At 48.2% G+C, this 70,998-nt stretch overlaps 2 protein-coding genes across 4 annotated transcripts; both read left to right on the top strand.

The window, feature by feature from the left end:
- Positions 1 to 33,571: 33,571 nt before the first annotated feature.
- On the top strand, positions 33,572 to 44,838 carry Ctsd (cathepsin D). Its single transcript, XM_034498973.1, has 9 exons — positions 33,572 to 33,761; positions 35,866 to 36,025; positions 37,790 to 37,913; positions 38,527 to 38,645; positions 40,205 to 40,431; positions 43,207 to 43,329; positions 43,591 to 43,735; positions 43,827 to 43,925; positions 44,012 to 44,838. The coding sequence occupies exons 1-9, from the start codon at positions 33,694 to 33,696 to the stop codon at positions 44,177 to 44,179; spliced, it is 1,233 nt and encodes a 410-aa protein (XP_034354864.1). The 5' UTR covers positions 33,572 to 33,693; the 3' UTR covers positions 44,180 to 44,838.
- A 2,058-nt stretch (positions 44,839 to 46,896) lies between these two features.
- Ifitm10 (interferon induced transmembrane protein 10) lies at positions 46,897 to 65,004 on the top strand. 3 transcript variants are annotated; one of them, XM_076913723.1, is made up of 4 exons: positions 46,897 to 47,161; positions 48,503 to 48,607; positions 49,485 to 49,937; positions 62,590 to 64,031. In XM_076913723.1, the coding sequence occupies exons 3-4, from the start codon at positions 49,695 to 49,697 to the stop codon at positions 62,812 to 62,814; spliced, it is 468 nt and encodes a 155-aa protein (XP_076769838.1). In that variant the 5' UTR covers positions 46,897 to 47,161; positions 48,503 to 48,607; positions 49,485 to 49,694; the 3' UTR covers positions 62,815 to 64,031. The 3 variants fall into 3 exon arrangements, with proteins under 3 accessions (XP_076769838.1, XP_076769839.1, XP_076769840.1); XM_076913724.1 differs by lacking the exon at positions 62,590 to 64,031 and adding an exon at positions 64,399 to 65,004 and having other exon boundaries at positions 46,944 to 48,607; XM_076913725.1 differs by lacking the exon at positions 46,897 to 47,161 and having other exon boundaries at positions 48,508 to 48,603.
- Positions 65,005 to 70,998: the final 5,994 nt, after the last annotated feature.

The raw sequence follows: 70,998 nt of genomic DNA, 5'->3' as shown, positions 1-70,998 counted from the left end.
GCTTAGTCAATTCTGTGGGGCGTGTTTGCCTGGTGATTCCATCCTTACAATTCTTCCTCGTCTTCTTCTGTGGGGTTTTCCCAAGCTCTCTAAGGTGAGGGACCTGGTGAAGATCTATAATTTGGGCTCTCTTTGTCTCTCTGCCTCTGTCTCTGCCTCCTTCCCCCTAGCTCTCTCTCTCTCTCTCTCTCTCTCTCTCTCTCTCTCTCTCTCTCTCTCTCTCTCTCTCTCCCCCTCCCTCCCTCTCTCCCTAATGTTTTCGGGTGAGTCTCTGCATCTGCATCAGGTGTTGGAGGAAGGCCCTCTGATATCTTATGTCTATTCTCTCAGGGCTCTTCTCCTTCTGTTGGGTGGCTTTGTCCAACCTTGATGTTATGGTTTATATTTTATTTTGTCATGTTTGGTTGTTGTCTCCTAGAAGATCATTCTTTCTTAATGAGAGATAGAAAAGGAGTGGATCTGGAGGGGAAGGGAAGTGGGGAGGGATGGGGAGGGACTGTGAGGAGTGTAGAGGGAGGGGAACCTGGACTCAAGATACATTGTATGAGAGAATAATCCATTCTCAATACATGAAAAAAGTCAAAAAATAAAAGAAAATAACGCAAGCAGTTATATACCTACTCAATGTTTACAGCTTTCCAGGGCAGGTCCTGCTTACAGGCAGGGTTTGGCACTTAGAGTATATTGTGTTTGGATTTGGGGCTTCCCACCGGCAGTTCCCTCCTGCTTGTGACCTCCTCCTCACTCCACATCCTTCTCCCAGGACACTTGAGTCTTGGAAGCAGAGCCCACCGCCAAGAGGTGATCCCTTCCATTCCTGCCTGGTTTCCTCTTTCCCCATTCCTTTAAAGAGTTATGTTTTTTTCCAAGCTGGGACAGTATGCAAAGGCTGAGGCAGGAGGACCCCTATAGGTCTGAAGCCAACCTGATCTTCTTGGTGAGTATTAGATCAGACTGGACCACTGAGCAAGACACTCTATTGAAACAAAACAAATCTCCCCAAAAGCATCTCCTCCGGAATCTTCACTGAGTTCTCCATGAATCTGTTCTGTAGAAGTCATTTGTAGTATCTAGAACCCAAGCTGATCAGACAGCCTGTTGCAGCCCCGGCCCAGCACTTGGACTGCTAGTTCTTTTCTGGCTTGCTTTGTACCACTAGCTGCTGGCAAGACTGTACAGTGAGTGTCATGAAAACACATGCACTCACAGATCTCACCTCAGAGGGAATCAGAGACAAATATGAGTGACCATAGCCTGGGAACACAGATGCAGGTCATTATAAATACCACTGTGGTAACAGTTTGATGTTGTTTTAACAGTAATGGAACAAAGAAAGTCGCAAATGAATACATTTTCAAATACCTTGGTGGAAACATCAGGTAGGCAGGTTGCAGAACAGTGAGGGAGTCTCTCCTATCAGCCCTAGACTGTATCTGATGACATTTTTTAGCCTTTAGGAGGAGGTCAGTAGAAGCTAGAGGCCCTTTAAGTCAATGCGCTTCAAAATAATTTGTTAGGTCATACGCAGGATAGGCAATAAAGGGCTTTCTATGGGGCTAAATATTGCCCAAGTTAGCTTGGCTCTGGATGTGCAGCATTCCAGCTCCCCACAATCACAGAAGCTCTTATCAGTCAATCAGCTTGTAGAAGCTTTAACAAAGGTGTGGCTTTTTTCCCCTGAGAACTTCCGTTCATTCAAGTCTCCTGCACCCCTGCCTATTTGTGTTGTATAGATCTCAATCTGAACAGAATGTTCACATGTTAGAAAACCAAAATGAAGGTAATTGAAAAGGTGAAGCAAAGAAAATGAGGTGGAATTCAAAATGGAGCAATAATGAAATACATCATATTTCCGGAGTCCGTCCAAGCTTAAGGAATGCTGCTGATAAAACTGTACTTAGAGGAAAACCAGCCATTGTGACAGGGAGGAAGGAGAGGATGGAATTAGCAGATAGTCGCCCATTACTGGAATTCAAATGTATTTTTGAAAATAATGCAGGGCTGGGCTAGGGACATGGCTTAGCCAGTAAAGTGTGTGGTGTATATGAATGAAGACGTGAGTTCAGGTACCCAGAATCCACGTGAGGGCTTCTACTTGTAAGCCCAGCACTAGGGCAGGAGTGAAGAGAAGGGACCCTGGAGCCTCATTGGCTAACCATTTAATCCAAACCAGTGAGCTTCCAATCGGTGAAAGACTCTGTCTCAAAATATAAAAGGGGGAATTGGAGAGCTGGCTCAAAAGTTAAAAGTGTACAGTGCTCTGCAGAGGACCTGAGGCAGGTTACCAGTACCCACATCAGTGGTTCAAACACAAGCACTCACACACACATGCCACACGATAAAAAGATAAAATCGAAAAAATGAAGGTAGAGTTAGATACGGTGGTGAATGCCTTTAATCCTAGCACTTGGGAGGCAAAGGTGAGGGGAATCTTTGTGAGTTCAAGGCCAGCAAGTGCCAGCAACATAGTAAGACTGTATCTCAAAATGATTGGAATAAATAAAAGTAGAGAGTAATCAAGGAAAAGACCTGACTTGAATCACTGGCTGTCATACACATATGTTCACACATGCACACACCCACACTAACAAGTTAACACAGTGTGTGTGTGTGTGTGTGTGTGTGTGTGTGTGTGTATGCCAGGGCACACATATGGAGCTCAGAAGACAACTTTGCTTTGTGGAGTCAGTTCCCAGCTTCCTTAGAAGTTGGCTCACAGCACTCCATATAACCCCAGCTGCATAAAGATCTGTTTGCTGCCTTCTGCTGGCATTTGTAGGCACTGCACACACACACACACACACACACACACACACACACACACACACACACACGTGCTGGTGGTAGGGATAGAACCCAAGGTATTGTGCATGGCCAGGTAATGCCTCTGCCTCTGAGACATTCTCCAGTGCCTCAATAAACATAAATAAAATTCAAACAAAGGTACATTAGAAATGCTTACAGACCTACAAACAAGTTCTGTGGGAAGACTAAGAATGACAAATTCTGAAGAAACAGAGCCAGGGCATTTTGACAACAACTCACGTTGCCCCTCAGAGATAAAGGCCTCTAAGCTGCTGAACCTGGTGTTTAAACACAGAAAGGCTGCAGGCTGCTCCCTGCCAAATACACTGAAACTGTCTTAGAAACAAATGGCTCTCAGGGAAGTTGACGCCCCATGTGACTCAGGCAGCAAAAGAAAGCTAACTGCTCTTGTGGCAACAGATGACACCTGGTGACTTCTTACAAAAGACCAAGGAGCAGAACTCTCCACCAGGGCGTGCTTTTGAATTTTCCGCATCATTTTATGAGATCACTGTATCTTCAGTACTTGTGATGGTTAATATTGGTGTCAAGCTAGGAGACAAACTTCTGGACATGTTTATAAAGGGAGTTTCTAGACTAGGGTTAACTGACCCACCCTGAATAAGGGAGGGGGCATCATCTTATGGGTTGGGGTCCCAGACTGAATCCGAAAGAAGAAAGAAAGCTGAACAGCAACATTCATCTCTTTCTGTTTCCTGACTGGGCACAATGTGACCAGTCGCCTCACGCTCCTACCCACGTGCTGCCCCCGCCATGATGAACAGTGCCCTCGAACTGTGAACCAAATAAACCCTTCCTTTCACAAGCATTTTATTGTAACAAAGAGACAGATAATTAATAGATGTGGAACCATTCAATATAGAAGAGGCTCACGCTCTCCAAGTCAGGGCAGGGTTTGTAAAACTTGCATCAAAGAGCAGTGTGGTCAAGAATGATCTCATGGTTAGTGAACCTTCCCTGTTCCTGCTACACATGGAGACAAGCAAGGGACAGACAAGCAAGGGACAGAGATTGAAGACAGGAGCCATAAAGAGGACAGGCTAGGGATTTGTTTCACCAGGAACTAAGTGTGGCTGGGAAACAGCTCACCTGTTGCTGGGATTTGTCTTCATCCAGAACACACACCACACCTGGATGATGTCTCAATACCCACCTGTCTGTCCACTTTTAGTTATCTCCTCAGTCAACAGAGGCTCCTCAGTTTGCTCACGGGAGCCCCAGGAGCTGGAAGGCACTCACCCAAAGCTTATCTGGGGCAAGGTTCCACGCTAAGCTCACCCACATCCCTGATCTCACCGTAGGCACTCAAGGGACAGCAATGCCGAGTGCTTCTTGTGCTGATGGGGCAAACCTAAGTCAGTCAGAAAAAATTGTTACATTTCATTATAGGCCTAGTTGGCATGTTTTTTTAAGAGTCTGCTTTCAAAATGAGATTTCTTGTTTATATGCTCTGACTCACTGGTTTGGAGACTGTAGCAGCTATTTTTCTCATTGCTGGGACAAAATACCAGATAAACGCAACTTAAGGAAGGAAAGGTTTACCTTGGTTCGCAGTTTGAGAGTGCAGTCCATCACTATGGTGAAGACATGGCGGCAGGAGCGTAAGGCAGCTGGTCATATCACATCCGCAGTCAGGAACAAAGAGAGGTGAGCACTGGTGTTCTGCTTTCTTTCTCTATTTTATTAAGCTTAAAGTCCATGAGCTGGTGTGATCCACATTGAAAGTACACATTAATTAACCCAGTCTAGAGACTTTCTCAGAGAAAAGCCCAGGGTTTTCCTTCCATGGTGATTCTAAATCCGGCAGTGTTGAAAGGCAAGATTAGCTATCATATACCCAAACATACAGACTTGCCCATTTGTGTAGGTCCCTGTGTGATTCCTCCGGTCCCTTCCACTTATTTTCTGCATCCTAACCACTCTGCAGTCTGGCCTGCTCATGTTTTCCTCAATAGATTTGAGCCTCAGAAGGCCCTGATATAGGCCCTTTGACTGCTGCCCCTGGGCTGCAGCCCTCACTTCCTCTCAAAAGATACATACCTGGCCCTCTGGGTCTAGACACATCCTTCCTCTCACTGTCCCCTAAGAAAGCACAGCGACTGCTCTTCAGGGCTCACTCTGGCCATAATCATTTCTTTCCTCTCACTATCAGGAAGGCATGAGGCCTCCCCTAGTGGCAGCAACTGAGGCTACTGGGGTGGCTCTGAATACAGGTCTGGGGACAAAGCAAGGCCCTTTCATTCTGTCCACTCTATTGTTTATATTTTTCTTATCAATGCCACAGATATGTACTTTAGAATTATTTCTAGGATTTTTTTTATAACCATTACTGATAATGTATTTGTTTTGAGACAGGTTCTAATTTTGTAGCCTAGAATGACCTGGAACTCACAGAAATCCTCCTGCCTCCTTGTGAGGGATGGAAATGTAGGTGTAAGCCGCCATACTAAACTGACGTGTGTGTGTGTGTGTGTGTGTGTGTGTGTGTGTGTGTGTGTGTGTGCGTGCAGTGCCTACAAATGCCAGCAGAAGGCAACAAACAGATCTTTATGCAGGTGGGGTTATATGGAGTGCTGTGAGCCAGCTTCTAAGGGACCTGGGAACTGAACCCAGATTGTCCAGAAGAGCATTTAATACTATTAATCACTGATCCATCTCTACAGCCCTGAAGCCAGCACAGTTAAGTGTGTGTTCTGTTGTCCTCATGTGCAGAGATGAGCTCTGACTTGCTCTTGTGTCACTATGGGTTATCTTTTGCCCTGGACCCTTGCTAGGTTCACTTGCTTTTCCCTCTGTAGATTCTCTTGGGTTTCCTGGAACAGCCCCGTCACCTGAGAATAAAACGATTTTCCTCCCACTTATTTTACACATTTTTTCCCCTTACATATTGACTTTTCTTTTTTAACCCCCTACTTCCAGTCTGGCCGAACTTCTGCTAGAACTAGAGAAGAAAACACAGTGACTGTGGGGATTCTTATCCTGTTTTCCTTCCTTCCTTCCTTCCTTCCTTCCTTCCTTCCTTCCTTCCTTCCTTCCTCTCTATTCTTTCATTTTCATTTTTAGACATAGTCTTATATCCAGGTGGTGGTTGTGCACACCTTTAATCCCAACACTAGAGAGGCAGAGGCAGGCAGTTCTCTGAGTCTACAGAGCAATTTCAAGTACAGCCAGGGCTACACAGTGAAACCCTGTCTCAAAAAATCAAACAACAACAACAAAAAAAAAACCCCAAAAACCAAAAACAAAAAAAAAACCCAAAAAACAACAAAACAAACAACCCCCACCCCCAAAAACCCAAAAACCAAACCAAACCAAAACAAAACAAAAACACCACCAACAAAAACAAAAGCAAACAAACTAAAAACTCCAAAATCAAAACCAAACCAAACCAAAGCAAACAAACAAAAAAAACCCCAAAAGGCCATAGATTAAGCTGGCCTGGAACTCAACAATATTTAATCACAGTGGTTATCGAAACACTAAGCCATATTTATTTATTTATTTATTTAGGAAGGACACACTTGTGCCTCCTCGGCTTGTGTGTGGAGGTCAGAGGTCAGACAACCTTCAGGAGTCAGTTCTCCCTTCACCATATGGGTTCCTGGTATCCCACTCAGGTGGTCAGGCTTGCAGCAAGTGCCTTTACCTGCTGAGCCATCTCTCTTGCTCCAACAGACTTTGGGGCAGTTAGTTGTTATCAAATTAAAAAAATTTCCTTCATTGGCTGACAGCTCAGCAGTTAAGAGCACTGGCTGCTCTTCCAGAGGATTGGAGTTCAGTTCCTCGCACCCACAAGGCAGCTCACATCAGACTGTACCTCCAGTTCCATGTGGAGGCAAGGGATTTAAGCATGTGATCCTGTGGGGGGCATTTTATATTCAAACAGTAAATCTGTTGATGAATTTTCATTTCATGTGTTTGAACATATGGTGCTGGCTGCTGACTGTTTCAGAAAGTTGTGGCTGGCCGTGGACTCTATGGTAGGCTTGTTGGGTAGCCTGGTCTATGTTCCAGTTCCAGGCTGAGCTGTCACTTGCTTCTCATCTGTTCCCAGGTGTGACATGCTGCAAGCTCTAACACCAAAGCTGGAGCTGCAGCCACCAAGCCCACCCCCACCATGAGACTGGGAACTAAAATATATCTTTCTTTCTTTAAGCTGCTTCTGCCAGTTTGACAAGAACAGCGACTAATGGCTTTGGCTATGGATGTCATGGAACCATGAACTACCACACCTCCCAAGGTGATGGCAAATCCCTCTGAAACTGTGAGCCACAAGACAGAAAGCAAAGCAAAGCAAAACAAACAAAAAGCGCTCTCCACACAAAACGAACAACCAAACAAACAAAGAAACTCAACAACAAAAATTAAATAATAAATCCACCATTAAATTGCTTCTTTTAAGTGATTTATAAACAGAGAAATAACTAAACTAATACAGATAACAAGAAGTATATCAGCATTCACATCTTTCTTTTCTCCTCCTCCTCTTCCTCTTCTTCTTCCTCCTCCTCTTCCTCTTCTTCCTCCTCCTTCCTCTTCCTTCTTCCTCCTCTTTCTTCCTCATCTTCCTCTTCCTCCTCCTTCTTCCTCCTCCTCTTCCTCCTCTTTCTCCTCCTTGATTTGGCTTGGTTTTGATCCATGGTTGCCCTGGAACTCATGGAGATCCATTTGTCTCTGCCTCTGCCTCCTGAGGACTGGAATTAAAGGCATACTCCACCTCTCCTGGCTATTTGCTTTGTATTAGTTTCTCTCATGTTAAGAGAATACATGCTTTGGGAGGTGGCTCAGTCAGTGAAGGAGCCCTTGCAAATGTGAGGCTCTGAGTCTGGTCTGCAGAACCCAGGTGTAGAGAAGGAAACCCTAACGTGGTGGCGTGTGCTTGTAACCTCAGTGTGAGGAAGTGGAAACAGGAGGTCTTGCCAGCCTAGCCTACTTGGTGAGCTCTAGGCCAGGGAGAGACTCTATCTCAAACAAACAAAAGCTAGTCTCAGGAATGACACCTGAGGTTGATATCTGGCCTACACATACATGAATGCGCATGCACACACACATACCTGCATGTACAAGCACACAAGCACACATGACATGGACACACAACCCGCACAACCCAAGGATCATGGACATTTCTTCTTCCATGAGAATCTGGCTGTCTTCTCTGCTTTGTATTAGTGCCAGTATTACTAGCACAGGTTAATATTTTCTTTTCAATTATTTACTGGAAGCTTCTAACTATTAGGGGAATTGACCTTCTGGGCTACTTATGTATTCCATTTTTTTCAATGATTAACTAGATCTCTTACATAGAAAGGTCCTCTGCATACCAAGATGGTGACATGACCATAATGTAAGACTGCCATCAGACTTACTCCTAGCGATTCATGCACAGCAGGCTCTTGTAGGTGCTGAGCACAAAGAATCTTGGTTAATCTCCAAGGTCACTGTGTGGGCCACACACACCTTATGGAGAGGTGTGCAGGTCATGGACCCTGCTGCTCCCACCCCTGCCTGCAGTGCTCCCTTTAGTCTTTCTTATTAAGTACCACCTGTGGCTGCTTCATCTTTCCCCTATATTGAGAGGCCACACTGATTCAGTCTCTTCTGGGGGAATCCTTGGTCCCCGGGGAATGGGTTTATTCCGTGGCTTTGGATGTCCCAAAAGCCAAACATTGAAGTGTACCCTAGACTTTTTTTCCCCAAGCTCAGCTCAGAACTGTCATGTGGCTGAAACAGTTGCAAAACTGACAACCATTGCCAGCAGACAAACTGTTCTTTCCTCAGGACTCAGCACTTGCCTCAGCTTGGCTATCAGCTGAGCTCAGACACAGGATAAAGGCTTGACCATTTCCCTCAAACTTCAGTCATGATCCATCACCATATTCAGGTAGCTTTTATTAAAAACTAGAGTATGGGGCCAGCAAGAGGGCTCAGTCGGTAAAGGTGCTTGCTGTCAAGTCTAATGACCTGAGTTCAATTCCTGAATCCCGTGTGATTGAAAGAAAAAGGGAACAAGTTCCTTTCTCCTTCTCACAAGTTGTTCTTTGACCTCCACACATATTCTCTCTCTCTCTCTCTCTCTCTCTCTCTCTCTCTCTCTCTCTCTCTCCCTCTCCCTCTCCCTCTCCCTCTCCCTCTCCCTCTCCCTCTCCCTCTCCCTCCCTCTTTCTCTCTCACACACACACACTAAAAGTAATAGCATTTTTTTCTTTAAAGAACTAGAATATGGAGCTGGGGAGATGGCTCAGTTAATAAGGCACTTGTTTAGCAAGCATGAAGACCCCCCAGACCAACCCACAGAATTCTCATAAGAAAGCCATGTATGTAGTTGGGCAGTGGTGGCGCATGCCTTTAATCCCAGCACTTGGGAGGCAGAGGCAGGCAGATTTCTGAGTTTGAGGCCAGCCTGGTCTACAGAGTGAGTTCCAGGACAGCCAGGGCTACACAGAGAAACCCTGTCTTGAAAAACAAAAAAACAAACCAAACCAAACCAAACCAAACCAAAAAACAACAACAACAAAACAAGAAAGCCATGTGTGATGTCACATTCCTATAATCCAAGTATTGGGACATCAGAGATAGGCAGATCCAGAGGGCTCAGTGGAAATCACTGTAGCCTTTATGGTGAGCTCCATCCTCAGTGAGAAACCTTGTCTCAAAGCATGATGGTTGGCTTCTGAGAAACAATATCCAAGGCTGTCCTCTGGCCTCTACAAGCATGCATACACATGCACCTGAGTGAACACGCACACCCACATACAACCTCTCTGGCCAAAGCTATGTCTTCCCTGGCTTCCTTCCAGAGCTACAGACTGCTAGGCCACACATGAAGGCTGGTAAGTTTGTGTGAGGAAGTGCCCATCTATAGCAAGCCTGCAGAGAGATAGAATCTCTGGGGCAGACTGCATTTGCTCTTGTTTCTCAGCTCAGTTAGGGCCTCAAGCCCAGTCATGTTGCTACTGGAGACAGAGGCCCTCAGCCTGCTCCAGTTCTGGTATTCTCACTCTGATTCACAATCATTACCCAAGGCTTGGGACTTGTGTCTCCCTTATTCATCTTCTCTGAGGTCAAGTGGGGACCAATCAGAAGTGAGCTAAGATCTGGGTAATCTGTGCTCACACCTGGAGCTGGTCTTTTGCATATTAAAATCTTCCTTCAACACCTAGGGAGAAGTGGGTGAGCTCCACCTGTACCTCAGAAATGTGTTTACTGGCTAGAACCATTTTTCTTCCATTTAATCCATTAAAATTCAGTTCAATTCCCTATCTTTAAATCTCAAGCAGATTCAGAGACTGAACCAACCAATGCACGAGTTTCTCTAGTCATTCCCATTTTTAAATCTTAAAACATTTTTTGTATGTACATGGGTTTTGCTTGCTTGTCTGTTTACCATATGCATGCTTGGTATCTGTCAAGGCCAGAAGAGGGCGTCAGACCCTCTGTAACTGAAGTTACAGAGGTGAACCACCTGATGTGGGTGCTGACAGGGTACTGAACTCTGGCTCTCTGCAAGAGCAACAAGGGCTTTTAACTATGGAGCAGCCTCTTAAGCCCCAACATAATGAAACTGCTACAAGAGCTACAGAGAGAAACATTGTAACTCTGAGGCTAAACAGATAGTTCACAATCCTGGATAGAAAGCAAATATTTTTGAATATTTCTATTCTTAATTTGATCTGTAGATTTAATGCCATCCCAACTAATAAAAATCTCAGCAGTCTCCTTCTGATCTGGGCCTGAGCACTGAGCAGATCCATGGTGGCTGCTCTTCCCCCTTATCTCTAAGAACCCAGAGGAAGCAGGCCTCCCAGGAGCTCTAACATGGGCAGTATCTTAGGTAAGCAGACAGCAATGCCTGCCCCAAACAGGGAGTAACTGAAACCCACAAGGACCCAGGAAGTCAGTCCTGGCCAGGAGCACTGGTACTTTCCTGTCTGCGCCTGAGCACTGAGCAGATTTTGGGCCCCAGCTCTTACCCCAGTAGTAACACCCACCCCACACAGTTCTGATACAACCAAGATAATAGGAAAGACAGGCTCCAGAGACAGGGCAGGTAGCACTAAGGAGATCCAGATGGCAAAAGACAAGTGCAAGAACATAAGCATCAGCAACCCAGGGTACTTGGCATCATCAGAACCCAGTTCTCCCATACTAGAAAGTCCTGAATTCCCCATATCACTAGGAAAGCAAGAGTCAGATTTAAAATCACTTCTAATGATGATGATAGAGGACGTTAAGAAGGACATAAATAACACTCTCAGAGAATTTGAGGAGAACACAGGTAAACAGGTAGAAGCCCTTAAAGAGGAAACACAAAAATCCCTTAAAGAATTACAAGAGAACACAACAAAACAGGTGAAGGAATTGAACAAAACCATACAGGACATAAAAATGGAAGTAAAAAACAATAAAGAAATCACAAAGGGAGACTACCCTGGAGATAGAAAACCTAGGAAAGAAATCAGGAGTCATAGATGCAAGCATCACCAACAGAATACAAGAGATAGAAGAGAGAATCTCAGGTGCAGAAGATACCATAGAAAATATTGACACAACTGTCAAAGAAAATGCAAAATGCAAAAAGTTCTTAACACAAAATATCCAGAAAATCCTGGACACAACGAGGCGACCAAACCTAAGGATAATAGGTATAAATGAGAGTGAAGATTCCCAACTTAAAGGGCCAATAAATATCTTCAACAAAATTATAGAAGAAAACTTCCCTAATCTAAAGAATGAGATACTCATAAACATACAAAAGCCTATAGAACGCCAAATAAACTAGACCAGAAAAGAAATACCTCCCATCACATAATAATCAAAACACCAAGTGCACAAAACAAAGAAAGAATATTAAATGCAGTAAGGGAAAAAGGCCAAGTAACATATAAAGGCAGACCTATCAGAATTACACCAGACTTCTCACCAGATACTATAAAAGCTAGAAGATGCTGGACAGATGTCATACAGACCCTAAGAGAACACAAATGGCAGCCCAGGCTACTATACCCAGTAAAACTCTTAATTACCATACATGGAGAAACCAAGATATCCCACGACAAAACCAAATTTACACAATATCTTTCCACAAACCCAGCATTACAAAGGATAATAGCAGGAAAGCTCCAATACAAGGAGGGAAATTATACCCTCAAAAGAGCAAGAAAGTAATCCTCTTCCAACAAATCCTAAAGAAGATAGCCACACAAAGATAATTCCACCTCTAATAACAAAAATAACAGGAAGCAACAATCATGGTTCCTTAATATCTCTTAACATCAATGGACTCAATTACCCAATTAAAAGACATAGGCTAATGGACTAAATACATAAACAGGTCCCGGCATTTTGCTGCATACAGGAAACCCGCCTCAGTGACAAAGACAGACTCTACCTTAGAGTAAAAGGCTGGAAAATAATTTTTCAAGCAAATGGTTCTAAGAAACAAGCTGAAGTAGCCATTCTAAAATCTCCGGCCCGAGAACACAAAGGGAGGGACTCATGGCTCCACCTGTACAGGTAGTTGAGGTGGCCTTGACAGGCATCAGTGGAAGTGGACGGCCTTGGTACCTGAAAGTTTGGATTCCCTAGTGTTGGGGAATTTGAGAGCAGAGAGGCGAAAATGGGAGGATGGTGGGACCATACCCTCATAGAAACTCCCAGTATTATATGGATTAGACATGATAGAGGCAGGCTGCCAGAAGACTAGATTGCAGAATTCAAACAAAAAATTATCTTGATACTGAAATTTGTTTTGAGAATTGTGTAATGCAGAATACATAGCCTTGGTGTATCCACTCATCAAGCAAGCTGAGCAGACCTTCTTGAACCTCTGATGTCCTGGAATTCCAGCTGGATGTAGTGAAGACACATCATCAGAGGCTTATCAATTTACTCTTCTCCCCGCCCCTCTTCTAATATCTCAATGCCCATAAGCAGATTAAAGAAGTTAGTGAAGAGTCGGCGCCCCTATTCCCTGGGCTTGGGGACTGAGGTGGTTAATATTGAGCTGTCTTTCTAGGGAAAAGTAGTGGTTTTGTTAGAACAGGGAGGTTTAGCTAGGATTTATTGCATAGCCATAACCTACTGGTAGAAATATGTATAATTGCTATTAAGATGAAGTTATAATTTCTTAAATGGTACAAAATTTACTTTGATTTCAAGATTAAGGTTTTCATTGGTATGAGCTTTTTATTGATATAAGAGTGAGATGAGCCGGGCAGTGGTGGCGCACACCTTTAATCCCAGCATTTGGGAGGCAGAGGCAGAGGCAGAGGCAGGCGGATTTCTGAGTTCAAGGCCAACCTGGTCTACAGAGTGAGTTCCAGGACAGCCAGGGCTACACAGAGAAACCCTGTCTCAGAAAAACCAAAAAAAAAAAAAAAAAAAAAAAAAAAAAAAAAGTGAGATGAATATTGTTACTCTCATAGGCATTGTGCCTGTATAACACATTTAGGAATACAAGGCTTAGACCCAGTCCTTCTTTAACTTTTTTAACTGATTTGAGATGGTTAGACTGTGAGTTAAGGGCCTATAGAAAATTCATGGCTTTGAGTTTATTGTTAGGGTGTTTTCTATATTTTATTTAGAAATAGCTGAGAGGAGTTAACAGACAACAGTCCAGATTACTTTACATGGATAGTTGGTTTTCAAAACATCAGAAGTCCACAGAATTGACATTACAAACATTTCTGTATCAATGTTCATTTTGATTAGGGACCTGTCTGCTCCTGACAGCTTCCTGTCTTAGATTCTAAGAAGAAATTGAGCATCTTTGGAGTTATTCCAATTGTGGTGAGACAGCCACTAGGCAAGAATTGCCTCTTTCCATCTACAGACATATTACTATCCAGAAAAGGACACACTTGCAGAATAGTCGACTGATTATATCTGCCAAGACAGAGTAATCAATCAGCCCTTAATATTTCTGCATCACTAGGTCTGTCAGATGATCCTGGGCCAGAAGGCTGAAGATCAGATGCTCCAACGTTTTGTAGTATAGGGAATGTCCAGGTGTTCAGTGGTCTCTATAAATTGGCTAAGTTTTAGAAGCTATGCTTTCTGTTTCCCATAATTTCTGTTAACTCAGTCATTCTGGATTTCTGATGGGGTTGAAGACTTATAGTCTCATAGCCAATCCTGGCTATTTACTTTCAGAGAAAAGATTTGAGAGGATGGTTTTCAGTTGACATTCATTCTAAAGCCAAGAAAAAAAGCCAGGTTCAGAACTAAGTCTTTTAGTTAGGATAGATGACAGAGGTTCTGCTTAGTCAACAAAATGATGGACTGGGCATTAGGTCTATCTTGCACCTTACTGACACAAATTGGTATAGTTATGCTCTAATTGTATTTTGAGAGAAAAGTTTTATTTTAACAGGAAGGGTGATATGTAGGAGGAGCTAAGCTGGGAGGAGTGTGGAGAAGAAGAGAAGGAGTAAGGAGAGGAGGAGGAGAAGGAGAGGAGGAGCTAGGTGATGAGAGAGAGAGAAAGAGAGTGTGGGGAGACATGGAGATGGATGTTCTGACCAGGGAAGGAAGAATAGTAGTTTTTTTTTTCACAAATGGTGCTGAACACCTGGACTTCCATAGACAAAGCACAATAAAGACAGAAGAATTCTAGGCACTGACTTTAAAACTTACTTCAAAAGGTATCCCAGGGCTGGGCTGCAGGTCAATGGAAAAGCACAGGCCTAGTTAGCACAAACAAGGTACTGGGTTTGGTCCCAGGACCATGTTAAATAAACACACAGGCAGATAAACAGATAATAGATAGATAAACAAATAAATGGATCAAGGATATATAACAAAGCCACAAAATCCCCCAAGATAACCAGCTCAGAAGAACCGGTTAGCTGGCCTCGGCTTTGGCGGTGACTTAGACAAGACACCAAAGATACTGACAGTGAGGGAAGGGTTGATAAGCTGGGCTTCATTAAAATGTACAACTTCAAGGGGCTGGAGAGATGGCTCAGCAGTTAAGAGCATCGGCTCCTCTTTGCAGAAGACCCAGGTTCCATTCCTACCACCCACATTATGGCTCACAATTGTTTGGAAATTCAGTCCCAAGGAAGCCAATGTGCTCTGACCTCTGTAGACGTAGATATACATACATGCAGGGAAACACTCACTCATATACAATAAGTAATTCTTAAATTTTTTGAAGTTTCTAGGCAGAAAATTTTGTAAAACATTATCTGATAGTGTATTTGACTCCCAAAGTATATAAACAACATGTTTTTAAAAATTGCAAAGGGGCTATGAAGATGACTCTGTGGGTAGAGGCACTTGCTGCTGAGTCTGATGACAAGTTCCACGTGCTGGAAGGAGAAAGCAGACTCCCAAAAGTTAGCCCTTGACCTCCCCCCACTCATGCTGTGGGTCTCTCTCTCTCTCTCTCTCTCTCTCTCTCTCTCTCTCTCTCTCTCTCTCTCTCTCAGTGTGTGTGTCCATCTCACCCTTTACCTCCCTCTCTCTCCAATAAATAAATGTAATAAAGATTTTTTTTCAAAATGGGTGAGGTCGAGCACATAACCCAGTTGAGAGGGGGTTGCCCAGCATGTAGAAACACTAACATAACATATAGATGACTTATAATATAAGCGAAGGTATAGAAAGATGTCTCACCAGCAAAGATATGCAGATGTCTAATAGGTGTATGACAAGATGCTCAGTATCATACGACGACTAAAGCGAAAATGAGACACCACTGCATACCTATTAGAATAGCTAATGTTCAAACAATGACATCACCAGGAGCTGACAAGGATGTCATACAGCAGAAAGCATCCCACACCACTGACGAGCATGCAGAATGGTAAGGCCTGTTTAGAAGACAGTTTAGAGATTTCTTCTAAATCTTAACCTGCATAACTACCATAGAACCCATCTGACAACCTCACAGACCTCCATACAGAAATCTGCACACATATGATGAAAGCACCTGTACTGGTTAAATTTAACTGCCAACTTGACCCAACCTGACTCTCCTGAGAAGAGTCTTATTTGAGGAATTATCTCCATCAGATTGACCTGTGGGCATGTCTGTGATAGATTGTCATGGTTGTTAATTGATGTGGGAAGACTCAGTCCAGTGTGGGGGGCACCATTCCTTAGGCAGGGGATTCTGAACTAGGAGAAAAGAAATTGAGTCGAGCCCATCCAAGCATGTATGCATGCATCCATGTATGCCTCTCTGCTCCTGACTATGGATGTGATGGGACTCTGTTGAACTCCTGAGGCTGTGACTTCTCTACTGTTATGGAATGTAACCTGGAATTATAAACCAAAATAAATAATTTTTTTCCCAAGTTGCTTTTGGGGGGTATTTTGTCACAATGGAAATGAGATAGCCACTTTATTCATTATTATCATATTTCCAAATCAAACAAAATGCCTTTTATGAGGTGAATAGATAAATAGCCTATGATGAAGCCATATATTATGGATATAAAGTATCAAATCATGAAAGACAATGGAAACACATGCTTCCAGGTGAAGAGGACAGTCTAACATGATTCCACCTCCTGGATCTGTGCATAAGGCAAAACCAAGGAGACAGCACCATCGCTGGGCGGAGTAAGGAAGAGGTGAACAGGGGGATTATGGGATTCCGAAATGAGAGAACTCTTCAGCTCTGTCTCTCTGTGGTAGGAATACAACAGCAGCATGTCAGGAAGGATTAGACCCCTGGCCAATGCACAGCACCATAGAATCTCTCACAGTGGTCCACTGTAAGAACAGAATTCACTTCTTTATTCTCATAATCATCAATTTGGAGGTTCTGGGGATCCTGGGACCTCATGCATGTAAGGCAAGCACCGCAGATTGTGAATTAGCCCAAAGGTAGCAGGAGTTGGGGTAGGAGAGGCATCTGTGGTTTGGCCTAATCTCACAAGCTTTTTCTAAGTGCAGTTTCTGCAGACTGAATATCAAGTAGTCCAGGTTGGCCTTGACCTCGAACAAATGACTCTCCTTTCTCTGCTTCCCAGTGCTGGGAGTACAGGTGTATGTAATATACCTTACACACACATACCCAGCTCTCCTTTTCATATTAAATATATTATGTTTGTACATGGGTGTGCATGTTTGTATACACACAGAACTCAAGGGGGAACAGCAAATGTCCTCCTCTGTCACTCCCACCTATTTTTTTAGGGCAGGGTCTCTTCATGAGCCTGAAGCTCAGTGTGGAAGCCAACAAGCCCAGTTGTCTTTCTGTCTCCATCCTCCTTGGAGCTGGGGTACACAGCATGCTACCTTGTTGAATGAGTCCTGGGAGATGAACTCTGCACAGTAAGCATTCTTAACTGCTAAGCCCTCTGTTAGGACAGTACCCCTCCCCCCCTTTTTGAGATCTATTATAATGTCAGTCTTGAAACCACAAGGGCTTGGGTTCAACCCACAAATAAACAGGATCTTGGGGATAGACATCCAGGCACAAGCACAGGCAGCTGAGGCCGTGGCTCCAGAGCCCAGCCTGGTCTTCTGACTACTGTGCAGCAATAAGCGTGGGTGGGCTGGCACTTTGATATCTGGTTGCATTTGTTACACAGCAACAGAATACTGATGTAACACGGAGATTAGCTGACAGGAGCCAGAGACTTCCAGCAGGAAATCAGGAAGCATTCTGAGCTCAGTGCAAACAAAGCTACAACACGATGTGCAGCTTTGCCTAACTCAGTACAAGTTGGAGAGGAAGAAAGGTCTCATGGAGCCAGTTACCTAAACTTTTTTAAATGGACCTAGAAATTTTTTTCATTTATTTATTTATTTATTTATTTATTTATTTATTTATTTATTTATTTTTAAAAGAAAGGGTCTCATGTAATCCAAGATGGCTTCAAATTCTTTTTATAGCTGAGGGTTTCCTTGAATTCCTGATCCTCCTGTCTCTATTTCCTAAGTGCTGTGATTTCAAGTGTGCTCTATCACATGGGTTTATGTGGTGCTGAGAATGGAACCCATGGTTGTGTGCATTCTAGGTGAGTGCTCTACCAAACTCAGGTCCTTGTGTTTGTGAAGCAAGCCCTTCACATACCAGGACATCTTCCCAGTCCTGAGGGAATATTCTTAAGTACAGTGTCAACTTCCTTCATGGACATAAAGCTGCTGGGGCATCTGTCCTCAGTGGCTTGGATGGTTTATCTGTCATCTTAGCCAGGAGCATGGAGCAGTTTCTTGTAGTCCTTTCTACTTTTTAACAAGTATTGAAGGGACACTAGCCCACTCTGGTTAGCCTTGCCCTTCTTCCCAACTCTCTCTGCCTTGCTAAAAAACCTGTTAGATTATATTCCCAAAGCTAGCCTCAAGGTCTATTCCTTTATTTGACTACTTCCTCTTCCTGAGACTGACTACCAAGGTCCAGCTATCAAAAGTACTGAAGTCCAACAATTAAAAGCCCCCTTTGGCTCACTTAATCAACACACCCAATTAAAACTAAACACCTCATCCTAACTCCAGGTTTCCCCCTCATACCTTTATAACCTACCATTTTCCTATGGGCCATGTCTGTCTCCTCTCCATCCAGAGGCAGCCCTCTGTTTCACTCCAGGACAAATACCCCTCCTCTCTCCCTTCCCCTGTTACCTTCCCCTTCTCCTTTATCCTCTATCTCCTGTCTTTGTCTCTTATTCCATACCCCCTGTCCCTCTGGGGTAAATAAATCTCCTTTGTGCTGAGAACTTGGTCTTGGGGGTCCTGAGCCAATATTTTCCTTAACAACTATAAAGATCAGGATCATGTTCATTACAATATAAATAAATAAATAAATAAATAAAATCCCAGATAAATCTGTAAAAAGCCAGGTGTAACGGAGTGTGTTTGTAATTCCAGTACTAGAGAAGTAGAGATAGGTAGATCCCTGGGACACAAGCCAGCCAGCCTAACCTCCTTGGCCAGTTACAGGCCAATACAAGACCCTGTCTCAGGAGGTGGGTAGCTCCTGAGGGATTCTCTGGCCTGCACATACATGAACATGCACACAGAGAAAATTCCTTCGAGGTTCTGCAGGCACACGCCTACCAACATCTAAAGTGTGGCAGCAACTGCCGAGGAGTTATTCCTCAAAGGGGAGAAGCTTGCCTCTTTCTAGCTCACTCAGAGAGCGGCACTATCCCAACTCCACAGCCAGGCAAAGACTCTGTAAGAAAAGGGACCAATATAGTCTGAGGCATAAAAATCTCTCCAGTCAGGTTAGCAAGTCAAATCCCAGAATACATGTGGGATAACACTCACATGGAGTTTGTCAGGAACCCCTGCCTAAGGAATGATCCTGGCACAATAGCCTGGGTCTTTCCATATCAATTATTCAAGACACTCCTCTAGAAACATGTCCACAGAGCAACCCAATATTGACAGCCCCTCACTGACACTGCCTTTCCTGCTGACTCGGGGTCCTGTCAAGTCGACAATTAAGCTGTGAATTTAGAAAAAAATTTAAAATACAGCATAAAATGAAATTAGAGACAAGTAATCAAAACATTCATAAAATTCTTTTTAGAAAAAAATTGGGATGTTGTTCACACCTCTAATACTAGCACTCAAGAAGCTGAGGCAGTAGGATTTCCATGAGTTCGAGGCCAGCCGTGGCTATGTCATGAGCTCTAAGCCAGCCTGGGTTACAGAGAAAAAAAAATAAAAAAATTAAAACCAAACCCCCAAAATAACAACAAAGAAAACATCTTTGAAACAAACAATCAGAAGAATGAAAAGAAAAGCCATAGGCCAGGAGAAGATGCACACAAGATTTCTTTCCCTTCAGTAATAAGACAAACAACCCAACAAATAATTAGAGAGGCATCTTAATGAGCACATCCCATGACTTGATAGCCCATTAGAGAAACGCAGATTAGCGCCTGAAGGATACTCACACAGGCACACTGGTCAAAATGGCTAGAATCAATCTTGCTGACAAAAAATGGTGGAGAGGATGAAGGTGTTGTAGACACCACTTGAATGCTTTAAAAAAGTTACTCAATCTTTTACTGTGTCCCACAACCCCAACACTCTTTGTACAGAAGCAAAACCATAACCCCCAGAGAACACTTGAGTGTGAAAACTCCTGCAGCTTCCCTGGTAATGGCCCCAACCTGGGATCCAACAAATGACCTCAGAGAGTTAAATGAGTAAACCAACTGTGGCCTACGAATGCTATTCATCAGCAATTAGGACTAATGAGGGATTGAGGGCGGTGGGCAGAAGAGTGGCCCCCAAGGAGGTTCATGCCCCAGTCTCCGGGAACCTGTGTGTGTTAGCTCCCTGTGATTGGGAATTAGAGCTGTACAAGGAATTCAGGTCGCTAAGCAGCCGACCTCACCGTGGGAGATTATCAAGGGTAACAGAATGAGGAATGTAATCATGGGGTGCAAATAAGAGCTGAAATCTAGGCCTTGGAGGTGTATCTGACCCTGTGACATCAGTGTTCCTATGGCCAATGCCTGCTCTGCAGGTGGACTGGGCCCAGAGCCAAGGGATGCTGAGGTCTGGGAGCTGGGAGGAAGGGAACTGGGGTTTCCTGTTATAATCCAGTTGACATCAGATTTGGGTTCAGTGACCCCTTAGGAATTCAGACCTCCACAATGCATCCTTATTGCTTTAATCCACTAAGTTCCAGCAAGTTGTTACTGCAGCTGTGGAAAACAAATGCAGTGAGGTACCAGGCAGTGTGGATGTGTCTCAAAATAATCACGCTGAGTGCAGGAAGCCAGACAAGGACAGACACATGATGTCTGGATCCATCTATATAAAACTTAGACTCATCTGCAGGGACATGCTGATCAGAGTCTTCTGGGGAACTTTGGGGGTGGGGAGGAAGCAGCATGAAGTGTGGGGGAATTGTGCCAGGGGACACATTCCAGAATGTCTCGGGCGTCTGCACCCCCCCCCCCCCCCAGCATGTTCTGATTACTACATACAGTCAGGCTTTTAAAAAGATGGTGATAAACACTTACTATAAACAGGGGATGGGAACAAAAGATGCCTGATGTCTTAATAAGAATGTGGGAGACTTGGTTGGGGGACACTGCAGTGTCTTCAGAAAGTAAGACTGGCAGAGAGATCTGTACCTGCCCGGGAGGACACTGCCTCCCTGTGATTGAAGGGAGGCTGGGGTTATAATGGCTCTGGGTTCGTGGGGGGCTCTTGTTTCTAAGACCCCTGGAAGTTTCAAGAAGTCCTGTAGAGATGAGCCTGCATAAATTAGATCCCACTGTCACCACACTGCTGAGTGGATCTGATCATGGGGATCAAGCTCAAGCCACGAAATGAGAGAGCTAATTCAAGTCCAGTGCCCATTCCAGACTCCTTAACCTCTGGTTCTGGGGAACCACGTGAGCATCTTTGGGGCTGATTCCAGCCCAAGACAAGACAGCAAACTGAGAAGTGGGAGGGGAAGAGATATAAGGTAGAAGTGTAGGTGGGTGCCCTTGTGGCTGAGCCACAGTGGGCCTCAGGGCATGGGCCATCCTCCTGATCCAGCCTCGGTTTGTGGCTGAGTGTTATCTGTGGGCTAGAGTCTCTCAGATTCAGAATCTGTAGGGTTTTCCTGCCTGAGGAACGGCAGGACTTGAGAGCTCCACTCTGGTGTCCACAGGAGTGAGGCACTGTGTTGTGGGTGCTGGACAGGACATCCTACACTATGACACCAGAACCCTTTGTCTATCAGAGATTCTGACACCTGATTCATAGATACAGCTTCTAATGGGGAGGGCCCAGCCATAACCCTGATAGGGACGGGGACTTCCTCAAAACTGCATAGGAGGCAAAAAAAAGTCTAGACCAAGAATACCATGTCCTTGAGCAACTTCCTTCTGTGGGTGGCCTAAGTGTCCTCATCTGGGGCATAGGGGCAAGGCCTTGCCTGCCCTTTGGGCCGGGGTGAGACTGGATATTCTGGTAGCCATGGTGTGGTCTATGGGTGTGAAAGGCAGTGGGCAGCCACCTTCTACAGGTGACTCTTGCTCCTCATCTTGAGCTCTTGGAGTCCCTTCTGGGATCTATAATGTCACCTCCCATCCTAGGCTTCTGGTATCCTACTCAAGTCCACACATGAAGTTGGCAGGCCAAACCCTGTATCCGTTACTTTGCCCACTGCCGAGACAAAATGCCCACTAAAAGCAAACTTAGGGGAAGGAGGGTCTCCTTTGACTCAGTTGTTTGGTTGGTTGGTTTTGGTTTCTCTTTGAGACAGGCTTTCACTCTGTAACTCAGGGTGGTCTGGAATTTAACTATGTAGCCCAGGCTGGCCTAGAGCTTATAGAGATCTGCCTGCCTCTGCCTCCCAAGTGCTGAGATTAAAGGCATGTGCCACTACTCCCAGCCCTGGCTTACTGAGGATACAATCTACTACTGTGGGGAAGGCATGGTGGCAGCCACATGAGGCAGCTGGTCACATTTAATCTTCAGACAGGAAACAAAGCAAGACAACACACTGCAGCTCAGTTTGTCTTCTCATTTTTATTCAGTCTGAGACCCTGGACCATGGAATGGTGCCACTCATATTTAGAGTTAAGTTTTCCATCCCAGTTAATTCAGTCTAGAAAATCCCTCACAGACATTCACAGAGCTGTAACTTCAGTGTTATTCTAGTCTTGGTCACATTGACAATATCAACGATCACAGACCCATAGGCAGCAGGGCCAGTATGACTGTTCTTTTCTGCACCCTTTGGAATATCTTTGGGGACATTTCCTATTTGAAAGCAGATATCCACAAGTGATCTCTTCAGGGGAAGGACCTGACAAACCAGGCCTCTCAGGCAGGAAGAGCCTGAGTCAAAGGCCAGGCAGCAGAGCATATAGGCAGGAATCACTTCTGAAAGGCTCTGGCCAGTAGGGAGATTCAGTTCTGTACATGCAGAGCGGTCATCTGTGGGCTGCCTTCCTGAGGATCAGGATAGAGGTCGGGGAGCCAAGGGCAGCATCCTATGACTGTCCCAGTGTAAGGGCAGCAAGAGTAGCTTCCAGAAAGGGAAGGAAGTTGCTGACTGGCATGAAATCTGCAGGAAAGGCCCTGGTCATGTGTTCAGAGGTCAGTATCCTGGACACAACAGTCACATGATGATAGACACTCAGGGTGGAAGTGGCCTTTCTCTGTCCTCAGGCATGCTGACTGTGAGGACCGGGGGGGGGGGGTAGATGCTCATTCCCATTCCTGCTAAGGTTTGCTTCAGTCAGGTCTCTGACAGCAAACCCTCGTCTGGACAGCTACAGAGGTGGCCATCCCTCTGCAGTGCTCAGACTGCAAAAGGTCCTGTGGATATAAGAGTGAAGGCATCAGAGTCCCGCCCATTCCTCTTCTTACTGTCCCTTGTCCTTGTGCTCAGAAGCCTGCTTTTCTTCCTGTGTCCAAGAGTCTGCTTGAATGCCCACACAATTTTACCTAGGAATAAGGGGATAACCAAATAGATGCCCAAGCCCTACTACAGATATTCTATCCTGAGATGGAGTAGGCACTGACTTTGGCTATACTGTTATAGAACCCCAGACAGACCCTGCCTCCCATTAGGCTCCAGGTCATCCTAAGAACAGCCCCAAGGGACAGACCTGATGTGATGGGACCCTGGAGAACCCCAGCACTCTTTTCCAGGTGTGACTGGGACCTGGAGAACCCCAGCACTCTTTTCTTAGAACTGTGACTCATGCAGGTGAAGCAGGGAGTTTGGGGACCACTTGTGACCCCTAACCTCTTGCCTCCCACCTTCCCTCTCTCAGAGTCAGGACATAGAATTCAGAGTAAGCGCTTGTCATTGCCCAAGCTTTACAGCCTCTTGTTGTCAACTATCCACAGAGTTCTTGTCTTGAGACCTTGATTCCAGAAGGTTTTGTCCCAGATCTCCTAGAGGGAAAGTGTTGCTAGCCCAGACTTCTAAGCTCCTAGGTAGACAAAGATGATTTTGAACTTCTGATCCTATTGCCTATACTTTTTTAGTGCTAGGATTATGTGTGTGCACCACACCCAGTTTATGTGGTATTAGGGTTGTGCTCAGGGCTTTGTGCATATAAGGCAGGTTCCCATGCAGCTACACCACCAGCCTTCAGGCCTTTGGTTTCTGAAAGCTCTAGGCTAAGTATAGCTGAAGTTGAATAAATGTCTTTTCTTAGAACTGTGGTGTCCCTATGACAGGAGGGGAGTGTTTAGCTATAGACCCACAGCCCTTCTCCTGTGTCCTTCTTGTGTTCCTTGATCTTTGTGTAACACTCACCCACTGTGTTCTAGCCCCTTGGTACCCTGCCCTCCTGGCACTCAGGGTAGGCTAGGCTACATCTTCTGGCCCTGCCTCTGTGGCTCAAACTACTCTGCCTATTCCCTCTGGCCCTGGAAGATAAACTCTTTCTGTTCTGTGCATACAATCACACTGGGACAGAGTGGGTAGATCACCCACCCTGCATTCATCAGAGTCACAGACCTGGCAGCCATCACACATCTACATGTGTGATATTGAGGTCTATAGAGGTGAAGGGTCCACCCACAACCACAGGGCTGTTTACTGTTACAAGTGAAGCAGGGACTTTCAGGGGACAATCTTGTGTCACTTCCAGCTTCGCTCTCCACAGTGAGAAGTGGAGATTCTCAAATTTATCTCCAAGACAGACTAATCCATCCTTCCAGCCACCTTCACTAGGGCCATCCAGGCTGGAAGAGCTGGGCTGCCGTTCCAGGATAGAGGGGACACATGTCCCACCCACCCCTCCCTTTCCTCCTGAGTCATTGCTCCAAGGGAGGGGTGTTGTAACCCCAGACCCGTTTGTCTAGCTGCCTGGGAGGGGCAGGTGCCACAGGAAGATGGCATCCCAAAGTTAGAAAGGTACTGACCAACACCACCAGCCTACCCTGGAGAACAAGCCTTGTGGCTGAGGGTGGAGGGCAGACAATAAAGTCTTTTCCTGGAGCCTCTGCAAAACAGGTTCCCTAGGCAGAACTGAAAGATGAACCCTGCCCTGGCCTCCCAGGAGTCAGCTCTCTTCTCCCACCATGACAATATCATCCTAGAGTTGATGTGGCCCTGCCCCAGGTACAGGGGCTGGGCCATAAACAAGGACCATAAAGCAGAGAGGCTGGGCTACCTTCATTCTGTCACTCTGCAGCAGGGATATACTCTGTAGAACAGAATATTCCGGGTCCCTTCAGTGTGGGAAAGTCAGGATTCCCTAAGAAGGTCTAACTCAGTGCAGGTGATGGAGGTCAGACTGGCCTCTTTCCTGCTGAGAGACTGGTGGCTATATCTGTAGTGATGTTGATGGTGGCCATATCTGCAGTGATGTTGATGGTGGCCATATATGTAGTTATGGTGATGGTGATGCTGATGGCAGTTATTAGTTTCAATGATGTTGGTGATCATATCTGCAGCAATGCTGATATTTGGAACTTGGGACAGAGAAAAACTATGCTGTTGTCCTGAAAACAAGGAGTTCTCAGGTAGTGCTCCAAGATACCTGATAAACCCAACTGTGGCCTTGAAGTGAACCCAGGCCAACCCTGCTAATTCACTATGATGATCAGTATGACTATCCTGAATACACAATCCAGGCAAACAGCCTACCCTGCCAGAACCTGTCTCTTCTGTTCTTTCTGTTGGCCCATGACACCTAACCTCACCTCTGCTTTCCCACTGACCTCTACCCATCCCTTCATTATCAGGCTTTAGGCTTCATAGTCTTCTTCTAACCACCTTTAAAAAAATCATATCCCCATCCAAACTTCATCAGCCTTGACAACCTCATTTGCTGGTCTTGAGGACTCCAGTGGCAAATCCAACTTCCAGATACCACATGCTCTCTACTCCAAACCTAGCCTTCTCAATCTCCACCAACCATGATGTGGTAGATAAAATAGCACCCCATCCGAAGATGTCCCTTTCTGGACCTCTGGAAACTGAGAAAGAAGATGGAATCTCACTGTGCGAAAGATGGGTCCTCCAGAGACAGCAAGATGTGATGAGGGAAGTGGAGAATAGAGCAAAGTCTTTGGAGGTATAGGGTGGGGTCTTGGCCTAGGACTTGAGGAACAGACTCTCCTAGAGCCTCCTCTGAACCAGCCCAGTGTGCCTGTGAGACCCCATGTAGTGGAGAGCCAGTGAGTTTGGACTTCTGGACTCTGAAGTTGCAAGAGAATGAGCATGTGTTGCTTTAACTCTGACAGTTTGTAGTCCCTTATGACAGCCGCCGTAGGACACAAACACAGGCAGGAAGCAAGCAGGGTGACGTCTTTGTGTCCCAGCCTTTGTTACCTTTGTCTCATTCCTCCTCTTCCCTGTCTCCCATCCTGCCTCCTTCCTTCGACACCTCTTACAGTCCTGCAGATGGAGCCCAGGGTTTCCTGCGCTCCGATGAAACGCTCCTCTGCTGTTGTGCCCAAGCCTCTCCTATTCTTGATGCTACAGTCTTACATCAAGCCTGGTTTCTTCCAGCTCAAGATCAGCCCTCTTGCCTCTGTGCCTTTCAACTGCACGGTTCTCGGCCTCTACTACATCCCTCCCTACAGTGAGACTGTGTGACATTGTTGCATGGCCTTCAACTGTCCAGGTGCCTCCCAGGACTCCATTTCAAACCTGTCTGTCTTCATCATAGTTCTCTAGAAGCCAAATGCAGGGACTATGAAGATGGAGAGTGGGAGGAAGGGAGGAAGAGAAGGAGGGAGGGAGGGAGGTAAAGAGGGAGGGAGGGAGGTAAAGAGGGAGGGAGGGAGGGAGGCTCATTTAAACAACTGGCTGCAGTTGAGGAGCAGTTGGAGCTCCAAAGAGGGGGCAGGACTCCTTCCTCCTGGGGAAACATTTTTCTCTGAGGTTTTTTTTTTTTTTTTTTTTTTTTTAATCTGATTAGACATGGCCTGCCCACATCATGTGCTTTTCTCATAAACTGCTAAGGAAGATGTTAATCTCATTAGGAAATACTTTCACAGGAACATCTAGACGTGTGTCTGCTTAACATCTAGGTACACACACACACACACACACACACACATTGCCAACACAACCAGCGCTGACAAGAATACACTGAGCACAAGAAAGTGTTCCATCTCTCCACAGGTGGTGATAGGCTTGTCCAAGCAGTAAGCGGAGCAGAGTAGATTTGCCTCCTGTCCCCTCCCACCCTGCAACCTAGCTTCATGCTCACCTACCATCCATGGACCAGACAGAGTTGACCCTGCCATCTCTAGGTTTCTCTCAAGACTTCCCCTATCTGTTAGGTTCCTGGAGACTTCTGCCCCTCAGGATCCCTGTGTTCTATCCATCTTGACCTCTGTCCCCTGTCTTGGGCAGATTCCTCTTTTTTTTTTTCTTGGTTTCTCCTAGCTTCATTCTCAAAGGTGGCCAACTTAGAAGATAGTAAGTCACCTATCCCACTGTCTTGTAGTGCTCTATAAGGCACACAAGTCTCTGGGCTCCTGGGAGTATCCGTACAACCTACAGATACCCAGCCAAAATGGAGGGAGGAAGGTCACAAAGAAGGGCTTGACCCTTAGACTCAACTTTCCCAGAGGGTTTATGGGCCACTGGGTCCCTGAACTTCTCTTTACCAATTCCTTTCCACTCACCTCTACACCCTACCAGTAATGAGTCCTAAGCCAGAGGTCCAATTCTGGATTGCTAACATGTCACCTCTGGCCACTCACCCCAAAGAAAGCAGCAAAAGGAAGTGATGGTAAAGCAGTAAGAAGGAATCTTAATCCCCAATCATGCTGGGAAGACGGGAAACCCATCTTTTGGGCACTGCTGAGAGCTTTGGGTTTAAACAGGAGAAACTGGGTAGGGTGGGAGGTACGTGAGGTGACTGGTAATGGTCCAGCTGTGCCCTTGCTGGCCAGTAGCTCACTTCTGGTTCTGTAAGGTGATTTGAAGGTGACTGCTCTTGCTGCGGGATAACCTGCCTGCAGGGCTGTGTTCCTGAAACATGTCCTCGTGTTTAGGACAGTCACTAGAGACCTTCAGGTTCCTTGGGAGTCTTGAACAGAGAGTATTATGAAGGCTGAAGGCAAATCCTCAGTTGCTTTTCTTTATATTAAGTGGGGGAGCAGAGGGGACAGCCTAAACTATGCCAGCTGCCCCAACCTTGCCCCTCCCCCCACCAGCTAAGGTCCCTCCTTTCAGCTGACCTGTAGCTTGTTATCTCAGGTGGCCTTAGATGCCCCCTGAAAAACTTGTAGGGAAACTTGTTGAGTGCCAGGAAGTCACAACTCCTTCTAGCCTTAGGGTAGCTGGGCCTTGAGGTCTCAGATCAATGACTCAGCCAGGAGGGGGAGGAGCAAGGAAGAGGAGGAATGGAGTGACTCAATACCTCATCACAAGGTTGGAGGTTGGGGTGAAACCATTTCCCACTTAGCATTGGGGCCACCCGCAACCTTCTAGATCCAACCCCTCCTTCTATTCCCTTCCTGCAAAGTCCCCTCCCCTAAACTCAGAGAGCCTACGGCCATCTCAGTGCTCTGTGAGGGGTCAAGGGGGTCTGGACTGGGCTTCCTCCTTGTGTTATTTAATGACAGCTAATGGGACAAGGGTCTCAGAGCCAACAAGCAAGTATGGAAAGGCCTAAAGGCTGAATCCAAGAAAGGTTTACACACACACACACACACACACACACACATACACGGAGTCTCTTCTTATCCCAATGCCCCCAGTTTATACCCAGCCCTCTCTAGAGAGTAGAATGTAGGCTGCAAAGGAGTCAGGCCTGGCAGCCAGAAAGAGAGAGAGCAGTGGAGGCTGGAGCTGGGGACTGTGTGGGGTCACCCTGAAGAGGTAGCATGCAGAAGGAAAGTTGTGAGCTGACCCAAAGCCCAGCCAAGGCTGAACTCTGTCTGACCTGCATCATGGCAGTGAGGAATAGAGGCCCATGAGCAGAACTTAGGCCAGCTGACAGAAGACAGAAGCAGAGGCAGCCTTCCAGCAGGCCTATAGTCCCAGGAACCTCCGGAGGCCTTCACAGACATTTCCCAGCCTCCTGATGGAGCTGGGGAAATGAGGAAATGGGCCTAGGAACTGGCTCAGAGAGACCATGGCCCACAGGGACTCAGACAGCATGGGAGTCCTTCTCTATCCTAATCACCCTTAACTAGGAGCTCAAGGCACACAGGACCAAAAGCATCCTGCAGCCTGCCTTAGAGGCCTGGGCTGCTCCTTCTGCTTTTTGCATGTCACATTTCCATCCCTAGTATTAGACAAGAGTGTCACTGTCATAAAGAAGCCCTTGGATATACGTTTGCCTCCTTCTCCCAATCCTCCTATCTCCCCACATTACCTCAACTGTTGCCTTTTCAATTAGCAATGTTCATCTCTGGATCCTTAAGTCATGACTCCACAGCTTGATTCTTTGTCACCCTGAGTCCTATCCTACTTTGTGGACATATATCACACTTCTATCCAACCACTATCTGAAAGACATCTGTGTTCCTTTAGGTCAATGCGATTGTGGATGAAGTCCCCATCATGCTGCGTGTGCAAGGTTTTGCACAAATGTGAGTTTCTTTTTTGTTCTGTTGCTTGAGACAGGAGCTAGCAGCCCAAACTGGTCTCCAGCTCCCCTTCCTGCCTCTGTCTCCTCACAGTCACGAGCCTCCATGCCTCACTTCAGACTTTAAGTTCCCTGAGTAAATACCCAGGAGAACAATTGCTGAATTATATGGCAAGAGAACATTTAGTTTTGAAAGAGAACACCACACTGTTTTCCAAAATGGCTACACCATTCTGCACCCTCACCACAACGAGTGGGACTGCCCACTGCCTCCCTGCCCTACCCTAAGCCAATGTCGTCACTCTTTTGGATTTGGGCTACCTAGTAGGTGTGTAGTGGTGGCGCATTGTTGTTTTAATCTGTAATTCCCCTCCTGGTGATGGCAGGTGCCAGGCATCTGTTGTGAATAATTGCCTTTGAGATTCTATCTTTGGTCATGTGATTGTTCAGACCTGTTGGCCATTTTTGTTTATTATTTTTATTGGTTTTTGTTGTTGTTGTTGTTTTTTTTAAGAAAGTACCCCATACCATTGCTCAGACTGACCTGGAACTCACAGCAATCCTCTTCCTACACCTTGCTGTTTAAACAAATCTGCTGCTTCCCAGGCAGCGAGGAAGCCATCTTTGTGTTTCCTTCCAAGTCTGCAGTGCCCCTGGTATTTATTGATTGTTCAGTCTGCTGTGAGAGAAGGATCACTAACACTATTTCAATTTCAGTGTACTCAAGCATAGGTCTTCTCCACTGCCTGTCCTATCATCTGGACACATCCACGGTGACACTCTTCCTCTGCTTCCACCCACTCTCTGTCAACACCATCCTGTCTTGATTACTGAACAAAATGCTCACCTCTCTTCACTGAAATGACTGCTGTCCAGGTCAGATTGCTCAACTCAGTGTTTCACGGTGGCTTCTGCCTTCCACCCCATGCATCATCAGACATTATCTTCAGAGCTCCCAGGTACTCCTCTCTCATGGCCTCTGTCTCCAGACGGCCACTGTTTGGTGTCATTTGGTGAGTCCCCCACGGTTTAGCCACATAATGTTGGGAAGCCCCAAGGTTCAATCTCTAGCCCTCTTCTGTGCAGACTTTTCACCCCTGGTCCTTGGTTTCACCCAAACTGATGGTATTAAACTTTGAATAAGGATGATGTGTTGCTTCACGGCACCTGGCCCTGTCTCCTGGACTCCCAACTTAAATGGCCTTTGCTATTCACCAGTACCTCAGGCATACCCTACAGGTACACACTGGACCTGAACTTGTAAAGCTTAGCTCCTGCCTTCCTCACTAGGCTCCTTCCTCTCACAGAGTACCTCTTGTCCCATCAGACATCACTAGCCTAGCTGTTTTAGATAGCCCCCTGCAAAGTCACTACTGATCTCCAATCCTGGTACCATCTGTGGAGGCAACAAAGACACCCTCCTATAGAGCAGAGCCTGGCTTTCTCTCCCCACCTCAGGATCCAGGCCCTACTGCTTCCTTTCACCTGGACAGCTGCTGTATCTCCTAGTTGGCCTCCTCCCTCTCCTGAAGATCCAATGTCCCTGTCCACTCCTCTGTTTCTTTCTTTCCTCCCCCAATAGACCAAGCCTTGAGCTACTGTTTAGCCTCTTCTGCTAATTGTCCACTATCCCCGGCTCTTGTCCACCTCCTTAGAGCCACTAAAATGAGGCCTCTGTAATTGCAACACTCCCCGTGACTTTCTGTACCCCATCTCTGTACCAGCTTTTTTGAGCTTTGCACAAACTGCCTGGTTCCTGTTTTGTCTGTCTTCACCTGAAGTATAGACTCCAGGAAGACAGGACTTTCTACATTGTTCCCTTTTGACACCAAGAGTAGATGCTGGCATACGGTTGGTATTTAGTAGTAATGGGAACCCAAGAGGCACACACCAATACCAGAAGGCCCAGAGGGGGCTGGCCCAGGAGGCATTGTGTGACCCCTGTGGGGGTTTCTGAAGTGAAAGTCTAGCAGGATAGCTTCCAATCACTTGGGCCTGAGCTATCTCACCTCAGAGCCAAGGCTGGGGATGGTCTCTAAGCAATGAATGTTTCATTGAGAAGGAAATGTTACACAGAGGGTGCTGCACAGGTCTGCTCCCCTTCCTGCCCTTCCATCATAGCTAGACCTATTGTCAAATGTATAGGAGAAACTTGGGGTGGGAAAGATGCTAGGGAGCTCCCCAACCTGAGGGCCTAGATTTTAAGGAAAACTTAGGGGCACTCCTTTTTCTGGAGGCAGCTCCATGTGCTGTAGGTACCCAGGCTGGATATCTAGGCTGGCTTTTCCCACCTGCCTCCTCATTCCCTTCAGGCTGTGTACCAGGTAAGACCTGTGTCCCTGTTGAGTGCAGCTGTTCTGGCCTGGTGCACCTGGAACCCCAAGAAACCCCTCTGCTCTGTCATAAGTCAATGGGCCCCTCTAAATCCACCAGGGTCAATATATGGTACAGTTGGCAAGGGTCGAAAAGTGAGCCCTGCTAAGTGAATCCCTGGACTGAAGGTGGATGACTAACAACAGAATTGCAGGGCCTGAAGACGCTGACATTTTACTGGATGGAGAATATAAAAGGCAAGCCTTGTGCAAACAGGTCTTTAGTCAGCCTAGCAGGTGCAGAGAGCCTGAAGGCCTGAGGCAGGAAGAGAGGGAAGATACACGCTAGTATGGTGGTGGTGGTGGTGGGGAATCAGAAATTCTAGAAGCTGTGGCCCATCCTTGAGCTCCGTCAGGTGAGAGGGGATCAGAAGACACACACCTGAGCTTCCATCTTTGAGCCCTCAGGTCCAGGACTGGGTACATCCAGGCATTCACTCATACAGACTGTAGGACTCCTATGAAGTGCCAGGTATGGGGAGCCCAGGGACAGAAGCAGCTAGAGTTCTTTGCAGAAAATGGATGGTAGAAAGTCTCTGGGGGTCCTTGTCAGCCTCTTACCCTGTGGCTTGTACAAGCCACACATGAGTGGAGCTGACGGCGATGTCCTGGCTCTAGTTAGGCTGACACACACTGCTCCTTACTTTAAGCAGCCTGGCCATCTCACAGATGTCTCTGTTGGCACCTGAGCACCCTACAACACTATCTGGGAGGCCCAGCATGGTGCCCCAGAGGACCTTTTACATTGCCCACCCATGGTCCAGCAGTCATCTCTAGATAGCAGCCCTAAGAAGCAAATGACAACTCCAGGGCCAGACCCTGTCTCTTGGGTTACCAAAGAATAGTCTTAGATCCAAAAAGAGTAGAGGGTCAGATTCCAAGATCTTAGGGCAGCTCTTGCCCCCATACACAAGCTTTATGCAATGTGTGGAGTGCTGACTGCAGAGGCAGGGTCCAGGCTATGGTCACCCACTTGTGGCCATTAACACTAACCCTGAGTGGACAGCCTTGGCAGAGGTCAAGTGCTCAACAGATGAGAATTGAAGCCTTGAACCTGGGGAACCAGAACAGCTCATGTGTCTATCTGTAGAGTGGACTAAGAGGCGTCTACCTCCTCAGAACAGGCAGAGCATGTCCAAAAGAGCTTCCTGGATCAGACCCTGGCAAGGCTCCTCTGTGTTCCTGTCCTTGTTTGGACACCACCTCTCAGAGAGGACATTCCCCTTAAATGCCTCTCTGGGACTGTGAGCTCCCCATGATGGACTCTGCCTCTCTCAAACAGCTCTCAATTCATTTACTGACATCAAGCAGGGCATTAAAGAGTGAAGTAGTAAAGATCCAAGGGGCGATTGCAACCCTGGCCTCTTCTCAGTGTGCACTCCCCTCCACTCCCTTCTCTGCAAGCTCACACAGATCCTGACTCCCTGTATCATTAGATGCATGGTCCAGGACTAGGCCTGTAATCAACATTGCTACATTATGGATTTGCAGGCTAGATGTTCTAGTTTAAGAAAAAAGGGTATAGCTCCGGGGAGATGAGTAGGTAGTAGAGCTTTGAAGAGGATGGAGTTTGCTGGCCCAAGAGTCCAGAGAGGCTCCTGGGAAACTCTCAAGGAGAAACAGCTGAGAGAGAAAGGGTTTGGGTTTAAGGGTCAGAGCCCAACCAGACAAAGATCACATCCTGGTAGTGGGAAACCCAATTATGCAAAAAGACAGATCAAGGAGGGACGAAGCTGAGGGTGGGGTCCGCCCCAGTAGATGCTTCCGGGACTGCCCGGTTTTCCTTCCCCACGTGATCTACACCCAGGCATTCTCTGGTCCCGGGAAAGTCGGCGGGCGCGTTCTCGAGCGCCGTGCGTGGGCCTGGAATAGGGCACGCCTGCGCCCGGGCAGTGTTGGAGGCGGGTCCGGGTCGCCCCGCCCCTTGCCCGCGTCTCACGTGACTCGTTGAGGGGCAAACAAGCGGATCAGCTGACTCCGCGGGACTGCGCCGTCATCCTGCCTATAAGCCGGCGACCTCTGGCAATAAGCTTTGCTCTCTTCGGGCCGCCGCGACCATGCAGACCTCCGGCGTCTTGCTGCTCATTCTCGGCCTCCTGGCTACGTCCGCCTCCGCGCTTATCAGGTGAGGACCGGCTCTAGGTCCGGAGATGCGGGCCGCGTCACCTGGAGTCCCGCGTGCTCCGGCCGGTGCTAGAATGCACCTGTACACCTAGTGCAGCCTTCCTCAGGGTCCCACAGACTATGGGGCGAGAGATTCAAAACGCAGGGGTCTCCTGCCCCCCTCACTCCTATGACTCCTATGGCTAAACAGGAGGGGATAGTAGGGTGGTCACAAGTGGGTCTGGCTCCAACCTCCCCTGTGTGGCGGGGGGAGGAGGAGGGGCTTCTGAGGAGCAGTGCTGCCCCATGGGTAAGATTCTGTTGAGCACCAACCCAGATGTGGAAGTCAGAAGAACTAGTAGGCCCTTGTCCCCCCAGAACCTGGGCAGGCCTTTCCTTTTAAGGGTCCCTGTTTGACAGCTGTGCACTGGTGCATAGTTTTAGAAGTTTACTCAAAGATGTACCCCCTGTCCTGGGTGGGGAATCTCTCCTCCTCCTTCCTGAGTTGCACAAGTCCCAGAGAGAGAAGGTATGGAGTGGCCCAGTTCCAATACCTTGGGGCTGAGGTCTGCCCCACTGGGGACCAGGCCCTTCTCAGGCCTGTGGACTCGGCCTTTGTGTTGGATGAGGCCTTTGTGGTAGCCCGTGTGTTTTCCTATTCTGTGATCGTGGCAGGTGGAAGAGGCCATAGACTGCTGGAGCACAGCTTGCCCAGCCGGCTGGGCACCAGGGTTGGGTGGGAAGGAGCACACCCTGTAGGCTGCAAGCTGCGGGTGGGTAGCCTCAGTGGAGCCATTGTGGGGAGTGGCCTAGGCTTGATCCTGCCCTGGCCTTGCCTGCCCTACCCTCAGGCTTCCCTTCTCTGGGGAGAGGTGTTGTTGGTAGTGGTACAGGGAACTCCAGGATCCCTGGGACTAGACACCAGAAACAAAGCCACACTCTTAGGCTTGTTGGCATGTTTCCTGACCTTTGTGGTGTGTGTGTGCCTCCCCCAAGTCCCAGGCTAGAAGCCTGCCTCTTCCAGCCCACTACTCTTAGGCAAGAATCCTATCTTTCAGGAGAATGCACTGAACATGCCAGGAAAGGTCAGTTGTGACCTTGGATACAAATCCCTGGGCAGAGAAGTTTCATCAAGTGATTATAGACTCAGGCCAGCTCTCCTTGGGAACAGGAGCAAACTGAGGGTGGAGAGGTGACCTGGAGGACAGGGGAGGACCCCTCTCCCTCTGCTAACTGATGGTGGAATCCCCTCTTTAGTTGCCTGCATCAGGGCCACAGGAAGCATATGTGGGTGGGTCTTGAGTTGGTGTGTGGTACAATGTGTAGGTTTCTTGGATGAGAGTTGCTAGATCTTGTGCAGGGACAGCTAGGGAGAGAGCATGGGGAGTTGGTATTGAAATCTCCTGGATGGTTAGGGGAAGAACCTCCAGGGAGTATCCAGGATGATACCGTCACTGCAAGCTGGTGGGGGTGGTTGGTGGGGCTCCTGTTTGTAGAGTCCAGGTAGGAAAGGATGTGGCTAGGGGCCAGGTTCGGTGGCTTAACCCCTGAGTTCCATATGCACCTTGCTTTGCATGCACCTGTTCTCCTCCTCCTCCTCCTCCTCCTCCTCCTCCTCCTCCGCCTCCTGGTGTAGGATTAGGTTCACCAGGGCACCAGGAACAAGTGCCTGGCCACACCCTAAACAGAACCTACTTGCCAGTAACCCAGGGAAGACTAGAGTAGGCAGATGAGAGCAAGAGCTGGGGCCCAGTGTGTTCTCTTTATTTCAATCCGGAGTGACTGAGAACCACCTGACTGGGATGTGGTTGGTGAGGGAAAGGGGTGGGCACACTAGCCTATCCTTGGACATGAGGAGTGAGCTTCTGTGACTGAACTGAGGAGTCTGCGGTCTTAGCTGATTTAGTGGCCCTGTGGCTTGGGGGCAGGAGTTTGTTACATGTGGTGGCCATTTGGAGATATTTAATTGGACACAATTTGCTAGAGGCACTGAGGTACATGCCTGGCTGGCAGTCGTTTTGTACTAAGAGGGTTACTATGGCCCAGCATGGAGTATCCTGGTGTGGGAGGTTGGAGAACAGAGCAGTCAAAGCTGGGCGCTAACATACCTCTATCCATCTTGACAGAATCCCTCTGCACAAGTTCACATCTGTCCGTCGGACTATGACTGAGGCGGCCGGCTCTGTGGAAGACCTGATCCTTAAAGGCCCCATAACCAAGTACTCCATGCAGTCATCTCCTGAGACCAAGGAGCCAGTGTCAGAGTTACTCAAAAACTACCTGGATGTGAGTAGAGTTGTATTTTGAGGTCTTGCTTTGAGGGGTGAATGTGGGAGGGGCTAACTTCCTGGGCTCAGTAGCCAGTTCTTCATGGAAGGAGTACCTTCCCAGTGGGGCGGCCTTCTGGGTTCAGCCACACCATTCCTTGCTTCACAGCCCCTCATTCCTGCCATCCTAGAGTCCTTGCTCTGCATGGATGGGCCTGCATAGACTTCTCAGTTCAGCTACTCTTGGGGTTGAGTCTCATCCTTAGGACTGTCCCATGATGACAGAGCAGCCTAGAATCAAACCCAGTCTGGCCTGAGCCTGCCCCAGGGCTGAGTTGTGGGAGCCTGGGAGAGCAGTTACTGGGTCTCTATAGGTCTTCTAACTTGCTGGTGCCTCCCTCTGTACATGTCCTATGGGAGGCTTGTGATCTCCTTAGCCATTTTCCCCAAGATCAGCCACCCCCCCAGGCTTTTTAGCACCTCCCTTCCCCCTTTCTCTGGGCAGTGAACAGACTAGGGCCTTGTACATATTAGGCAAGGTCTACCACTAGTACTCTGTACCCGCCCCTTTTTCTTATTTTTGAGATAATTGCCCAAGCTAGCCTCGAACCTGCAATCTTCCTATCTCGACCTGCCGAATAGTTACAGGTCTGGCCCACTCTCCTTGAAGAGAATATAGGCCCCAAGGAGAAACATTCTGAAAGTCACATGGTGAGCTGGTCCCAGCTCTGTGGAAGGTTCTTGGCAGAGCCTGGCATCTTTTATGTCCCTGTCCCCCGAGTCTTATAAACCAAGGATGACTATGCAGCTCTGGGCTTTGTGGCCCACTGGGCTAAATTGGCAGTGCCTTCTGTCTTGTCTGACCCGAGCTGTGGCAGTGCCAGGAAGCATGAGACCCAGGCTTGTGACTGCCTGAGGAAGATGGAAAGTCTGTCTGGGTCTAGCCAGCTATTTCCTAGACATGCTCACACACACGCTCTCACACATGCAAAGTACAGTTTGCTGAGTAATTCTACCCCCATCACCCTCAGTCTCCACACACAGTTACTTCTCTTGGGTTTTGTGATGCTCTCTGTTATTAAATGGGATTGGACCCTGGGTCTTGTGTCCACCAGTGCCTCAGGCTCCTTCTTGGGCCGGGAGAATATGAGTGACCCACAGCCACTAGGTAACAACTGGGCTTGCCCTCAGTTTGTGCTTGCCTAGCCCCTGGAGTTGGCAGCCCTAGTGGACTCTGCTCTTTGTGTGAATAAAAGGGAAACCAAGGCCAGGTTTCTCTGCTCTGATGCAGTGACCAAGTACTGTTGCCCCCATGGTGCCCCCTCTCATTTGTTCCACAGGACAGTCTCCAGTCTAAGGTGTGTGGAGCAGGGGCAGGCGGGAATTAAGGCCTTTAGTCAGGTGTGACACTCTCAAACAGCAGAGGGGCCTTCCTGGCTAGCTGTATCCGTGGCTGGGTTTGTGGAGAGCCAGGCCTGTCGCCTGACCACTAGCCCCACCTTCCATCGGCCCAGTTCTTCCCCAGCCCCATAGTACAGTAGGTAAAGGGGCCCAGAGTCCTGGAGTTCAGTACTGGGTCTCAGGCCTACTCTTTTACAATCTATTCTTTGGGAGTCCCTCTCCCCGTTTAGGGTCTAGTAGTTGGAAATACCTGTGCTAGCTGAGGCCTGGGCTGCAGGACACTCCCCTCCCTCAACCTGGGCCTTTCAGACCTGGTTTCCTATACAGCCAGAGCCCTCTCAGGTACCTCCTCTCACCTTAACAAACATTATTTCTTCCCTAGGCCCAGTACTATGGTGAGATCGGCATCGGAACCCCTCCACAGTGTTTCACAGTCGTCTTTGATACTGGCTCTTCTAACCTGTGGGTCCCATCCATTCATTGCAACATATTTAACGTAGCCTGCTGTGAGTCTCCCTGCTATCCTCTCTCCTGGGACCCTTTAAGATACCTGGCTCTGGGGTGCTCTAGCTCTGCTATCTTAGACTCTCAGCCATGCTCAGTGGCCTTTGAAACAATCAGGGTGACAGAGGCCCTACTGCGAGGATCTGTGAGCAGCTAATATTTACTTCCCTCTCTCTGGAGAGTTGGGTTCTAGCCTCATCTCTTTGAAGTCCAGTTTAAAAGAGAGTTGAATATAGTTGAGGCTGTGGGAGGGAGGTTGGGCTTGCCATTTTCTGGTACCTGGATATAGACCTCCTCCTGGACTGTGTTTTCCTACCTGTCCAGTATATCAAAGCTCTTCGCTTCTGCCCTGAAGTACCCACTTACCAGGTCTTGTCATCTGCAGCCTTGGTGTAGAAGCTGGGGACCCTGCTGATGAAGGATAGAGCAAGCTGAGGGCTGGGTAATCTGTAAGGGAAGGCCAAGGCTTTGTATAAATAGCCTATGGTCCGGGGGTCCTCTGTGTGTGAGCATAGGTCATGGCCATAGGCCACACTGGAGAGGTAGCCTGAGCTGCTGACTCCACAGCACCCCAGGGAGGCAGTTAGACTAACAGGCAGGTCTGTTCCCCTGCAGGGGTCCACCACAAGTACAACAGTGGCAAGTCCAGCACCTATGTGAAGAATGGCACAAACTTCGACATCCACTATGGCTCAGGTAGCCTCTCTGGGTACCTGAGCCAGGACACTGTGTCGGTGAGTTCCTAGGGCCTGTCCTTGGAGCCCAGAGGCCCCATCATGGCAAGGGGTTCATCTTGTGAGCAACTACAGCTGAGGAGAGAGGGCATGGTGTCCCTAGCTCAACTCTAACCACCTAAGATGGCTGCTGATTTGGATGACTTTAGTAGTGTTGGGTGATTGAGAGCTGAGGTTAGACCATTAGGATGCTATTCGAACAAAGGCCCTGGAGCATGCCAAGTGGTGAGGAAGCAAATGGGAAGGGCACGGGAGTGGGCAGCCTTAATGCATGTAAACTGGAGGGACAGTCAAGAGTTCTCAGGGTTGGCAGAGAGAGTGGAAGGGTCAGAGTTGGGATATGGAGTGTCAGCTAGTGGGGACTACCACCCTAAGTGGGTGCTGACGCAGCCTAGCCTGCTTAGTGAGCCATGAGCAGATCTGCTGCTGGTCTGCTGGTGGGGACACTAGCCTGGGAGTACTGTGCTGGATGCTTTAGATGAGGTGCCAGCAGAGTGTCTTTTTTTTTTTTTTTTTTTTTTTTTTTTTTTTTTTTCAAAACAAGATTTCTCTGTGTGGTCCTGGCTGTCCTGGAAATGGCTCTGTAGACCAAGCTGGCCTCAAACTCAGAGAACTCTGCCTGCTTCTGCCTCTCAAGTACAGGGATTAAAAATGTGTGCCCCCACCACTCATACTCTCTTAAGGAAGGGCTGAGGAAGATCTGGGCCAAGGGGCCAGACCTGGGGATAGATCCTGAAGCTTGTTGTGACTGAGATGGGTTGGAAAACCCTGTTTGTGTTGAAACAAGTAATGTGAAGGAGCCAGGAGGGAGAGTGTCTAGACTGGGCTCTTTGTAGGGAGATCTTGTAGTTTGAGCCTTCTTCAAAGGAGAGGCCATTCACTCCTGGGTTAGCATTAGAACAGCAGGGCTGCAGAGACCAGAGATCAGTCTTGCCAGGATGGTGCCGGAAGCTGCAAATCCTGTCAACTGGACCTTATTGGTTGTGGCTAGGAGTCCAGCTAGCATCCTGCTTGCCTGGCCTTTGTCTGGGTGGTGATATCCTGTACCTGTGAGATAGAGCGCTGCCTTTTCCCTGTCTATGGAGGGTTCCTTGTGGTACTCAGGGGCCCCTCAGTGCACAGGATGTTAGCCTAACATGTTACTGTCTTCTGACATGTCCTAAGCAGCAGCTCTTTCCACTTCCTGCTCTGGTTCTATCTGCAGCCTCAGCTTGGTGGGGCAGGCTGATGGTAGGCAGAGGGAGTGACAGTTGTTGTGGGTTACCCAGCTGCTCAGGCTGCAGGCTCAGTGGCTTGTCCCCAAGTCCAAGAGCAAGAACTATACTGTCCTGGTGGATCTAGATGAGGAAGGGTATAGGCACAGTGGGAGCTGAGGCAGTGGGAGCATCTCCTGTTCCTTGTGTCTGGTTAACACAAAGTTCTCATAAGTGCCTCAGAGAGGAACACCAGGTCCTTGCCTTCAGCTGTGTGGCTGTGTCAAACACTTCTGTCCACAATCTGCCGTTTTGACTGTCCTGAGGGGGGAATATCGGCTGTGACATATGTGTTCTGGCTTTCAGGTTCCATGTAAGTCTGTGAAGCCAAACGCAGGAGGTATCAAGGTGCAGAAACAGATCTTTGGGGAAGCAACCAAGCAGCCTGGACTCGTATTCATCGCAGCCAAGTTTGATGGCATCTTGGGCATGGGCTACCCTCGTATCTCTGTTAACAATGTGCTTCCTGTCTTTGACAACCTGATGCAACAGAAGCTGGTGGAAAAGAACGTCTTTGCCTTCTACCTGAACAGGTGCAGCAGGAAAGGCATGGTTCTCACCCTCCCTTGATCTCAGCTCCAGGGCCAAGGATATAGATGGGACTTAAGACCTATAGATGGCATCAGACCTAAGGGTATCTGCTAAGCAGGAGTTAGTTACTGTTACTTGTTTGGGAGAGAAAGCCATGTGCCAAGGACTTCAGCCAGAAGATGCTGTTTGGCTGGGTCAGAATCTCAGCTGCTGGGATCTAGGCACTGGTGAGAGCAGATGTGGTTTCTGCTTGGGCTGCTGGTTGTTAGGAGAGACGTGAGTACAAGCTTTGATCTGTGACAGGGTCCAGGAACCTTCCCTAGGGTAGAGTCGGAACACACTCAGGAAGACTGAGAACCCTGGGTTATACATTGAGAGTGGCTTTGGAGGAAGGGGGTGTCTCTCCCTGAGAGATTAGGGAACCTTTCTGTTATCAGAGATCCTCTCTACAGTACAAATGACACCCTGCTCCCATGTACACACACAAACACACACACACACACACACACACACACACACACACACACACACACACACTACATACACCTTTGCAAAGAGCCTCCAGCATTCATCAGTTTCTTGCCCCCTGCAGGCCTGTCCAACTTCACAAGATGGGCAGCTGGGTATATGGGGCTCCTCACTTTCTGGGTTTAGCTTCTGGATGTGGGTGAGGTGTAAGTAGGTGGCCTGCTCTAAGTTGCTGCTGCTGACCATACCCCACTTTTCTGGGCTGACTTACTTATGTGTCTAGGAAGGATAATCTCCAAATGCCTATTCCATGCTCTGTTTCTAGGCCTGAACCCTATCCCCTTATTGAGGGTTACTGGCCCCGTGCCAGCCCAGAATCTTCTAGGTTTGCTTTTCTCTTGTTTAAATGGTAACTACCCAGCTCAGCTCTGGGCAAAGTGGCTCCCTAGAAGCAGGGGCATGGAAGAATAGACAAGGCCATTGACTTCTGGGCTCTGCTTCCTAGAGTAGGTGGGTACCCAGAAGTTATCCAGGCTGGTTGTAGCAGCACATGCCTTTAATCCCGGCACTCAAGAGGCAGAAGCAGGAGGATTTCTGTGAGTTCGAGGACAGCCAGAGACATCAAGAGACACTGTCTCAGAAAACAAAAACAAGTTGGCCAGGTTGAAGCCTGGAAACCTCTTGTCTTTTCCCAGTACCATGGTGCCTTAGGGGCAACTGGCCCACAAATATCACTTGTCTCTTAAGTCTCAAGGCTCTGTTCTAGGATCTCAGGATAACCATCCTCCCTTGCTGGAGCCTGTCTTCTAGGAGGAACCCGCCCTCCCCCGTCTCCCAGCTCAGCAACTAGGAAAGGATGTGGTAGGGTAGCTACAGCCTGGGCCCCAGGGCACTTACTCTGCTAGCTGGGTTCCAGGCTGGTGACCCAGAGGTGTGGCTGCTAAGTAGGCAGGTGTGAAACCAGAAGAGTGAGGGGCTAAGGGGCTATGGCTCTGTGGTGAGGTAGTGTGGGTGGACCGTGGGCGAGGAGAGGCGAAACAGGGCCAGTACCTGTGGTGTTTCCACCTGGGATTGCAGAGGTGGTGACAAGCCAAAGTCAGGCCAAGGTGGAGACTGGGGCAAGAGAACAGGACGAGGCTCAGGGATCCATGGCCAGGAGGAAGATGCAGAGCTGGTTATAAAGGCCTGGCAGGATGGCAGCTCCTGAGATGAAAGCTTTCCTTCAACTTTGGGTAACTGTGCCCCAGGATGATGCCTAGCCGATGTGACACTCACATTCCCCAGGCCCCTCGGGTTAGAGGTGGCAGGCTTATACTTACTTGCTGGTTGCTTAAGAACATTGACTGTTGTAGCTATAGACCACACTTCCTGTGTGCTGTTTAAGGATACTGTGGGCATTGTCATGAGACTAGAAGTAGGGGAGTTGAGAGTAGGGTTTGGAGAAGAAACAGAGCGATAGCAAATGCTATGTCTGTGGCTGAAGCCAGTTCAGCTTCTCAGGACCATGGCCCTGGCTCCCTCTTAGAAGCCTGCCTTGGGTTTTGCCAGGCAGAGAGCATCCCTGTCCTTCAGCTCCAGCCTGACTCTCAGCCTTGGCCTTGGCTAACAATGGCTGACCCTGAAAACCCCTAGCCAGCATCCTGAAGAGAAGGGGCCAGCTGTACCCAGCAGCTCATGTAGGACTGGGCTGTAAGCCTCTACCTGTAGGCCCAAGGATGTTCAACGGCAGCAGAACCACCTAAGAAGTCAGTCACAGACACAGAAATGTCAGTTGTAGGTTTTTGGTGACAGAGCCTTTTCAGGGTCACTTTGGAAGTGCACTGAGTTCAAAGGCAGGAGAATCTGTTTGGGCCTACAGCCTGGGGCCGGAACCAAGGGTTCTTTGTGGATGAGGTTTGTCAGTAGGTTTGTTGCATTTCCGCCTTAGGTTGTTCCTTTGTAATCCCAGGTGAGGGGGTTGTCACATCTGGTGTGACTGATAAGCCGCAGTCTGTGAGCTAGGATCCGATAGTCTCAGTTTGGTTGTGGTTTATCAGCTCAGTTCTCCCAGCGTGCTGGGAGGTGGGGATTTGCTTGTGTACATAAGATACGGAGTCATCCTTCATGCTGCTCACACTCAGAATGGGATAACTGAGGCTAAGGGCATTCCTTTCGGAGCAGGTCTATCTATCCTTACAGTTCCCCCAGTCCTTCCTCAGGGGAGCTCTCCTTGCTTGCCCCACTTAACCCCCTTCCTTCTGATTTCTGGCCCTTTGCTGACCCTTCTGAACTAGTGGCTAGAGACTGACCACTTACTTCCTTCCTCCCAGGGACCCAACTGGGCAACCCGGAGGAGAACTAATGCTTGGTGGCACTGACTCCAAGTACTACCATGGGGAGCTGTCCTACCTGAACGTTACTCGAAAGGCCTACTGGCAGGTGCACATGGACCAGTGAGTCATGGGTGTTGGCTGGGGGCTGGGAGTGTTATGTACGGGAGATGTGCGGGAGGAAAACCCGGGTCCCTACTTAGCCATTTGACTCTCATTTTGTAACCCTTGACCATTCAGGGTCCTGAATAAGTTGGTTGGTCTTGAAAAAAAAAAAAAAAAAAAAAAAAAAAAAAAAGCAGTCTCCACAGCAGGGTCTAGACAAGCTATACCCCATACTCACTTGTGACAGGGTAAGGTGACTGATATATCTTTGCCCCACAGGTTGGAGGTGGGCAGTGGGCTGACCCTGTGCAAAGGAGGCTGCGAGGCTATTGTGGACACAGGGACATCTCTTATGGTGGGGCCTGTGGATGAGGTGAAGGAGCTGCAGAAGGCCATTGGGGCAGTGGCTCTTATGCAGGGCGAGGTAAGCCAGAGGCCTATGTGGGCTGGCCAGCAGGCAGAGAGGGTTCCCGAGGCCATACCTTCAATACCATGTTCTCTCTTGTGTTTCTTAGTATATGGTCCCTTGTGAGAAGGTGTCCAGCCTGCCCATTATCAACCTGAAGCTAGGAGGCAAAAACTACGAACTACACCCAGACAAGTATATACTCAAAGTGAGTAGGTGTGGGCAGTGTGAATCTGGGACACCTTGAGTGAAATGGGTACCATGAGATCACATGTGACCATTCTGGCCTTACAGGTAATACAGGGTAAGCAGACACTCTGCCTGAGTGGCTTCATGGGGATGGACATACCCCCTCCCAGTGGGCCGCTCTGGATCCTGGGCGATGTCTTCATTGGATCCTTCTACACTGTGTTTGACAGAGACAACAATAGGGTCGGCTTTGCCAAGGCTGCCGTACTCTAACTTGCTCCTTCTCCACTGTCAGGGAACAGGATCAGAGTCCAGTAGAGGAAGCCAGCCAGCCCCATCCCTCCACCTCCTTCACTCACACATACTCACACTCGCCTAGTGTTGCTGGGCCCTTTGGAGTCCTGGCTGGAGCTGGTCCAGCTGTTCTGTTCTGTGGTTCCTGTCCCTGGGTTCAGATTGCAGCTCTCTGCCTGTCTGAAGGAGGCCAAGACCCACCCAGTACACAGGGCTGCTTTCAAAGGCCCCTAATGGTTTGGTAGCTGCTGAGATGGATTGTCTTGTCCTGCTGTCCTTTGCTGAGTGGGCAGCACTCTGAAATAGGCAAATGGGTCTTAGGATCCCTCCCAGAAACCTGCATAGTCTAACCCAGACTCCTCACTCAGCCTGGGGATGGCACCAAGCATTACTGCCCCACTATCTTTGGCCTAGCCAAGGCCCAAAGGTGAGCGGGAAGGAGCAAGAGGACAGGAGCAAAACTATGAACCTGGGGAGGTTACATAGGGCCTGACCCCACCCCCCTGGGAAGGCATGCCTCAGCCTGGGGTAGAGGTAGAGTGGCTGACTGGTTTTTGGCTGGCCTCTGCTGCCCTCATCCTGGGCTAGGCATCTGGGAGCCAAAGTTGAGATACAAATAAAGTTTTTTGGGCCTCTTTCTCTGTTGTTGGTGTGCTCTGTACTGTTTCTGCATTGGGACCGTGGGGATGGAGCTAGCTAGACCAGGGGAACCCAGTGCTACTGAGGGCTAATTCAGGGACAAGCTGACTGCTGGGGGGTGGGGCAATGGTGAGCTCAGGCTTGGCTTTCAGCACCAGGCCAGTGAACACAGGGGACTCCTGAGGCTCTGGGTTACTATCTGGCCTTGTGGGCAAGATGAGTCTGGACTAGAACTGGCAGGTTCTGAGACCTCAGGCAGTAGTCAGAGGCCGGATGTGGCCTTGGGTGGAGGCCATGGAGCAGGCCTAGAATTCTGGGTTAGGTCCTGTATTGAATCATTTTCAGAGGTGGCCAGGCCAGCACCTGCTGTGCTTTGCCAGGGAAGCAGCCTATTCCCAGAAGAAATGGAATAAGCCTTAATGGGAATCTTGGGTTCCATACATTTCCTTTTCAACACTCAAGTCTTTTAGACCTGGATCAGAAAAGCCATCTGCTGGTTCTGGGTACCCTGGGCAGTCTCCCTGCCTGGGCCTCTGCCAGGCCCAAGAAACCATCTTCTGCTTTTTTGAGTCAAGCCAGTGCTGGAGCCTGCCTGCCTGACTGAGGTCTCTGAGTTCAGAGGTCAGACTCCCTGTTCATGGACTGCAGTTGTTCTGCAAGCATTGGTATGAAGGTTGAGTTTCAGGGGAAGAAGTGGGCGAACACAGATTCAAATACAACACTGAAAGCAACCAGCAGGGTTTTAAATAGAGTAGGAGATGGTGAGTCCTTACTGGTAGGGCAGAGATTCCTTTTGGAATCAGCTCTGGAGTCTTAGAGCCGCTTCCCTACACTAGCAGGTGCAGGATATAAGGAAGTGTGACCTTTGTCACCTTTTGGAGTTATCCTGGCACTCTTTGCCTGCTGGGCAGTGGCTGTCATTGTTTCAGTAGGAGGGTTTTGGAGGGATATGTCCCATAGCCGAGCCCTGTTAGGCTAGTTCTGGAGAATGTTCACCAAGGGTTGCCAGAAGGTCAGTAAATGTGTACCCAGTGTTCTCTGTTTGAAATCTGAGCAAGGAGTCCCACAGGGCCTGGCAGGGCTTCTGGAGACTAGTGTTATCAAAGGCTTGTACACCAAAGCTGGAGACACAGCTCCTCCCTCCCCTGCGGGCCTGAGGCTGAGCAGCACTGCCAGGCCTGCATGCTGGGGCTGCTGCTTCCACCGCCGCCCAGGGATGCCCTGGGGAGGACCCTGGATTCAGCCTCTTAACTGAATGACCTTCATATCAGCCTTCAGGCCCTGGGAAGAAGTGGGACCCTGGCTGCAGGCAGGGGTAGGGAAGATTGATGTAGAACCCTGTACTCTAGCTTTCTAATGGTGGGTGTTTCTCCTCAAACCCCTGACCAGGGTATTAGTGAGGCCTGACCATACCTAAGCCTTTCCATCTCCAGCTTAAAGTGTAAAGGTTGGGACACTGACTCCATAGCCCTAAAGCTGACTTTTAGGAAGAAGAACCTGACTCAGCCTTAACCTTGCCAATGACCTTGAGTGGACCCTGCCCTGAGGGCCAAAGGACCAACCCTTCTGCTTCCTGAAGTCTGAGGCTCACAGGCCAGACGTGCCAAGGGCAGCATCTGACTTAGGTTGTGTGGTAAGGAGAGTGTCAAGAGTGTAAATGAGTGTAATTAGTTGGGTGCTACACGGCCACATACAGTGTAATTAGTGTAATTAGTTGGGTGCTACACGGCCACATACAGGTTGGGGAGGGAGCTTCTGCATGTTTGGTTGTCAGGCCCTTGGGATCCAAAGGAGTGGTGGAGTTGGATGAGGGAGAACTGGCTTCCTGGCACAACCCATTTGCCCCCAGGCTTATTGGACCAACAAGGCTAGCCTCCATGAGGGAGTGCCCAGAATAAAGCCAAGAAAAGGTGGGAGGGGTCCCTGCCAGTGTGGAAATTAATTCCACCTCCTCAAGGAGCGTCTCTTTTTTTTCTACACTTAAGATCCACTTCACACTGAAAATTCCTGACACGCACAAATGAGCTGTGCCAGGGGTCAGCAGGGATCAGAGGTGGGGTTTGGGCTGGAAAGGGAGGATCTTGGCATGGGGCAGGGCTTAATCAGGAGACAGGGCCTTGAAGAAGGACTCGGGGTTTAGAGAGCCCAGGTTTCAGGAGACCAGAAAGACTAGGGGCCAGGCAGCCTTGGAACACTCTGGAAAGGGTTCTAGAGAAGAGCTAGGGAGAAAGGGATCAAGGAAGGCAGGAAACAAGGCTTTCGTGCAGTTTGGGAAACTCCAGAGTGGGGCAAAAAGGACCTACTCCACCCCTACATGGTGAGGTAAGGAATCTGAGGGAGTGAGGGCAGTTGAGGGCTCTCCATGGTGAAGAAAGCCCATTGGAGCGTCTGTGGAGCTGGAGAGCAGTTGAGGTTAAATATCTAAGAGAGACTGAGGATGGGGTGCGGCAGGGAGAGAAGAAACTGCTAGGGACTGAGCCTTAGAGGACAGTATTGCTTAGGGCAAGTCATGTGTAAGGACCGAGCACTGTCAGGGCCCAGGATGGGGTCAGAAAGGCTATGAGCAGGAACATGGACTGAGCTCCAAGAAGACCAGTATAGGGGTGTCTGAGAGGAACCAGGCTTCCGAGTAGCACTCCTGTCCCTGAGGGCAGAGGGGAGCTTGTGAAGCAGGGACAGGCAAGGCTGTTACAGGTCAGATACTTCAAGCCCCAGTTATGATGAACATATTAGAACGAAAGAACCAAGCTTGGTGGGGTCAGACTTGGGAGACAGGAACTCCAAAAGGGGGGGGGGGGCTCAGAGCAGGGTTCTGAAGATTGTTGGTGAAGGGCCTGGACTTGGACTCAGGAGCAAAAAAAAAAAAAAAAAACCCTGACCCTGGGGACTTGGGGACTTGGGAGATAGGATTGAACAATGATGAGTGTTCCTCTGGGGTTTGATGTGTCGCTTCCTGCTTCCCAATCAGGTAGGAACTATGATCTGTGTCTGTAGACTTCAAGGGACCAGAAACTCCAAAAAGAAACCTAATTAGGGATGGGGACTAGACCGGCTCAGACAGGGCTTAGCTAGTAGTGAGATTGGAGCCCAGCTGGGCAGGGTCAAGGAAGAGGTGGGTGGGAGCTTAAAAACCTTATACCAGGACAGGGCCTCGTGAGAAAAGGCTAGGACTGCCATGGGACTGAGGGTGTGAGGGTGGCAGGTGGGACTCAACAGGGCAAGAGGAAGAGATGCTTGGTAAAGGGGTTCTGAAGGCACAGGTCTTGGAGCTAGCAAGACTCGGTGGAAGAAATGTAGGGAGGAGGGTGTTAGCCATGGGAACAAGGTGGAGTGTCCAGCAGACAGACTCACCAGGACCTGAGGACCCGCGAGAGAATTTGAGCACAGGTGCACTAGGGTAGCAGCAGCTAGGTGGTCGGTGGATATGAGAGCCATGCAGATTATGGGTTAGAGGGGTACCAGCCTTGCCCTGCTTGCGACTCCCCGGGGTCCTGGCTTCCGGGATAGGGGCCCCCCCTCCCTCCCTAGGGAGGAGGCGGAGGTGTCTGCGACGCCGCCGTGAGTCAGGCTCTGGCTGCAGCCACGGCCGGCCTGGCGCTGCGGAGCGCGCGCGGGCAGCGGGGGAGGCAGCGGCGCCAGCCCCGCTCGCTCCCCGCCCCCAAGGTTGAGCCGCTGGGACGCGATCAGCGGACAGACAGCGGCCGGGAGAGCAGAAGGACTCGCGCTCAGAGGCTCGGGGGTCTGACCCACTCGTCGAGTCGCCAGTAGGTGAGCGGTACTGATGGCTGCTGCAGCCCAGGGTCAGATCGGGGAGCCACTTAGCCCAGCCACAGCCCCTCGCTATCACCTCACGGGCGCCGGGTGCGCCTGCTGGCGCAGAGCTCCAGCGCCAAGCTGTCTCTTGGAAGTGTCCATTTCGCAGAGTGTCATTGTGGGTCTCTTGGTGGCACGGTGGGGGGTGGGGACAAGAGGGGAGGTGAATGGCTCTGTGTGACAGTGTGTGCTCTTAGGGTCTCCCAGTGCCGCTTTCTGTTGGCTTTGGGAGGCGATGAGCGCAAGTTTGTAGTCCTGCACCTGCGCGGATCCTCCGGAGATGTGCCTGAGCCTGTGGGGTGGTGTGTAGTGCTGTGTGTCTGGGTGGGCAATTGTTTACCTGGCACGTCTGAGCGCACGGGTGTGCTGGGGCTGGAGAGCTGGGCGGGTGATGGTGTGTGTGGTGCGTTTTGGTGTGTATGTGCTTCAGCGAGCGCTTTTCATACTGCCAGTCTGTGACTGGAGCAGTGTCACTGTAGGTCTGAATGCCCTGAGTGCGTGGAGATGCGGGGGCGCTCTGCTTATCGCAACAGGGTGTCTGTCACTCAGGGTGCTGAGGGGGGGCTGTTGTGTGTGTCAGTAGGCGCAGATGGCAAAGCGATGAAAAGCCCTGATGTGCTTGCCAAGACTACTGCGAATGGCTTTGGTATTGGCTGTGGCTGGCTGGGTGGGGGAGGCAGGTGGCAGGCAGACTGGCAGCTGGCAACCTCGCAGGGATTTCCATCTCCCAAAGACCATTTATGGGACTGTAGGGGAGATGCTGCAAGGCTCCAGGGTGGGTGCTACTGGGAGCACAAGGCCCAGCAACTCCTCACTCTGTCCCTCCCTTCAGGCCCAGGGCCCCAGCCAGTGCCCAGCCCTGCTGGGAGCCCCGGCTAGCACCACGGACGGCACCCAAGAAGCCCGAGTCCCCCTGGACGGGGCCTTCTGGATTCCCAGGCCACCAGCAGGTTCACCCAAGGGCTGCTTCGCCTGTGTGTCCAAGCCTCCTGCCCTGCAGGCTGCAGCGGCTCCAGCTCCTGAGCCTTCGGCCTCGCCCCCCATGGCACCCACTCTGTTTCCTATGGAGTCTAAAAGCAGCAAGACTGACAGCGTTCGGGCATCGGGTGTTCCACAAGCCTGCAAGCACTTAGCTGAGAAGAAGACCATGACGAACCCCACCACAGTCATCGAGGTCTACCCCGACACCACGGAGGTGAACGACTACTATCTGTGGTCCATCTTCAACTTCGTCTACCTCAACTTCTGTTGCCTGGGCTTCATTGCTCTGGCCTACTCCCTCAAAGTGAGCCTGGGCAGGGGGTGGGCAGGGTTATGGGGGCTAGCAGGATGTAATGTCACTTAGTAGAGCCCAAGGCAGAACATGGAAGCCCAACCAGGAAACCCTCTTATGGATTTAAAGAGGCAAAGCTCTGGGCTGGGAGCAAAGGGCCACCCCTTCCCTTCCTTGAACTGAGAAAGCTTGACCCAGTTTGGGGAGTTGGGTAGGGTTGTCTGCTCTGTACAAGCTTAGTTATGTTATTGAGAACAGGCATTCAGAGCTCAAGGTCCTGTCTTTTGGTCAGGGGACATGGGAGTCAATATGGCCAGTAGCCACACCTAGGTAACTGTGATAGAGGTTGCAAGGAGCCCAGGGGCTTGAAGTCCTGTGCCCGTGGGAAGCAGAGGGGATGGTCTCAGGGCCCTTGCAGAACCTCTTACCTTGGCCCCTCTCTGGGAGCAATGTTGCCAGGCGCTTATGCTCACCCAGCCAGGTCTATGGTGGAAGACCAAAGCCTGATGACCAGACTGGCTAGAGGGAGAGCTGGAAAACATCCTAACCCCACCCTCCCTATACCCACAGTGGCTACAACTTCCAGGTCTGACTCCCTTTTGTATGAAGAGTCGGTGGCTGAAAACAGAGCAGGGTGACAAGTCTTTAGAACCCCCTATCCACTCCTTCCCATGACAAAATGAGAGAAACAAACACAACTTGGGGCTGGGGGAAGCTGTGATAGGCGGCCTCAGTGTCTCAGCCCTTGTGTCCCAGATAAGGACTGAGCATTCTTGAACTGTTGGAGCCCCACCAGCAGGGTGCAGGAATGGTGCCTGGGTGCCCTCCTCCCATTCTGCATCTCCGGAAGGAAGGGCTTGGCTCACAATTACACAGATCATCACTTCCTGAGCCCAGACTTGAATGGCCCAAGCCAGATGCAGTCCAGAAATCACAGCTGCCCAGCAAGGAGGGGTATCAGGGGCTGGGAGAGCAGAAAAAAAGGGTGCTTGCAGGGATTTAAAAGTGAGGGTAAGACTGAATTGGGAGGAAGGGTCCCCAGGCAGCTCAGCCCATGATTCATCTGCAGGCATGAGTCCCACCTTGTCCTGTATCACATACCTGGCCAACAGGCTCTCTTTTCTTCCTGACTCATGCTCAGCATATCACACCATCATCATGCCTTCTTCTCCAGGCCTGGGTTCCTCATCTTTACATGTACCACATGGGTGTTGTGTACATGAGTGGGCATGTCTGTAAGAGCATGTAACTGCATGCATGTACTCATGTGCTCACATTGCATAATTCACTGTGTGTGTGTGTGTGTGTGTGTGTGTGTGTGTGTATGTAGAGTATGAGTGGGTGCATTTGAGTGTGTTGCATGGATGGGTATGTTTATATGGAGTGTGGATGCTTGAGTGTATGTCTAAGTGTTATGTCATGCATGTAATCATGTGCATGCACATGTGCACATGTGTGAGCAAGTGCATATGTTAGTGCAACTGTGTATAAGTGTGCATGAACATATATAGAAATGTATGTCTAATTGCATGTGAGGGGTGTCAGCCTAATCACATGCCTACATCCACTTAGCTACATATTGTGAATGGACACATGTTTGAGTATAATGTGTGCATGCAAATGTTAGTGAGTCAATATGTGTTTGCACATAAGTGCACCACAGATGTGTGTGTGTGTGTGTGTGTGTGTGTGTGTGCATGACTTCTTGTGCTGAGAGGCCCTCGGGACTTGGGATGTCCTAAGGCCAGCTCAACTCTGTTCTCTGGGGCAGTGCCAGGCAGAAGGCACCATTGCCAGGTTGCTAGTGGAACATAGCCTCCCCCTGGTGCCCTCTTTCCCTTGCTGTCTACAGCCTGAGGGTTTGGGCATGGCTGCCTGGGCTCTGGTCCGGGAGCTGTCTCTTCCTCCCCTGGCTCAGGCTGTCTCTGGTTGGCTGGGCAGGGTAGCCCATCTGGTGTGGGTTGTAGGTAGGTCAGGCATTTCTGGATGGTTTTGAGTTTGTACTGGGATGTGAGGTTGACACTTTGGAGGGGAGAGAGAGCTTGCTTTCTCTCTCATGTTTTGCTCCCTGAGATCTTCTCCAGGAACAGGCCTTGGGGCTTCTTGGAAGGATGTGCAGGGTCAAAAACTCTGACCCTGATGCCTGGACATCAACCCACCTGTGTGTCCAGCTGCAGCCTTCTAACTAGCTGCACCTGCCACTCGCACAGCCCATCACAAGCATATCCAAGGACAGTAGATGGAACAGGGGCCAAGAGGACTTGGGGCTAGCTTTTCAGCCACCTTTCCTTGCTGAGCCCTTCCCTTATCTGTCCACAAATAGAGACAATGCTGTTTAAGCCATCCTGTGATCAGGTGGCACAGGTGGATTGGTGTAAGATGCAGCTGTCTGCTGTGTGCATACACTGGCTCACAGGTATCCCCTCTTTTGTATGAAACCTGTGTCTCTCCTGCAGAGCCTCTAAGGCCTTCTTTCCTTTACATCGTCCTGCCCCATCCTCAGGACCAGCCTACTAGTGTCCAAAGCATGCTAACCATCATGGGGGAGGCCTAAGGATATTATTTGGCTGGACAGAGGATGTCACCAGAGGAGATATATAGCCCATTGTCTCAGAAGAGGAAGACATCATACTGAACTTGGGGCCAAGTAATGTTCAAGGCAAGAGTTTCTGAGAGGAGGTAGTATTTCCTATGGGTTTTGAAGGATGGGTGAAGGCAAAGTTCTACCTGGAGAAAGGAGCACACACCAAACATGGACATCCTTTGTGGGGAGCAGAGTGTGAGGCACAGGAGAGACAGTGCAGTGCAGTCAGCATATAGCAGCTGCTTGATCTGAGCTTAGAAGACACAGGCACTTCCTGAGATAGGAACATCTGAAAGAATGGGTTGGGAGGGTAGATTCTGGTTGGGTTTTGTATACATGCATCTGTCCACCTCATTCTTCCTGAATATAAATACTACCAGCCCATCCATTCAACTAACCATTGTAGGCATACATTTTTTTTCAACTTACATTTAATAAAGGTTCAACCTCTCCTCTAGCCCGGCACCCACCATAGGTAGTGGAAGAGAAAAGTTATTAGAATATGGCATAAGTGGACCTGTTCAGCAATAGTTCTTTGGGGGCAAGCTTGATCTTAGTAGGCATCAGTTCAGTCCTGTAGCAAACACCAAATATAACTCAGCAGCTGCAGACTAGTCTTCTAGGCAGGAAGATAACCAGGCATGAACCAGCAGCTATAGTCCAGTCCTTTCAGCAACCAGACACCAGGCAGCTGTGGTTCAATCCTGAAGAAACTGCCAGGATCACCAACTGGCTTAAGGTGAGGCCTCGGAGGTGGCAAGCTGTTGTAGGAACCTCACGAGCAGTTCTTGGGCGAGTTTCTCTCAATGGCAGTGTTGTCACAAGTTGAGCTCAACAGCCCTATGTAAGGTGAACCAATACATGCCTGTCATTCATGAAGAATAGCAGGGTGGAGCAAACGAAACCAAAGGTCATCTCCAACTGTCTGTGGGGTCATATTCATACTCCTTCCTCATGAGGCCTTTCACATATTTGCTATATCAAAACATACTTTCCAGTGAAAGTATCTGTTTTGAAAAGCCTTTCATGAGTTTGCTTTAGCAAGAGAGCCGTTCACCTTTGTGCCCCAGCAAAAACATTTGAAATAACCATCTTTCCAAAGAAACTAGAAGTTTCCACTTCAACCCGCCTATCTGCCCATCCATCTCATACTCATCCACCTATCCATCTACCCATCTACTCATCCATCTATCTATCCATTAACAGTCATTCATCTTCCCAATTATCCATCCTCCACCCATCTATCTACCTATCCATCTATTCGTACCACACCCACCTCTTTATGCATTCGTCTACCCATGTACCATTTATCTATCCACATCACACCTATACAACCTAGCTATTAATTTATCTCTTTACCCAACCATCTGTCCCTGTGGTCATCCATCTATTCACCCACTCACCCATCTATCCACATCACAAACATCACCCTATTTGCTCATCCAGCTACCCACCCATCCAGCCTTCACCAGTCGATTCACCCATTTAACCCATCTACCCACCCACACCACCATTCATCCCTTCTGCCCATCCACACACTCATCCATCCACCCCTCCACCCATCTACCATCCTCCTACCCACTTGTCTGCATATTTGCCCAACTATCTACACACTCGACTTCTTATATGCTCACCCTTTACACATTCACAACCTATTTTTCCACCTTCCATATATCCACCCATCCATCTACTCACCCACCACCCATCCATGTATGCAGTTTTCCCAGCCATTTACTCTGTTATATATGACACATAATGTCATAGAATGATATTTCAGGCAACAGCAGGTCTCATACACAAGACTTCATCACCTAATATTGTCATAGTTGACTTTGTGTAGATACTCTGTGATGTTAACAGATGATGAAGTCATCCAGAGTTTCTCAGATACTCCTCACTAGGCAATGCACAGCTACATCAATCCATCCTCCACACTGTTCACTACATGCAGACAGCACCAGCCTTCCCTCACCTGCTGACACAACCATTGTCCTTCTGACTCTCTTTCTCCTACTGCCCCATCCCATCCTTACCAACCTCGACACCGACCCACTAAACTGTTCCTCTAATGTCATTTTCTCATAACACCCCCACATCACACACCAGCTCAATCAGTATGCTCATGGCCCTCCATCGATGCATGCTTTGCCACATCCTCCCTTCTATCAATTGTCCACACCAAGTAGCCGTGCACACATTTTATCACTGGGCTTTCCTCATTTGCATTCTTCCCCTCTCAGCTCATCCATCCTTCTATTCCCCTTTTCTATTTTCACCCATGTATCCATTTGTCCACATTAATTTTCTCTCCTCTTTTGTAGTCCCCCCTTCAGCTTCACAGGCTGAACTCATCATCTGTCCACCCATCCATCCGTCCATTCATCCATCCTCACTGTATCTATGGATTTAATTTATTTTCCCCTTACTTGCACACGCCATCTTCATGTTTGCATGAATGTATCCATACTCTCATGCATGTCCGCACACCCACCTGCTTTCCTTCCTAACCAGTCTCCCTCCCTCATCGCCCTTGCTTCTCCCAACCATTCCTGGATGCTATCCATCCACATATCAGGCATTCATCTCTTCTTACCATGTCTGTCCACAAACATGTTCATCCTCTGACCCTCTGCTCATCCTTTTCTTCCTCTCTTCTTCCTGCTCTTACCTTCTTCCCATTCTTAGTGATTTCCAGCCAGCCACTACAATCAGTTCATCCATTTTTCTACTTCTCATCCCTCCCTCCACCCATCTCTTTTATTCTCTGTGTACAGCCACACACCCACATGATCATGGTTCAGAACATACCAATACTTGCTATGAGACTCTTCTTATGTGAGTAACTAACTATACCCATGCTTCATTCCCCTTCCTGAAGTTACTCTGCCCACCCTCACCAAAGTGTGACTGTAAGACATTGCTCTATGTGATATTGTTTCTTCTTATGATTGTTCCATCCATCCATCCATCCATCCATCCATCCATCCTCTCCTCATTCCAACATTCATGACCTCTTTTCCCCCTCCTTGTGTAGAATTTTACGCTGGCATCCACTCATCAACATACAAATCTATAAACCTCAAACATTTGTCCTTCCTCCAGTTTTATGCCCATCCAAATATCTTCTCTCTTATTACTTCTTCCCTCCTTCCTGTCTGCCAGCTTCTTCCCTTTATGTCTGTCTCATGCAGTAATTTCTGGGTCCATGTGTGGCTGTGAACATACTTGCACACACTCCCTTCCCTCTTGCCTTGCTGCACATCTCATATCCCAGCCATGTGCTCGTTGGCCATCTCCTGTGCTCCTCCATTGTCTCACCCTGTCTTATTTTTAGAGACTGACATACCCTAGATAAGCCTGATGTGGTGGTGCATACCTGAAATCCTAACATTTGGGAGTCAGAGGCAGGAGGATTTAGAGTTCAAGGCCAGCCTCAGTTACATAGTAAGACCCCGTCTTTTAAAAAGAGAAAAAAAGAAAAGGGGAAAGAAAAAGCCCACAAGCATCAACACAGGTTCTACTGTTTTTCATCCACCAATCTTCTTACCTTCCTACTTTTTCTTATTTTGTCTTTCATCTGTAGATAGCCCCATGCATTCTTCCATCCTCCCTCCTTGCACTGTTATCCTGCTACTCCACACGAACTGCCTTACTTAGGGTTTTACTGCTGTGAACAGACACTGTGACCAAGAACTCTTCTTATAAAGGCAACATTTAATTGGGGGCTGACTTACAGGTTCAGAGGTTCAGTCCATTATTGTCAAGACAGGAACATGGCAGCATCCAGGCAGGCATGGTGCAGGAGGAGCTGAGAGTTCTATGTCTTCATCTGAAATGCGCTATGAGAAGACTGCTTCCAGGCACCTAGGAAGAGGGTCTTAAAGCCCACACCCACAGTGACACATCCACTCCAACAAGGCCATACCTACTCCAAGGCCACACCTCCTAATAGTACCACTTCTTGGGTCAAGCATATACAAACCATCACATAGACCACCTACCTCTTCCATCCTTAGGTCACCCACACTCCTACCATGTACTTTCTTCCCCATCTTGTTCATTCCTCATGTTCTTCTTTCTGTGGACTTGCCCTATGTCCACATGCTTATCCATCTTGCTTCATTTCTGTTTATGTTGAATATGTATGTTCATATTCATGTACGGTGTGTGTCTGTGTGTGCATATTTGTATTCATGCCAATCCACATGTGTGTAAGCAAGCACAAATGTGGAAGTCAGAAGTCAACTTCAAGTGTCATTCCTTAGAATCCATCCAATATATATATATATATATATATATATATATATATATATATATATTATATATATATATACACACACACACACACACACACACACACACACTTTTGTGTGTGTGTGAAGACACACTCATTGCCATGTATTGTGTGGAGGTCAGAGGACAACTTACAGAAGTTTCTTCTCTCCTTTCACCACAGGTTCAGCTCAGGTTGTTCATCTTGACAGCAGGTGACTTAATCCATTGAGCCACCTCCTCAAAACCTCATTTTGTCTTTTGAGATAAGTTCTCTCACTGGGACTAGGGCTTCAACAGTTAAGTATGACTGGGTAGCCATCACATACCACAGGTCTGCCTGTCTCTGTCTCCCCAGTATGGCTGGTTAGCCATCACATGCCACAGATCTGCCTGTCTCTGTCTCCCCGGAGCTGAGATTATAGGCATATGTTGCTATGCCTGCATTTTGAAAAGTGTATTTTTAGATTTATTGATTTTGTTTTAAGTGCATGCATATTTTGCTCACATGTATGTTTGTGTATCATGTATATGCCCAGAGCCCAAGGAAGTCAGAAAGAGGCTGTCAGGTACCCTGGAACTGGAGTTACAGATGGTTGTGAACCACCCTTTAGGTGCTGGGAACCAAACCAGTGTTCTCTGCAAGAACAAGTGCTCTGAGTCTTTTCTCCAACCCTCCCTGGCTTTTTATGGTTGACACTAAACATAGGTTCAAATGCAGGTCTTCATGATTGCCTGGCATGGACAGTTTACATGAAACAAGCCATCTCCCCAGTCCCCATCTTTCTTGACCTTGAAGCTTATGTCTGCCCTCCTTTCTCACTTCTCTTTTGTCCCCTCCTATGATGTCACCATTATGGCCACTCATTAAACTGTCTAGCTCACCATGTAGTTAGTCATTGATTCATCACAATGCCCCAGCACTTTCTCACTAGACTTCTCACTTCACATGCAGCAAATAACTGCCCAGTGAATGATGAGGGACAGGCCACACAGTCCCCACCCATAGAAGCCTTCCCTCTGGCAGGGAACTCAGACCATCATAAAATTCACTGATATGTCAGTGCTGACGTCAGCTGTGAAGACCAAGGAGAGTGGCTGGGATTGCTATTTCATATGAAGTGGGCTCAGACAGAAGTCCATGTCAGTGTATTGAGTGTAAGCCCAAGGTGGTCCAGGCTATATGTGTGTCTGAAGAAGTGTGTGTCACAGGATGAGGAAAGGCCTCGCAGAAGCCCAGGGACAAAGTTCCATAGCTTGTGTGGTTGAAACAGGAGCAGGCACCAGACATATCTGAGACATAGCTTTGTTTTTTACAGTGAGGATTTTGTCATCTACTATGAGTGGACTCATGTGATGAAGTTTCCATGTGGGAACAGACTAAGGATGCAGAGAGATGGAGCTAGGAACCTAGGTGGGAAAAGCTTCCAAGTGATCGTGGGAGGTGGGTGAGGGAGGCTTCGGCTTACGCATTCCTGTAGAATACACAGGGCATTGGTTCTACAGACACCCAGGTTCACAGATGCTCAAGCCCTTATTTCAAGCAGCCCGGTGTTTGTTTAGATCCCACACACATGCTCACATGATCTCAGTATCATTTCCAGATGACATATAATCTTGCTAAAAGGAAGGGCAATTATTGTTCTACTGTATTGTATCACTTAGGAAAGTGGGGGGAAACCTCACATGTTCAGCACAGATTCTACTTTGTGTCAAATATAATTTTCTCTGAAGTTCAATTGAATCTACAGACAAGGAGCTCCCAGGTCTGAGACCCAGACAACAGTCTGTCCTGATGGATTTCAGGGCGAGAGGAACTAGAGGAGGCTGGAGATGCTTGCAAGGACTGTTCTCACCCAATCAGTCTAAAATATACAGTGGTGGTGCACGCCTTTAATCCCAGCACTTGAGAGGCAGAGGCAGGTGGATTTCTGAGTTCGAGGCTAGCCTGGTCTACAGAGTGAGTTCCAGGACAACCAGGGCTACACAGAGAAACCCTGTCTCAAAAAACCGATACACACACACACACACACACACACACACACACACACACACACACAGGTGGCGTTCACACAGATGAGAGGTATCATGGGAGGAGCACACTTCGTGTAAACTATGAATCTGCCAGCTTATGTCCTTGAGCTTCTACCATTCGTAGCCCAATAAACTCACCTACCCAGCTGCTCTCTTCCTCAAAAATGTCAGCCACACCTAAAACTATTCATATTCCTGTTTCTGGTCATGGAGTACACGTTGTCCTTTCTCCTCTGCTCCGTGTTCACCTGTTAGTCTACCCATTGACCCCCCCCCACTATCTATATCATCTTTCTCCCCCCCCACTCTTTTTTATCTCCCCTGAGTCTCCCATGTACCTTTAGCAAGACAACCATAAACTATTAAGTGATGGTTGAGCTCTTAGCATATTCCAGGCACGGCCCCAACCTCCCATGATTAAATTGAATATTTTAATTAATGATAAGAAGACCTTATGAAGTAAGTGCCATGGAAAAAACTGGGAAACTACACACAGTGCTACAAGGGGCTCCCTGAAGATCACCAGCAGGGTGTCACAAACACTTGTTTTTATTTGACTCTGGACTTCCTCTGTCCCTGTCTGCCCATCCTGTCCTTCAATTTTTGGATATTTTCTCTTCTCTCCTCTCCTCTCCTCTCCTCTCCTCTCCTCTCCTCTCCTCTCCTCTCCTCTCCTCTCCTCTCCTCTCCTCTCCTCTCCTCTCCTCTCCTCTCCTCCCCTCTCTTCTCCTTCTTCCTCCTTTTCCCTTCCCTTTCTCCCCCCCTCTTAGCCTAGGCTGGCCTCAAGGTCACTATGTAGTCAAGGATGACCTTGAACACATGGTCCTCTGGCCCCTGCCTCCTAAGTGCTGGTTTTTCAGGTTTATTTGTGGTGTTGGGGATCAAACCCAGGGCTATATGAGTGCTAAAGCATGATGGCAACTGAACCCCAACTGAACTCCATCCCCAGCCCGTGTCTGTCCGCTTTCTAGCACTTCCTTCCCTCCACTGGTCTGTTCTATCCAAGCGAGCCTGCTACTTTCTGCACTGTCTAGTCTAACTCCTCAGTCCACCAGTATACCTGTGTGTTTCATCATACACTCTGAAACCCCTGTCCATGTGCCTTCCAGCCTCCCCTCCTCCCCTTGCTCATGTATCTACTGCTTCGGCTATCCCTCTGGCTACCCACCATGTCACCTCTCTTTCCCATCCTTCATGTGTTCGTGCCTGCTGGGTCACCCCCACCCCTCCGTCCCCCAATCTGAGTTGTCTGCTTTGGTGTGCATGTGTGAAGAGTTTTCACACTGTGTTATTTCCCACAGTTTGGCTGACTGGAACTTTACAAGAACTCAACATGGTCAGGCTCCAGTCAGGTCTGCCCTCCTCTGGACTGTAGGCTATTCACATTTCTGCGAGTAACCTCACACCATGCAGAGGTCAAAGGTCTCTTGGAGCCTCTTTTAGATGAGGGCTGCCTCACCCTCAAAGGCCCCACATCCTCCCATCTCTGAGGCTCAGAACCTTCATTGTATAGTTGATAAGGTATATACCCACAGCACTTCCTGACCATTTGGCCACCATCAGCCTTCCTCTCCTTTCCTCTTTCCTGCTCTTTCAGCACCAGAGACTGAGTTAGCACCCACTGTCTGCTCACCGAGGACCTGTCCTTCCTTCCTTCCCTCTATGGATTTATCTGTCAGACCACCACCATTCACCAAAAGCCTGTCCATCATCGCCTCACTCATCTGCCTGTCTTGCCCAGTGTCCTCATCTTCTTCCTGTACATGCTTTGACTCAACCAGTTTCCAACTGCTCTCCCCACTCCCTGCCCTCCATTCTTTTGTCTACAGCAGACATCATCTGTCACTTCTTGGGCCCCACTGGGTCTCCTGTGTCTTCCCCACTCTGGTGGCATTTCTAGTGTTCTGCTCCAGCCCTACCCACCTGCCTTGTTCTTCTTAGCTTTCCTGTTGTTCCTCTGTCCACTCCCTCAAGTCCTCTTACTGGTCTTTGAATGTGGATTCTGCATTATTGTGGACCAAACTCCCCCAGTGTCCTACGTGGTCTCCTCACCACCACCCACATGGTGGTGCCTTTCACGTGTTCATCTCTCCACCTCACCCCTGAACTTCTGACTCCACAGCATTGCCTCTTCAGGCATCTAGTCATAGTCCTGAAAGCAGCTCTCACGAGTGCCCAGGGCCTGCACCACCAAGTGCCTTAGCCTGTGTCTCCCAGGTTTCCTTATGCAGTTCACTTTTAGTTTACCCTCAAGGCCGCCTCATCATCATCTCCCACACTGACCTCAGCATTGCCAGTGCTGCCTTGAACACAGATCCACCCTCCGGTCCACTTTCACTGTCACAGCTCTTGTCCACGTGATAAATTAGCCTTCCCTCACCAGGCCAGACTCTGCCTCCTCCCTGTCTGATCTTAATCCCCAGCCAACTGCTCTGCTAGAGTCTGTCCAGCTGTCCCTTTCTTCTGACTCTGTCACTCTGAGAAGCCTTCACAAAGCCCCCCAACATCTTCTTGACAGCTTCCTTTGTTCCCTGCCTGTCTGTTCTCTGCCCTCCCATAGCAGCCCCTGGCTGACCCAGCTGCTCCCTCGTGGAGCACTGTTCCCCACATAACACCTGGAGCACACCCCATCAGAACCAAACTTGTCATTGATCTCCCGACAAATGTCCACTCAATGAAGTCTGTCTGGGATATCCGCTGAGACTGGCTCTCCCAGGATACCATCAACCCCCCTTCACACCCCACAATGTCTTCAGATATATCTTTAGCCTCCTTAGTCCACCGGTTCCTTCCCTGCTGCCTTGTGTCTTGTGAGTCCTTGCCTAGTTTGTGAACCCCAAGGACAGAGGCTTTGCTTTGTTCCTTGTTGTGTACCAGGCCAGCTGCAGTTACACACCCAGGATGCCAGGGCGGGCACTAAGTATAGATTGACTGACTGACGGATGAGCTTAAGAATCTGTACTTATCTCCCATTCATTAGCCAGTGGCATATTCTTTCAACATCTTCCCTCTCTCCCTTCACTCATCCCACATGCAATCCTAAATCTGTTTACCCATTCCACCCATCCAGCACACATACCAGGAATCCATCCCAAAGATACAAAATGCACTACTCCACCCAAACACCAGTTCAACCACCTGACACACCTTCATAAACCCATCTGCCTACATGACACACTTCTAACTGTGTGTCCACCCTTCCTACATAAAACACAATACTACAGCCCAATCTGTCTGTCCAAATATCCACTGTATCCCACATATCCAATATATGTGCTGTCTCCTCACATCACCCGCCCCTCTCATCCAGAACACACTCACATATTCATACACTCATCCATCTACCAACACCCACAGCAAACATCCACTCATATCTGTCTATCCTGTTACTCCCATTTGACATATGTCCTTCTGTGTATCTATCCCATTCAGCCAGTATAGGACAAAATTCATCTACCTGTCTCTCCTGTCCGTCTAACACATATCAACACACCAGTGGCCTCACTTGCCTTAGCTACTCTGCACACACAGACACACTCGTACACACACAAACACACACACCAATCCACACTGTTCAGCTGATATTCATTTCTGTATTTATAGCTATCGTCTAGCCTTGAGAACTATTATATATATATATATATATATATATATATATATATATATATATTCTTTTAAAAAAATAAAAAAGAGTAAGAGTGAGCCAAGGCTCTCTCTTCTGCATACTCCTTGCTAGTCGGTATTGTTCTAGAATCATCTTTGTCTTCCTCATAGGAGCCTACAGGCAAGATGACATGCCAGAAACATGAGGCTAACCATGAGGCCTTATCCAGCACTGTGGACACTTTCTTGTGTCCACACCACAGGCGAGCACCTGGAACAGCAAGAGTGCCCATTGACTGTGTGAAGTTACCCGTGGGCATCCCAGAGGCAGAACTCAGGCCCAGAGTGTCTATAGCACATCTGCAGCCTGGAGGAGGGGCTTGCAAGAGGAAGTAGAACAGCTGGTTTGTTAAAGAGGACACCTGGCTAATGATTGCAGTGCCATAGGTGAACTAGATACCGAGTCTCACTTGCTAGAGATCCATATGTCCATACAGCTGCAGGCATCAGTTGGAGGAAGGATGCTACATTACAGTTGAAAGACAAGTGGGCTGTTACTAAATCCAAGGGAAGAGGGAATTTAATTTTCTGGAGAAAAATTATAAAACCTTATCAATGACTTCACTCAAAGTGACTTCATTCGTGGGAGCTCAGTAAATGGGGACATGCCTCCTTCTTGGTGACAGAGATGTTAGTTCCCTCCTATTGCAGAGTCTCACTCCCACCTTTACTCTCCTGACCCCTCAGCCCTTCATCCCACTCGTGCTCTCTGTCCAACCCACATTCTGTGTCACCCCTCTGCCCTTTACTGGGTCCCTTCCCTTCCTCTCACTCTACCCCACCCCTTCCCTTTCTCCTCCCTGCTCCCTCTGCCCACCGCTGTGTACCCATCCCACATCTCCCTCCCCCTTCTCCTTGTTCCTGCCTTACCACTCCTTCCTCTTCAGGAGTATCCCTCCTCCTGGCAGGCTTCAGTTGTCCTCTGTCTAGTCATGCTCCCATTCCCACCCATCCCTCCTCCCTCCCACCGCACTTCCTCTGCAGGTATCCACTTCCCTCATTCTGGCATCAGCCAGTCCAAGTGTCTTCTGTTCACCTTTCTTCTTTTAACCAAACCCAGTCCATGAATAGAGCAGCCCCCCACCCCACCCCGTCTCCTCCTGTGCTCATCTGACACTTCATTCTAGGCTCTGATTTCAGCTTGCATCAGGCCCAGCTGGTACCCACAGGATGACGTAGCTTAGGGGGCTGTCCTAAGGCCTGCCTGCTCTGACCAGGTAGCCTCTTAGAAATGGGCAGCTCTGTCTCCATCTTCCAAGGATGTCTTGTCCACTCAGCAGCCTGGTTAAGGCCTAGCTAGGTAGAACTGTCACAACTGGTTACAACACACTGGGAATGGTTGTTATTACATCCCACACCCACTGTCTCTGGTGTCATCATCCTATTCACTATGCATCCAGCGTCTCAGGGTCACCTCTCCCTTTTACACTAGATCACTTCAGATTCACTGTGCTGTTGTACAAAAAACAAACAAACAAACAAAACAAAAAACAAAAAACAAAAAACAAAAACAAAAAAAAAAAAAAACCCACCAAAACAAAACAACACAGAAATTCCTGAGCATCCTTCATGGAGTCCCTGTGTTCCTCATTCCCCATTTTCTTCTCTCACTAGACACCATTTACTTTACAAACCGTGAAAGATGAGTCTTTCATTCCATTATTGGCTTCAGTCTCCTCTCCTCTGTCTCTTCTATCCTCCTTGGCCTGCTGGCCTCTGTCCTGCCTTCTCTCCTGACTTCTGCTTCTCTTCCTCCTCCTCTGATGACCACTGTCCCCTTGTCTGTTGGCCTCCCTCCTCTGCTGGCCTCTGACATCTCCCTCTTTTCTTCCTCTTTCCTTAGGCTGACCTTTCTCTGCTGGCATCCACTCCACTGCCTCCTCTGACCTCTACCTCTCTTCCTCCTCCTTTTGTCTCCAGGTTCGGGACAAGAAGCTCCTGAATGACCTGAACGGAGCTGTGGAGGATGCCAAGACAGCACGGCTGTTTAACATCACCAGTTCTGCGTTGGCAGCCTCCTGCATCATTCTCATCTTCATTTTCTTGCGGTACCCGCTCACTGACTACTGAGCTAGCAGGCAGTGGGTCTTGGAGACACAGCACTGAGACTGATGGTCACCGAGATTCAGAATGCTGAGAATGAGGGGCAGAATGGGCTTCCACCAAGGCCCAGAGCCATGCATGGCAGCAAGGCCACCAGAAGCTGAGTGCCCGACTGAGTAGAGCACTCTTCCCAGCCATCTTATCTGCCTCTTGCCCTGTCCTGCTGGTACCGGGTCTCTGGGTTTCCTCCCATGATGCTGCCTGGTTACCAGTGGCTACCCTCCCTGGCCCATGCACCCTGCCCAGGACCCTGGACCCCTCAGACCTGACACCCAGCAAGAAGGGCTTACATGGGAGCTCCTGAAATAGGGGCTGCCAGCACCTGGGGTTCCCTAACTCCTGATCCCCAACTTTCTCCAAGCTGTGACCCCTGCTCTAAGCTCTTGTATCTGTGCACTTTCATTAAAACATGTGCTCAGCTCAGCTTCAGCTTCTGTCCATGTTCCAAGCAGGGCTTAGGTGTCAACTGAAGGTTTGGGGTGCTGCTTTGCAGTCAGTGCCCCCAGGGCCTGCACACAGCTAACTCCGTAGGAGGCTTACTCAGAGACCAGTGGTCTTATGATGGCCAGCTGTGTCGGATGGTGAAGTGTGGAGGGTGTTATGTGGAGGGGCTCCCCACAGGGTTCACAGAGTCAGGTATCCTGTACAGTATCCAGGAGAAGCTTCCTACAGTGGTGGTGGGAGTCTTGCCAGTCCCTGGGAAACCACAGGGTGTTGATGAGGTTCTCACCTACTTAGCAGCCCCTGGAATGGGCAAAGAGACCCCCTGTCTGTCAACTGAGGATCTCTGCTCAAAGGTCAGGATCAACTGCAATGCTCTGGGAAGTGGTGCTGCCACAGAAAGATGCTGCCCCATGTGCTGAGGGTGGAGTAAGCTGAAAAGCAGAGGGCAGGGACAGGATAGTGCACTGAGTGTACTCAGAGTGTACTGAGCCCTGACTCTCTGAGGACCTGGTTAGCCTTGGAAAAAAGAGATACTGTGGGGCTCAGGTAGGGGCCAATGGCATACTCAGTGGTGTGGACCCTTGGCACCTTTTGTGATTTCTGATCATACCCTTGGAGGTATCAGGAGTGTCAGGAGAAGACAGGCAGGAGCAGACACTGTTGCCAACAGTGGGCATAGAGTGTAGATGGGGGTTAATGAAGGGCTGGCCACAGGCAGAAGCTTGAGCTGGTTCTGACCAGATAGAGTTAGACAAGATGGAGTACAAGAATGAGAGATGGGGGCAGCTCAGGGTCACCAGGAGTTCAATGCAACTTGAGCTATGCGGCAAGGAAAAAAAAAAAAGAACCACAGAAATCAAAACAAAACAAAATTTAAAGGCTGGGGGTTGGGGTGGAATAAGAGGGAAAGGCACAGCTGAGTAGCTTTGTTCAGTGCCCTCTGCTCCCTGGTACACTGATGTAAGCAAACAGCTCATGTTCCTGTGCCATACCCTCGGCACTCTTAAATCATGAGTCAAAATATACTCCTGCCTTACAATGCTTCTTGTCAGGTATTTGAGCACAGAGACAAGAAAACTGTTGCACGTTTGCATTGTAGAAGCACAGGACCATTAGCCACTGAGCAAAACTTTAAAGCAGTCGGGGGGTGGAGGGCATAGGGGTTGGGGTAGGGACCAAAACATTATTTCAAAGCTGCAGGGAGAGGTGGTTTTTTTTTTATATAAATAATAATAATAATAATAATAATAATAATAATAATAATAATAATCACAAAGCTAGCATCTGTGGGAAACAATGTATTTCTTGGGGCTCCCAGAACACTTTTTTTTTTTGTAGGAGATACCAGTTTTGAAGCATTCATACCCTTGTTTTACCCTTGGTTTTATCAGAGGCTCTACCCCTGTGGCTGCATACCTCCCTCCCCTGCTGCCTGATGTTTGTTTCTGTCAAGCTCAACGGCAACTTCAGCTTGTACCACCCTGGATTTTTGTCTCTTCTGGTAGAGTCCTGACCACTTCCTATAGGGCTGTCAGGGGGTAGGGGTGGGGGCAGAGAGGGGATTAGCCACTTCCTTGTCAGCCAGTGCTTGGAGGGTGTGGCAGGTAGCGCTCCACATCTTCCTGACACCCCTCATGTGACAGGACTTCTCTGTAACTTATCAACAGAAGACATCTGCATGCTAGAGAGGTGGCTCAGCAGTGACATGCGCACTGCCCTTCCAGAGGACTCAGGCGCAGTTTTCAAACACACACACACACACAAACACACACACCTACCTGTAACTCTAGTTCCAGGGGATCTGAAGTCCTGGCATGCACATGGTGCACATACATTCATGCAAGCAAATAAAACAATACATATTATTTTAAAATAATTCATTCTTTTTTTCCAAGAAAGAAAGACATTGGGACAAAAAGCCAGCTTATATGACCATCAAAGTACCCATGAGAGACTTGCAGGGTGCTAGTGGGGATCAAATGAGCATTTATTTTTCAAATTTTTAAATCACAGATTTTACTGTATGTAGTTTCCATCCAATGTGCATATTTATAGCATGTTGTTCATAAATGCTACAAACATGAGACAACCAAAACATCCATCAATATATATTTTCTCATGCATAAAAAATACGTACACAAGCACATCTTGGTTTGAGTTTCCAGTAACTTCCCTAAGGGAAGTTGTCTTCATTAGGGTTTTACTGCTATGCACAGATACTATGACCAAGAACTCTTCTTATAAAGACAACATTTGATTGGGGCTGGCTTACAGGTTCAGAGGTTCAGTCCATTATCATCAAGGTGGGAACATGGCAGCATCCAGGCAGGCATGGTGCAGGAAGAGCTGAGAGTTCTGCATCTTCATCTGAAGGCTGCTAGTTAAATATTGGCTTCCAGGCAGCTAGGATGAGGGTCTTAAAGCCTACACCCACAGTGACGCACCTACTCCAACAAGGCCACACTTTCTAATAGTGCCACTCCCTGGGCCAAGCATAAACAAACCATCTCAGAAGTCATCTATAAATAATTACAACATAGAACAGGTGATGTTTTCTATTTTTAAAGAGAAAACTACCTTAAAAATATTTACTTATTAGTATGTCTAGATACAAACTGACTCTGAAAAAAACAGGTGGGGAGGGGTTTAATAATTATTATTATGAACTAAAATGTCTACAAAGGGTGTGTAGAGAATGTGTACACAGAGGAAGAGCAGGTAGAGAGGTTGCCAGGGACTCAGGTACAAGGACTGGTGACAGGGCTGGCCATGAAGGGACAGACCATATTGGTAAATGTGTTTAAGTTTATGGGACTCAAGGATGGACACAAACCCTTAAGGGCTGGGGATGAGGTGAGGTCACTGCCTACTATTTCCTCTGCTGACATCTTCTGTCTGCTGTCATGGTGGACACTGGCCTGGGACTCTTGCCCTCCCACTGAGAGCACAGAAAGGGAGAGGTGGGAGGATAGATTTTCACTGTTAGGTGCTCTGCAGTCTGTCTTTCCTAGTGGCTGCAGTGTTTATTGCCTTTTGTGACATGCCCCTCTGTGAGGCTGTCCCTTCCCATGGTGCATTTTTTTTTTTGCTTGTTTGTTTGTTTGTATGTTTGTTTGATCACTGACACTTTTGCCTACACTTGTCTTCCGGGATCTTTTTCACATCCAAGCACACAATCCAGCAGAATCCACGCAGGCCTGCTTTTCTGGACAGTCACCCTTTCTTTGTCCCTTTCAACCTGAGTCTTTTAAGGGTCTTCCTGGGCTGTGCTCCAGGCTGGCACCAGACACAGTCTCTCAGAGCTGCCTCATGCTGCTCCTCCTCAGAACTCTCCTGACCACTCCACTTCGGCTTTTCCTTTGGTTTTTAGGATTCGTCTGTGAAATAAGATACAAAAACAAACGCCTAGTGAGAATTTGGTTAAAGCCATTGGGGGAGAATTTATATTCTTAAAAAAAGGTTGAATTTCCCAAGTCTCTTTTTTTAAGTTTCAGCCCAGAATGCTTCCTAGTTTTCTGTATAGTCTTAAATAGTTTGTCAGGTTGATTTCTAGACATAGGACATTTATGTGGTTGTAAATGTCATACCCTAAAATATTTTCTCCTCTGAGTGTGCATTACTGTTGTTACGAACTAGAACTAATGCTCAAAGCACAAGTGGCCAGTCAACACCACTCTCTGTGTGGTTTTTTGTTTTGATTTTTTTTGTAGATGTGGAGCCTTATCTGTGTGTGCTCTGGAATATCCAATCTCATCTGCATACACTGTTCTTCTTGACTGTCTGCCTTTCCTAAGGCCTCCTTTACAGTGTGGCATGGCAGTTGGGAAAAGCAGGCTTTCTTTGTATAATCCTCAGAAGGAAGATAAGCCCTTCAAGGCCATGTGACTTCCTATGATATTTATTCTAGCTGTTCGTAGTTCTCTTGAATTTGCATAATGAATCTCATTATTATTCATGATATGCTAATGTGGGCTTTCTTGCTAGACTGCGAAGATGATAGGACAGATTTTTGCATTGCATAGAAGTGTGTATTAAAAAGTAATAAGCTTGGGGCTAGGTAGGGAGGCTGCTCAGTGGGTAAGGCAGCTGTCTTGTAAGCATGAGGACCTGAGTTTGGATCCCAGGGGCTAGCATGCATTTATTTGTAACCCAAGGACTGTTGAGGGAAATAAACGAACTGCAGTGGCTCACTGGCCAGCCAGCCAAGCAGAATCACCGAGCTTCAGTTTCATCAAAAACCTGTTTGATGATAAAGTGGAGAACAATTGAATAGAACTCCTGACATCAATGTCTGGCCTCCACGTGCACACTTACGCTTGTGTGCACACGTCGATACAAATATACAAACATACGGCCCCACACACAGACAAGATAAAACAAAAAGAAAATGATAAAGCTCATACATCCATTGGGCATATATCACAGAGGTACACCGGCATTCACTGCAATATTGTTCATAATAGCTAAGCTACAGGACGCGCCAAGACATCCATCATCGGGAAAATGGATAAGAGGAATGTAGTGCATATCCACGATGCCATTCTTTTCAGCCAGGTTGGAAGGCTGAAGAGGCCGGAGTCTGAAGTCAGCAGAAGACAGCAGCAGCAATGATATGTAATGATATGTAATCTTGGTTGTCAATTTGACTGCATCGAGGATCAACTGAAACCCAAGCTCATGGATGCTCCTTTGAATAATTTTCTTGATCAAATTACCTAAAATGAGAAGCCCTACCCTAACTCTGAGACACATTCTGATGGCAGACTATATAAAGAACATGGAAGAAGGAAGCTTTTGCTTTTTTTTTTTTTTTTTTTTTTTTTTTGCCTGCTTGTCCCACCCACTCTTGCTGACAAGTTCATCCATCCTGTTGCTGCAACATTTCTTTACTGACATTATAACCTATGTCGTTAGGCTTCCAACAGAGACTGAAGACTAGCAGCTCTTCAGGAATTCCCCCAGGCCTTCAGTGTCTGATGGTGACTGCTGAGACATTTAGCCCAGTGGGCTGAGCAACTAGCGATTCTTGGTCTCTCCACTATGAGACAGCAACTGTTGGACTACACACTCTGCAAGCCAATCTAATAAACCCCCTTTAAATAAGTATATATGTGTATATGAGTATGTGTATATGTGTAATTATATATTCATATATATTCATTCTATTGGTTCTGTTTCTTTAAGAGAACTCTCTGACTAATATGAATAGATACACTCAGGAGAAAAGAAAGGCTGTCTGGCAACACTGGTTTCCTTCAGTTCTCTGCTGCCTTCTGGAAGGTGCCCACCCTGAGGATGGGTCTGTTTTACTTAGCAATTAATGCACACAAATAAATCTAAAAGTATAACTCCAGCGTGATTCTTTTCTTTTTTCTTTTTTTCTTTTTTTTTTGTTTTTTTTGTTTTTTGAGACAGGGTTTCTCTGTGTAGCCCTGGCTGTCCTGGAACTCACTCTGTAGACCAGGCTGGCCTCGAACTCAGAAACCCACCTGCCTCTGCCTCCCAAGTGCTGGGATTAAAGGCGTGCACCACCACTGCCCAGCATCCAGGGGAAGTTTTACACCCTCTCTGTCCTCTATAAGCAGAACAAGTAAGTACTCAAGTACACACACATAACACACAAATATTTTTATTTTATAAAAATAAATCTTAAAAAGATAAATCTTAAAAAAATAAGATTGTTTTCAAAAACAACAAACATACTATTTGTTGTTATTATTTTTTTAACATTGAAACCGCCTTGTGTGTCTGGGCCAAATTTAAGGTATTTTCGTTGTATTAGTATTTTAAAAACACTGCTATATTTGCTGTTCTTCAGACACAGAGGCATGTGACAGACTTGCAGTGCTCTTCCCACTCCCTCGGGTGCACGTCACTGGGAGTGGGGTGTCTTTGTGCTGTTTGGAGCAGCAGATGACGGAGCCACATGCTCTGGAGTTTCTAAGTGGGAAGGAGTCATGCTTAGAATTTGAA

The sequence above is a fragment of the Arvicanthis niloticus genome, chromosome 1, assembly GCF_011762505.2.
Source record: "Arvicanthis niloticus isolate mArvNil1 chromosome 1, mArvNil1.pat.X, whole genome shotgun sequence".
NCBI classification, from domain to species: Eukaryota; Metazoa; Chordata; class Mammalia; order Rodentia; family Muridae; genus Arvicanthis; species Arvicanthis niloticus.
Note: the sequence above shows the minus strand (reverse complement) of the source record. Positions and strands in the feature narration are given on the sequence as shown.

Coding starts and splice junctions, on each gene's coding strand:
- Ifitm10 (XM_076913723.1), top strand. CDS start 49,695: ATGGCACCCACTCTGTTTCCTATGGAGTCTAAAAGCAGCAAGACTGAC. Junction 49,938..62,589: donor CTCTGGCCTACTCCCTCAAA/GTGAGCCTGGGC, acceptor TCTTCCTCATAG/GAGCCTACAGGCAAGATGAC.
- Ctsd (XM_034498973.1), top strand. CDS start 33,694: ATGCAGACCTCCGGCGTCTTGCTGCTCATTCTCGGCCTCCTGGCTACG. Junction 43,736..43,826: donor TGGCTCTTATGCAGGGCGAG/GTAAGCCAGAGG, acceptor TGTGTTTCTTAG/TATATGGTCCCTTGTGAGAA. Junction 43,926..44,011: donor CAGACAAGTATATACTCAAA/GTGAGTAGGTGT, acceptor CTGGCCTTACAG/GTAATACAGGGTAAGCAGAC.